Below are 72089 nucleotides of genomic sequence, written 5' to 3'. Positions count from 1 at the left end.
GCATATATGTGTTCTAAGGTTGTCAAAAAACTTGCATATTGATTCAATTATGCATATATGTGTTCTAAGGTTGTCAAACAACTTTCATATTGATTCAATCATGCATATATGTGTTATAAGACAGTAAAAAAACTTTCATATATGATAATATCATGCTCATATGTGTTATAAGGCAGTCAAAAAACTTTCATAGTGATTCAATCATGTTTATATGTATTCTAAGGCAGTCAAAAAACTTTATATGTGATTTAATCATGTGTATCATGTTCTAAAGCAGTCAAAAAAAATTATAGTGATTCAATCATGCATGTGTTCTAAGGCAGTCAAAAAACTTTACATGTGATTCAATCATGTGTATCATGTTCTAAGGCAGTCAAAAAAATTTATAGTGATTCAATCATGTTCAATCATGCATATATGTGTTATAAGGCATTAAAAAACTTTCATATATGATAATATCAGGCTCATATATATTCTAAGGTTGTCATAGTGATGAAAGCATGCTTGTATGTGTTCTAAGGTTGTCAAAAAACTTTTTTAGTGATTAAATTATGCATATATGTGTTGTAAGGTTGTAAAAAAACTTTCATAGTGATTCAATCATGCGTATATGTGTTATAAGGGTGTCATAAAAATTGTATAGTGAATCAATCATGCATATATGTGTTATAAGGTGTTAAAAAAAATCATAGTGAGGCAATCATGCATATATGTATTCAATCATGCATATACTAGCTTGAAATCTAACGACATGAAACAAATGACATGAATATTTATACCTGACGGGCACCAGAGATCATGTTGAATGCAGATAAAGTTTTCCTGTCCTGAAAAAAGTTGCATAACTCATTACGGACAATGTTGGGAATGGCTTCATTTAAAAAATACTGCATTTTGTCCTCAAGACGTTGACAAACACCATCCCAAGACATAGCAGGGTCAATCAGACATTGGAAGTTGATGCTGGCGGGAGAACTCTAAGAGTCATGGTTGCAGGAGGCAACGACTGCTGTGGTGTTCATGTTACTCCCAAACCCGAACACACGACCCTTTTTGGGTTCACCAGTTGCAGTCACGCATGCTATAGGATCAAAAGGCGGATGCTTAGTGAAGTCATCGCCATATCGTTGTACCATTTGTTGCTCGTATGACTCCTATAAAGTAATGATCAGAATATAAATTAATAATTAAGAATTACAATGTTTATGATAATGTAATTCATAGTAACTTGTATATTACAATGTTTATTAATATAATAAATACTTATCGATGTCGCTCTCGCCTTCTTTGATATAAAATCTTTCATGCTCTTACGTTTATGTGTTTCAACAAACACATCCTTGTAAGGCACAATGTATCCTTTTTTTGCTTTCTGTAATGTTGAATGATAAAAAAATCAATAAATAAGTATGCATAAATACTTACAAATTTGACAATATATATATATATATATATGGGTTACCATTTTCTTCTGGTGGCTCCCAAATGTCCTAAATCTACCTGTGTGTAGATGGGCATCAGGTATCTTCACTCAGTTTTGTGCAGCCTTTCCTGAGCGGTTTTGAAATTCATTGCTCGCCCACTTGTCGCATATGCCCTCCCAATAATCTCTCCTAATAGTAGAAGGCCCATGGCCCTTCCACTGCAATGGATCATCTATCTCACCAGCTGTTTTTTTTTTATGCAGTCTTCATATTGTGCAACATGTTCGCAAATCGATTGGCAGCTACCTTCTGCCACACTACCCTCGCGTCTTTTTCCTCGTTTGCAGTCGTGAAGCAATGGGAAGCCTACAAATACTTTCAGAAAGTTAGTACATATAAATATGAAGCACATTAGTTATGATAAACGATTATATACCGTGAATGAGGACATTAATCTGTCCAACACCTTCGTCGGATACTCTTTCCATTGCGCTACCAGTCTTGAAAGATGATGTAGTAGTGACTTTCTAATTTCTCGTATTACTTCTTGCTGCTCAAACCTCGCACTGCACATGAATTGATACACATTAACAATCGACTGTCGATATACACTATTTATAAGATAAGTATTAGACAAGTGACAATAAAATACTTATGGTCGACTATCGATATACACTATTTGAATTACTCATCGTGTGTCACACTGAAAAGACCCTACATCCGGTGTTATCTCATGATATGTATGAGTAGCTGGTGTAGATGGGTCATATGTAGGTGAAACATCACCTACAAAATAATGAGTTAGAAATTCACACAATGCACATTTAAACTAATCAAGTATAGAATTATTTAAATGATATACCTATCAAAGTAGCCTGTGAAGATGAAGGCTTAGACTGGCTACCATTGGGTGCTCGACGATTGTGACCTCCATGAATCATATTCTAACAAATAAAAAATGTCATACAATATATTCAAACATTGCAATACCTTCAAATCATTCAAATCATTGTAATACATTCAAATCATTCACATCAAATATTGTAATGCATTAAAACATAAGATATGATATCACTTGCTAATCATGAATAACTTATCCTTAACTTGCACTACAATTAGATTAGTTACACAACTCTATATCTTCATGGATATATAATCAAATTAAAAAAAACTTTATGCAAGACATTCAAATATTGCAATACATTCAAATAATTCAAATACATTACAATACATTCAAATCATAACTCTATACCTATTGAAGATACATAATCAAATCGAAAATAACTTCATGCAATACATTCAAACATTGCAATACCTTTAAATCATTGCAATACATTTCAATATATTCAAATCATTCACATCAAATAGCGGTATGTATTACAAGATGCATTTCACTAGCTCGAGAATGCTTCATCATCACTTGTTTGACTTTCATATTTTTTTTCTTCCTCCTCCTCTTCCTCGTCATCTTTTTCTTCTTCATTGAGCCTGCATCCATTTGGTATATCATTTGGATCACATTCTTCCATGCATGTGCCATCGAACAATGGAGATATGACATGCATATCATGTGCGACATCGTGACCATAAGAGAAGTCATACATATCATCTGATTGATAATAACCACCCTCTTCAGCAATCTTGTCTTCCTGTAACTGATCATATTCGGGGTATAGTTTAGACTTTACCTTACAAACTGCCTACCATTCATTTTTATCTGACTTCCTTGTACTCGGATATGAAGTATAGTAAACTTGTTGAGCTTGCGAGGCTAATATGAATGATTCATATGTTCCAAACCTTGATTTATGATTCACCTTCACAATGCCTGAGGCTTTGTTGACTCTTGTTGTTGTGGGATCAAACCAATGACACTTGAATAAAGTTACACTATTATTTGTGCCTAAGTAAGTCAACTCCATTATTTCTTCTATAACACCATAGTAGTCATGTTCATTTTCACCATAGCTGCTACCCTTGATACACACGCCACTATTCATCGTTGACTTGTTGACACCATAGTCTTTTGTATGGAATCGATAACCATTTACGCTGTACCCATTGTAACATTGCACAACTTTGGCCAGACCATTTTGTAAATCACATATTCATTGATCTTTAACATCACCATGGCGGACCTACAAGCATAAACATTGATTGTGATCATGACCAATTAAGTATCTTATTGTTGTTTACACTGAAAAAATGTATATCATCGTCCTTAGCAACTCTTTCAACCATGCCACAAACTTATTTTCACGTTCTTTCTCTACTTTTGCATTAGTGAGATGTAGAAGTTTTCTTCGCAACTCCAGATCAAATTGTCTACACTTAACTAATACTTATATTATCGAACCATGTATGCACGTATAGAACTTAGTGTTACATATTAAGTATACTTACTTGATGTATGAATCGATTGCTGAGCAATTAAAAAGGATATAGATTTGTGTTGCGTCTTGTTCTCGATCTTTCAAGCGCCTTGATCGGCAACTACCAAATGCATGCCCAAGTGGTTGAAATATCAACAATTTGTCAGTTACAGTAAATTGTTCTCCATTATTATTATGAGGTGGGCATGTGTAACATGTTGGACTGTGAGGTTCAAAGTACATAGATTATAAATTTGAAATTTCTTCTAAAGTGTACGCCTCATAAATAGATCCCTCTACTCTTGCTTTATTCTGAACCTTTTTTTTTAGGTCAAACATGCATCTGTCAACAATACACACCTTGGATTAGAATAAATTTCTCAATAGCATTGAAAAGAAAAATATAAAAAAATATATCTTTCAAGCGGGTACATCCATCAATATTGCACATGACAACCAACCCTTAGTTCATATGACAAATGTATGATCACATGTTCCATAACATCAAAAAATGTTGATGGAAAAAGCTTCTCTAGTTGACAAATAATAGTGACGACAGAATCCTTGAGATTCTTTATCTCAGATACTACGACTTCTCATGCGCACATTATTCTAAAAAATCTACTCAACTCAGACAATACCATCCATATAGGTTTGTCTAACATATCATGGAATGTTAGGGGTATCAACCATTGCATAATGACATGACAATCATGGCTCTTCAACCCATATAACTATCTTTCGTCTATCTTCACAGCCCGAGCAATGTTAGAGACGTATCCATCTGAAAATCTCAATTGTCTCAACCATTGGCATACCTGCTTTACTTGATCTAGTCCAGGCACATACCTTGCCTTTGGTTTCAGTACTTTGCCATTGTACACTTTGAGTTCCAATTCTGGTCTTTTACATATTACTTTTAAATCCATGTGGGCCTTCGAATTATCCTTCATTTTTCCTTTTACATTCATTACCGTATTGGACACATTATCAATCACATTTTTCTCCACATGCATGACATCCAAATCATGTTGTATCAATAAGGTTGGTTAATATGGTAGTTTCCAAAATATAGATTTCTTTGTCCAATTGTAATCCTTTCCAAATCTAAGGAAGGGCGTCGGCCTACGGGCATCTGTCACTCTACATAGAAAGTATCACAATCTTCTAAAAATCTCTATGCTAGACAACCTTGTGGGTGGACCTTCCATTTCAGTTGTGCCTGCTTGAAACACATTCCTTTGTCATTAGAACGGATGGTTGCTGGGTAGAAATCGATGGTGACAATCAAACCAGCACAACTTCCTTTCATGCGTCAATCTAAAAGATTTTGTATCCTTCATGCAGTACGAACATGCCAACCTCCCATATGTACTCCAACTAGATAACATATCATATGCAGGGAAATCACTGATTGTTCATAGAACAACAACCTTCATATTGAAGTTTTGTTTTTTGTGGGCATCGTACATGAGAACACCATCATCCCACAATATTTTCAATTCATCAATCAATGGCCTTAAATATACATCAAGATTTTAGCCCAGAAAAGTCAGACCAAGGATCAATAGAGACAAGAAAAGATTTTGATGCTTCATACATAAACTTGGAGGAAGGTTGTATGGGGTGACAAATATCGGCCAACATAAGTATGATGTTGATCTACCCCCAAATGAATTAAATCCATCTGTACATAAACCTAGCCTAACATTTCTCACTTCTATTGCGAAGTTCTGATGAGTACGATTAAAGTGCCTTCAAGCTTCCACGCCAACAAGATGTATGATCTTGTCTTCATCATGTCAAACTTTATTTGCATGCCATATCATTTATTTAGTTGTCCTCGAATACATATACAATCGTTGGAATCTAGGGGTGAGAGACAAGTAGCGAAGTGACTTATATGACACTTCTTTTGACCTTGTGCTACCATTTCCCCTTGTCTTTGGCTTGAACTGAGAATGTCCACATGATGGACATGATCTGCTATTTTTTTTATCTTTGAAATACAATATGCAATGATTTAGACAACCATCTATCTTTTGATACCCCATATCTAGAGCATTGACCATAACCTTCGCATGGTAGAGATTTTGTGGCAATTTCTCATCTTTGGGCAACATACTCTTCACAATAGAGCATAGACGGTCAAAACATGATTGACTCAAATTATATTATGACTTCAAATTCAGTAGTTGAAGAACTGTAGACAAGATAGTGTGACTCTCGCAACCATTCTACAATGGCGCATCAACATCTCTAAGTAAGTCATAAAATCTACTAGCTATATCGTTTGTTGCTTTTTCCTCTACCCTAGTTGGTGCATCACTATGTCCCATAACAGAACCCATTTCTGGTTCTACAACATCAAATATCAAATCCACATATGGATTATTGTGCACAACATCCACCCGTGTGTCAAAATTATTCCAAAATTCTTCACCATAAAGCATCCAATTCTGATAACCACTAACAAAATCCTTCTTGTATAGGTGATGTCTAATGCCATGATGTTCTACAAATCAATTGTTCTTACACATCGTGCATGGGCATCTGATCTGACCGGTGGGATTCACTGTACTGACACTTGTCGTTGAGAATTCAATAAAATTGTCAACACCATCTATATATTCATGCGACACCTTATTATTAACTATCTTACGATACATTCATTCACGGTTTGCAGCCATTTTGTCCTATAATGTTACAGATATTATCATCACCAGTTAAAAGAGAATCTTAATAACACTATGATAAAAAAAAATATCTAATTTATCTATTAATTCTTGTTTGGTGATTGTTTGTGAGCAATTTTTTTGTTTTAATTAATGTATAAATTTTCGTGTGTAACACCATCATATCATATTTATACACATCATGAGGATATTTAGAAATATGAAATCACATTCCATAAAACAATACATTCATTTGAAGCATGTTTTTATGATACAATTTCACATGGAAGGCATAATCAAATGAAAAATAATTTCATGCAAAAATGGATACAGACACATCAAACATTGCAATACATTCAAATCATTCATATCAAAACAATGTCAAATATGTACCTGCAACAAACACACTCCAATATCCTGCTAACTACTACCATGCCTAGCATGAAATCTGTACTCAAAAAATAAGAACACTTCTATTCTCATACATTAAAATCATGCTCAGCATGATCTCCAAACTCTATCAAAGCAATTCTAAATATCCACAACTAAGTGAGTGTGTGAACAAAAAAGTGTTGCATCTAATAAATTAAATAACATGTGATGCGCTTGCATCACTTACTCACCACGGATATTTACCCGATTTGAATTGCTTTTGCCTTTGTATTTTTTTCTTATTTCTTTTTGCATTGCATTTTTAGCCACATGTGATGCTTAGCACTAAGCATCGCGTAATTAGTTCAACAACGTACCTACAAAGCATAAATATATAAAATAATACAGAGAGGAGGCTCGACCCCTGCTGGACGAAAAAGGAAACAGGGAGGAGTCAGAGTCCCTCCCTCGCATCTCGTAAGATAGAGAGGGGTTTCTGTAAAACCCGCAAAATTTCGACAATTATCAAACTAAATAAAGAATAAAATCCTTTAAAATAAATACAATAAAATGATATTGAGTCAATCCAAATGGATCTTGAATCCAAACTAGATTGAATGGATCCAGTATCTAGATTCGGGTACGATGAACAAATTCAAATCCCGGATGGATCTGAAACCCAATTAGAATCCAATTGGATTTTAATGGATCCAAATATGGTCGAATTTCGATCAAGAAACAAAAATCTAGTTAGAAGGTTCAGAAGATCTAAAATACAATTTTTATCCAACTCGTAATTGAAATTCGTCAAAAAATCAATTCGTATATAAATGAATTAAACAAGGCCAATATCGCAACTAGAGGTGATGTGGTGTAATGGCAAGAGATCTTGCCCAGTTAGGAAGCAACCTGAGTTCAAATCTCAATAGACAACCTGACAAATTTTTGAAAGAGGATGTGTCTTTTTGTTGAGAACGTCTGTTCTATGGATTTAGAAGTACTGTCATAAGTGGATAAGAGAATTTAAATTTCAAGAAAGGGAAACTAAAGAAGAGTTGGCACAATGGTTAGGATGATGCACTCACATGATAGAGGTCACAAGTTCAAACCCCTTGGGCGTCAAGAATTTTGCAAAGCCACTAGTTTTTTTTTTTTAAAACACAACACAGAAAGAGAAATGATGAGTAAATTTCGTTGCAAGGAATTGCAACGAAATCACTTATGGTGCAGTGGTGAGGCCCATTGCCTCTTAGGGAGAAGAACTCTGGTTCGAATCCCCTTGTGCACCAAATGGTTTTGCCAAAAAAATGTCATTTTGGCCAAACATGTAAAAACGTTAATAGAGGATAAAACAAATAACGTCGCTAGAAATTTCAATAAAACATGCAATAGAGTACTGGTGGGACTTGTTACCCCTTGGGGAGGAGAACATCAGTTCAAATCCCCCTGTGCCAGAGTGATCTTTTTACCAAAACATTATTTTGAAATAGGGTTTCGAAATACGAAATGCACCATAAATCATGTATTGAAGAGAGCATTAAAGAGTGCGTTGTTTTTTTTAGAAAGGAGGCTGGCCGAATTCCCAAATGAGAAACCCAACAATGGCAAATGGAAGGTGGAATGGCCTTTTGATTTTCGAATGAGTGGAGAAGGTTACAAGAAGGCTTCAATGAGGGTAACAGTTTTAAAGAAAAAAAAACAAAGGCTAAATTAATACAGGGTGACATAAAGGAAAATTCTAGACTCTGGGTATACCTGAAAGACGGTATATGTTACCAGTTTCTATTTGCGATTCTAGGTATACCTGAAAGAGGGTATATGTTACTGGATTTTCCCCAAAGTTCTAGGTACATCTGAAAGACGATGTATGTTACTGGACCTAAAGAAAACAATAATGAAAATATACGCACATGTAATATAAATAAAGGATTCTGGGTATGCCTGAAAAATGGTATATGTTACTGGTTTCCCAGGATACTGGGTATACCTGACAACGGTATATGTTACTGGTTTCCCAGGGCTCTGGGTACATCTGAAAGATGGTGTATGTTACCGGACCCATGGTCTACCTTAGAGAGGGTAGATGATACAAGCTCCGTGGGACAATTTTTGTTTTGGTGAGAGCGAGACGTCTCACCCAGTCCCCAGTCCTCGGAGTTAGGGGGCCAAGACTACTAATTCGTCCTAGGTGGTAGATCCAAGTCTTCTGCAGAAGTACAGGGTGCATCCTAATTCTAGTTCTAGCCATTGGGGAGTACTCTCTTGGTCGTGAACCGTCCCCTTTGGATGTCCGTACGGCTAGTCATACGGGTTATAAAATAATAAACCCCCGTGTGGTCTCGGTCCGCTACGATGTCGAATGCCTGTGCGCACCCACAGGGTAATTAACAAGATGAAACTTAAAGTTAGTGCATTAAGAAAAATCTTCAAGTAGTTGCATACTGCTTGATGTTGAAATTATAAGAGTAAGTTGTAACTCCTGCAGGGCATGATTCAAATTGGTTTTCCTTTACATGGAAATTGTGATAACTTATGAATGATGTGTTGAACATTGATGTTTGTGCTTTATGCACACTTTACATGAAATGCTTTAGTTAAATCAGGTGTACATCCACATTAGTTTCAAAGTTGTTATTACTTATATGAATATGGTTTATGCATATGATGGATCATGCTTTGATGTTGATGGAATACGTCATGAAATGCTTGACTTTAGTGACCTGTACATTTATCAATTGTTAAATGGTGATTAGTTCTATCTAAACTTGTTGCACATATACTTGTACACATGACATTGTGCACACTCATATGGATATTATGCTTCTTACTCAGACGTGGTAGTCTGACTCCTTTTGATTTAATATTTTCAGAAAACGGTATGGCGAGCAATTGCGGTCGTCGCTGCAGACAGTGCTATGTGACCATATCTTATTCGGATGTCTTGAGGATTTCTGACTTGTAATAAATCTTCAAGTTGTAAATGATAACTTGTAGTATTTCAATGCAAGAATTTATTTTACTTAAATGCCTTGAGTCTGTGCTATTACTTGTAACCCGCCCAAATGATTTGACTAAAGATTTAATAAAGTTTTTCCCCTGTGGTTCAGTCATTCAAAAAAAAAATATTCCAAAATTTTAAAGCTAAAAATTTGGGGCGTTACAGTTTCGGCCCCTCCCCTCCCTCTTATCCCATAAGACAAAGAGACAGAAAGGGCCTCCCTTGCGAAAAAAAAGGAGGGAGCTCGACCCCTCCCTCTCATCCCGTAAGACAGGAAGACAAGGATGGGGCTCAGCCCCTCCCTAGCGAAAAAAAAACAGGGAAAGGGCTCAGCTCCTCTCTGGCAGAAAAAAAAGTGAAGGGGGGTGAACCCCTCATGGGCATCCTGTAAGACAGGGAGGGGGCTCGACCCCTCTTCGGCAAAAAAAAAAGGGAGGGGGTTCAACCCCTCCCTGTCAAAAAAAAAAAAGGGAGGGGGGCGAGCCCCTCCCGCGCATGCCGTAAGATAGGGAGGGGGCTTGGCCTCTCCCTCGCCAAAAAGCATAGGGAGGGGGTCGAGCCCCTCCCTCGCATCTCGTAAGACATGGAGAGAGGGAGGCTCAACCCCTCTCTGGCAAAAAAAAAATGGTCTGCAAAAAAAGGAAAGAGATGGGGGAGTCGGGTGGTTACTTGAGCCAGAGGGGGAGGTCGGCGAGCGTCGAGCGGCAGAGACGAAACATAAAAGACAAAGAAAGGGGTTCAAATTAGGGATTTACGGGGAAATTAGCAACGAACGAATTTCATCGCTAGGTCGTCACTACTTGGCGATGGCGTAGCGATAGAAAAGTTCTGCTGCTGATTCATCGCTAAGTTGCAACGGATATTAAGACAGAATAAATTTTGTCGCTAATTAGCGATGGATTACCAACAGAATGTTTTCCGTCGCAAATTTCACAAATAAGCAAAATTTTAGTGACAAATATCTTTCTATTGTTAATCCGTCACAAATTTGCAATGAATTTTTTCTGTCACAAATTTTTGTCGCTAATTAGCATTTTTTTTGTAGTGATTATGCATATTTTACTACTTTCATGATTTTAGAAAACTAGGTTTAATAAAGAGTTCTATCAAAATATGACTCTAGACTCTTCTTTCTAATTTAGTTCTTATTGTCACTTAAGGCCTATTTTTTGGCAATTAGAGGTATTTTGGTTTCATAAGTAAGCTTAATTTTAGGAATTAAAATTGGACTTTACCCTAAGCCCCAAATCTATAAATAGAACCTTGGAAATCCCCTTATAATTAAAGAAATTGAATTGAATGAAATTGGAATTTAGTTTCCTTCTCTTTTTTTCTCACCTCTCTCATGTTTCTTCTTCTTCTCTCTATCTCACGTGAACCCCAACCCTCATTGGAAGGCTGATAATACCTTGGTAGGGTCTCAAGCCCTTCTAGCTCCTGAACACCATTTAGATGTGTCATCTATCCTGTAATCTAACTTGGTGTTGCTCTCTAGTCGCAGTTTTGATGGTCCAATCCCTTGTTGGTATTCTCAGAGGCATACCTAAGCTAACACAATCTTTGAAGTCTCTCTAAACTGTTTCACAACCTGAAACTATCCAAATGCCCAAAATTGCACCTATCAAGTGAGTGTTGTCCATGTACCGGGACAATTCTAACTTTCAGAACCAGCTTGCACCTATCCCAATGTTTTAACCTCTCTTAAGACCTCTTTCCATGTCGCTAAAACCTTCTTTAACTCAATCAAGACATGGTTAAACCATTGACCTAACTTTTCACCCATAGAACCCAACTACCCAAAAAGGCCTACCTAATTTAGTTGTTTGGTCATATTTGGACTATGTGATCGTTCCATACCTTTTTCGACATTTTCATGTGTTGCAGATCATAACCAACTCTTCTAAGCTTCTGCACACATCCTTAGATAGATTCTAGAGCCTCTAGTTTAGACCTAAACTCATTGGATATCGATTCACAAAGATTCAAACTGTTGATTCCTACCTATAGCTTGCGACCAGCTTATGCAAGCCAACTTTGGAAGGCCATATCTCCTCAACCACAAGCTCGATTTGGGACATTCTTGGTGAGTTTTAAAGCTATTGATAAGGAGTATCTTCTGAGACTAATTGTGCCTAGAGAAGTAGCCTGCACCAAGGTCTAAACTTTGTTGAAGATAGTTGCACTGCTATCTCAAGGCCAAGCGTAACCCATAACCCACAGGTTCCGACATTGAAACTGCGTGCCTAAAATTTGGGACACAACAATTGTTTATAACTAATCTCCATGACTTCTTCACGATTGATGTCATTGATGGTTTTTCTTATAGTCATGTTTGGGTTATCATGTAGGCGTGCATGAATGATACCTGTAAATCACACGAAAGACACTTTTTTTCACTTGAAGTTTGCCCAATTAACCACCACATACATGCTCTCTTTAATACTTCTTCAATTAAAAGAATGTTGGTCTATACACCTTTGTACAATGGATCTTCTAAGGACAATCAACCATAGTCTGTAAATTCTTTTTCGTGCATTTGTAACTCTTTAAGATATTTGTTTTATAGTTATTCTTGATCACATGATCTTTCAAAAAGCACGATAATGTTTTAGATCATTAAACCTTTAGTCGACAATAATGTCTTCATCGTTTGAGCTTATTGGTAGCCATTAAAAAGACTTTTGGTCATTATGTTTTCGTAATGCAACTCGTTAACTATTTGAGATGCCTACTCTTCATTGTATGAGAATTCATTGAACGATAACCTATTCAATGTCTCATTAGTATAAAAACAAAAAATAATTTTACTGTTGAATAAATATTCATATAGCTTATACAACATACCAAGGGTCTGATTTTCCAACCATTTATGCATCATTTACATTTGTCTTTAGTCTCATATCATCAATGTTTTGGTTCTCTCAATATCATCATTACATTTGTGCATCCGAACAACCAATTAGTAGTAGTGATCATGTAAATAGCGAAGAATCTGATGATGATTATACCATGTTTCAGAGTCACCCTCATCCAACATGGTATAATCATCATCATCAGATTCTTCATTATTTACATGATCACTACTACTAATTAGTTGTTTCGATGCACAAATTAAATCAAAAGTCATCGTATTTATCTTTTCATTTGCTTCTATATATGTATCATTTATATATTTTCAAATTTCATGATTAACCATAAAAATAACGCATTCATTATCACATATACATATCAAGCATAAATTATAAAGTCCAACAACTTGTACATAGTTTTTGTCATTTGCCTTGTAAGGTTGTTCTGTTATCTGTATTATTGCAGTGAACATTAATAAGACTGGTTTGCTGATGTAGCACTACATCCTTTGATCATGTATAACATTAATTGTTAGTGCATGTTGTTTATTGCTTGCATGTATGGCATCTATATTCCTAATTGATTTAGGCAACTGCATGCTCTCTATGTACATGTTAAGAATATCAATAATGTCAACTATTTGGGACAATCAGATGTTCAACTCATAACATAGCTCAATAGATAGTGTATGAAATATATGCACATTCTTCACAAGATTCTTATTATTGCTTCTTAGGTGGATATTTTATTTATCAATTGCCTCTTGTATATCACTTCCAATTGCTTTTTGTTTAACTTTAAAAGCAATTAAGTAAACATCGCTACTACATAACATTGAGTGTACATTATTATCATCTACATTTTTTATTCATATTTGTTGACTTTCTACATTTGGTGAATTAGTATACTGAAGGCTCAATAACTCTTTCACATAATCAATTTTACGAGACTTCAAAGCCATAATTTCTTTAAAGTTATAGTCTTTGGACACCATTGTAGATCTCTAGTTAGGATAACCAATTATTTGGTAGTGTACTTTAACCATTTTCGATGCCATCATTAAATGCCTACACCTACACAACATATCATTTGTCAAATAAAAATAGTATATAAGAAAATATCATTCATATACTTTCATACATTCAATTAACACAACTACCTACAACAACCACTCTGAAAACTAGTCACTTTAACTATAACATCATTACTCCTATTGAATGTTTGTGCATAGTTAACCCCAACTCCATTACACTAATTGAATGCTTATGTGCAATAAACCCTAACCATATTACCTTAAGACAAAAACACCAAATAACAGATAAAAGATATGCAAACAAATATAAATCATCCACAACCAAACATAAATATTACAACACCAACAAATATATATCTACAAAAATAACCATAAACATGGTCAATCATAAACATATAAGTTGGTGTCAAATATTAAATAAAACATATACAAACATACAAAAATCATCCACGATAACAACCAAATACTACATGGCTATAAAATATATATGTTAAAAAAACCTTAAGAATGCAAGAAAAAATACATATATGAAACCCACCTTTTCACCTAAGTTGCTAGAGTTGACCGAAAGATGAAGAAGTTAACCAAAAGGATGCCGCAACCTCACCTAAATGCTACAAGATAAATTTCATAGGAACCACAAAAAAAGGAAAGAAAAAAATGGTTAGAGTTTTAGAGGGAAAATGGTTAAGGTTCTAATAAAAAACAAACAAAAAAAGCGGTGACTTTATATATGAATCAACAAGTATGTGAATGTAAGAACATTCACAAAATGACATTGTGAATGTCATCCTAGCTTTATGAGAAGGTAAGAACATTGGAGCCATATATTCCAATAATTTTGGCTTTATGCGATTTTAGTTAAAGGAGGTTCACACGTCACATAAACGAAGGTCGTGAGGTTCACAAGTGCGATGCGAACTTGTCAAGCTCAAATTAAATAAGTGAAGCTAAGGACATTTACAACATGTATTTGATCATGCATATATTTTAGGGATTTTTCATATAAAAATATGCATGATTTCATGAGAAAATGTTTCAAAAACCCAATTTTATGATAGTTTTCGAGTAAATGTGCTAAAATGATTTAAAAATAGAAAATGCATGAAAAATAGTTTTATTTTACATTTTTATGCATATTTTAGTTTTTGTTATAGTCATAGTAGTTTTAGTTTTAGTTTTCAATAAAAATAAAAATAAAAATAAAAATAAAATAAAAATAAAAATTAGAGTTAAAAAGAGAGTTAGATATATTTTGAAATAAGGTTAGTGTAAATAATTTTTTTAGAGTAGTTAGTTAGTTTGAAGTTTTTAGTAAATAGTTTGTTTTTTTTTTAAATACTCTTTTAAATAGTTTGTTTTTTTTAACAAACCATTGCACGGTTTGTGTTTTGTTTGAAAATTGAAAAAAAAAACTAAAAAATTTATATATAAAAACAAACCGGTTTTACACGGTTTGATTTCTTTGAAAAAAAAAAATGAAAAAAAATAACAATAAAACCGGTTTGAACCGGTTTGTATTTTTTCAAACCGGTTCCAGCCGGTTTGGGGTTTTTAAAACCCACGAAAACAAATTTTTTCAGGGCCTCCCCCATTTACGCCTGAACCAATTCCCTTTCCCCTCTTTCCCTCTCTTCCCTTTCTTCTCACCCATTTCCATTGCCGGATTCCCATATTCCCCTTCTTCTTCCTCTATTTCTTCTTCCTCCTTATTATCTTCTTCAATCCGGCGGTGGTGGAGCTTCCTTCCGGCGACGGCAGCGGTGGTGGAGGTCGCCAACACCTCTTCCCTCAGGTTCACGGTGAGTGCTGAGTCTCCCTCTTCTTCTTCTTCTCCTACTTCTTCTTCTTTTTCTGATTCTACCGATTTCTTCTTCTTTTCCTTTAGATTCTTCTTCTTCTTCCTCCGATTCTTCATGCTCTGCATCTTCTGCAGCTTCTTCTTCTTCTTCTTCAGAGTCATCTTAGTCTTCTTCCATTTCTGTAATTAGTTCTATTGAAAAGAAAATAATCCACGAAAAAAAAATTAGGCATCGTCTGATTTCTGTTTTTATGCCTCATCTTCTTTTTCTTACATTTTAATCATCTTTGTTTTAGTTTTGTTCATCTTTAGATTTGTTTTGTTTAATTTCTAATTCTGATTCAGCGTAATGTTTTTGTTTTACTCAGATTATGCAGAATTTTATTTCCTGTTTTACAGAGTCACATTTCCTGTTGATTTCATTAGTGATCGATTCTCATTTTCTTTATTTTTCGGTGATTACTGTATTCAAATAAAAGTCTGAGTGATACTGTTGTTTGGAAAGAAATCCCAATCAATGTTTCGGTTTGAGCTCCATATTGTAATTGGATTTATTCCAGCCGGTCATGAATCGTGAAGTCTTATAGCTGGCCGAAATCCCCTAAATAAGCTGGATTATGGTGAATTGCCTTTGATCAATGTTGTTGCTGCTTCTGGTGAAAGATGTATTTTGTTTGAAATTCAGATCAAGAATTGTTGTTGAACTCAGGTTGATCTAAATTGTAAAATCTGAATCAGGAACATCTGGGCATTATTGTGTCTGAATCGTCTAATGTCTTGAATGTTGCTCAATCATCTGATATTTGAGCATTTGTATGATTTCCAGAAATTAAGTGCATAAATGTCTAATTCCAACATGTTGTTTGTAATCCTTTGATGTTTGAAATCTGGCTATCGACTGCTATTTGCAATTTGGGTTGGATATCAGATTGTCATTTAAAATTCCAGTGGATGCTTACAATTTGAGAGTCCGATTTTCACTGTGATTTGGATGCTTGAAATCCAAAGTATGCTTGCTGAGTTAACTGTGATTTTTCACTGTTGAAATTGTTGTTGCTACTTGCTTTACTTAGATTAAGTAAGTGATTAGTTAAGTAATTAGCATTGGTAATTGTTTCATAATTAGAATACTTAGCTAACTAATTAGTAATTAGTTTTACTTAGTTAAGAAAATGTTGTCAGTTAGTTTTTGATATTACATTTAGTTCTTAAAATCATTTAGTGAGTTGTCATTAGGATTATATAGTTCATAGTTATCTTGCACACATTAGCATTATAGGATTAGTATAATTTGCTTAATATAGTTTTTACTTCTATTTTGGTACTGCTCGTGTTCATTTGCATTGTGCAGGATAGCGCAAGATTGGAGCGGAAGTGATTACACGACACACGAAGCGCAAGAATAGAAGAATTTTACTTTTCAGTTTAGAATTAGGAATTTGATTTTGGGTTTGTAAATATTGCACTTTACGCCCTCTGCGAAGGGTATTCATTTGTTGTAATAGTTAGTTGTTTTTAATTTTCTCGTACATTTTATATTTCAAATAATTCGGTAATAAAGAATAGTTTAGATTTGTGTGCTTGAATACAAAATATTCCCGTTCCCTGAGTTCGACCCGGTCTCATCCACTAGTGAAAACCGGTTTTTATTATTTGATGTCTGGTTTTCACATGTTTTTCATATAAAAATCTTTTCAAAATTTACAACGATTAAAAGAAGACATCAGTATTTGTGAATGCTTAGATACATTTGCGGAAGTACATCAATAATATTTAGTTAAAGGAGGTTTGTATGGTATTTGCCTTAAGGACGTGAGGTATGCAAATATGGGACACGAACCTGAAGAACTTGAATAAAAAAATGCAAACATTAAATATTGAATTTTCAGTTAAAGGAGGTTCACAAATAGGGGTTGCAAACCTAATAAGATATGCATATTTGATATGTGAATCTTCTTTGTTTATGCGGATATCATTATATTCACGAAATGTTCATGCGAATCTCCTATTTATTAAGAAATTGTAAGCTTCGAACGACATACCTATATATTGCGCGAACCTCAACAAGTTTGCTGATGCGAAGGGTAAACATGTTCAACAAAAAACAAGCATGCACAATTTTGGACATGAGGATTTCGACAAATTGTGAGGCATTTCAAAGAACACTCCATTTTTACAAGGACAATACAATCATTTTCCATATAATCAATCCGGGTTGGGCCTTGAGAAACATTTACTAGTTTTCGAGTTGGGACCACATTAAACAGAATTTAGCATGGAGTGGGTTTCACCCAAAAATAGACCTGAGAACGAACTTATCAGGTAAAACCACTGGATCCCAAAACCCACACTACATCAGTTGATGAGAGGCCTGATTTGGATACATGCTACAAAATCAAAATCACATGATCAGGACTAACTGGATTCTAAACCCACAAGCGCCAATCCCATAAATCTATTGGACTCACGATAGATGGGTCCATGACCTACTTCTATGTAATGCTAGATCAGGGGTAAGGATGTAAACAGGTCAGACTGAGGTAGGATCTAGGCAACACTGAGTCCAACATAATCAGACTAGGAGTCGGATAGGATCAACTGAAACTGAATCCAGATCTAATTAACTTAAAATCTCGATATTTCCATATATTGAGACTCCGATTCTAGTCAGATTTGGATCTTAATCAGACATGGATGCAAAATCCAATACCAAATCCAATTGCCATTGTTAATATGGTTAAGGATATAAATGATTCAAAATCGCATCAGATGTGGCCAATACCATATCCGACTAATTGGATGTTGGCTAAATGGATTCGAATTCAAGTTATAATTCGGATGGTAAATTTACCATACTAGATCCGTTTTTTTACCAGAAAATGAATTTGGATATCCATCAAATTCGGAGGTTTGTTGGATTCGGTAGCAAAAAGTCAAAACCATATCTGCATCCGATTACAATCAGATATGGTTTTGGCTTGGAATTCAGTCAGATATTGGATAAAATCTGATGCATTGACATCCATAAATAGGGTCCTACTTTAACTACGGGATCTGACTAATCAGATTCGGATTTGGGTTGGATATCGAATAAATATTTGGGTCGTGCAACAATCCGAGTCATTGTAAACAATGGGTGGATGCGCTGATGCTCCACAGTGCATACTTAAACAAAAAGTAAAGAGTACCACCAACATCTGGAATCACGGATATTGTTTTGTGTCTCTACGTTTGGGAGCAGGAAAACGGTAGGAAAGTTCTCTTCTGATTAGGGCAGCCCTTACCCTCAAAACATGGCATCCCCTCCTCCTCCTCCCTGAACATCTTCATCTTCCTCCCCGAACTGAGGCGGTCTTCCTCTTTTCTCAGGTACTCTCTCTCTCTTCCTCTCTCTCTAGCCTTGGCAGGAGCCGATCGCCGGAAACCCCTCCCTCGTCCACCGTCCGGTGGACCTTCTCTCTCTGTAACTTTAACAGGAGGGGTTCGCTGGAACCCCCTCCCTTTTCCATCGTTTATCTATTCATTTTGAACAGGATCGTTGCATAGTTTCTTGGGTATTGCTTGTTTGTAGAGTTTTTGGTGTTTCTTTTGATGGAAAATGTAACCCCATAAATGTTTGATTGGTTTGTGTGGGATTATTCTTATTCTTCATCCTCTCTTTATTTCAAAAACTTTTTGGGTTGTTGAGATTGAGTAGAGCTTGTCAAAAAAAAAGCGGTTGACCAGAAATTACAATCCCCAATTTGTTTCCTTTGCGGGCCTTGATTGTTGATTGAGTTATTTTGGTTTCTTGATAGTGAATTTGATATGAGGATTGCTTGCTTGAATTTGTAAATCTGTGTTTTTTTTGTCTTTTTTCAAGACTTCTTGGTAGATCTGAATAAATCCGGGTTGTATTAGGTTATTGGTCGAATCTGGTTTTAACTTGGACATTATTGTCTATGTCTTCATATTGTGTATAAATAGTTAAATATATGGAGAGAGCTTTCCAATTTCAATTTTCTTATTATGTAACACAACGAGTATTTTCCTCACATTTTCTCATGTCACACGAACAAGAGAATTTTTCATTGAGAGAAGTTCTCATATACAAAATTTTCTTTTCTTATGTGACTTTTTCTTATTTCCAGACATGGTCTAAATTCTAAAACTAATGTTGTAACGCCCAAAAACAAGGGAAAATATTTCATTTTTCAGTTGACACCTAAATCACCATGTACCACCATCTCCTATTATTGCTTTCCCAATCCTCTTCTCCATCACCTTCCTCTGTGAATTTGAATGCTTCCTTAACAGTAAAGTCAAGCTTACGCCTGGATGATATTCTGGAAACAACCTGTTGGATTTGTAACCCACGTGCGTTACACAAGGTCCTGGATTCCATTGGACCCATTCCATTGTGGTGTCTTATCTATAAAGCAATTCATATACTTCCACTTTCGAGTCACTTACTCTTCCTCGGTAAATTCCCCGTGAGCCCTCTGATGGCTTCTTATAGATGATGGGAAAATGAGAACGTCACAGTGCATGGCTCTCTAAAGTGTCGGTTCACCATTGAAGACAACTTCAGGCAGGTTTGGCATGCAGTTTGAGGAAAAAGATGGGGCTGGATAGAAAGTCACCAGGTTTTGGATTCAGAGGTAGTATTTCCACGAGAGGGAACTTTGAAAACTGCCACAAAAAAATAGATGTAATGACCCCAACTCGTACCCATGAAAAAGTGGCAATTTTTTTTTAAACAATTGCGGAAACATTCCCAGAGACTCGAGGCCTTTATAATTATAACACATCCACAACCACAATAGATCTTATATTACCATCATCCAAAACACACCAACTTTATTAATTGAATTAATATAGTATAAAGACATAAGCAAATAAAGCAAATAAATATAAATAAATTAAAATATGGAGCCACGCTGTCTCAAGAAAAGTCTGTCAAGTAGTTGCATAGCTCTCGTAGCTCCTCGCATAAGCATTTTCCCTCACTGAGCCTTAGAGACTGTGAAAAACATAAAAGTAGGGGTGTCAGAATTCAAAGATCCTGCGTATAGGTTCCTCTAATGAAACAAATAAGCAAAAAGAATATAAATAAGAATCATGCAACATTTTAGAGGGATGCAACTATGACAAATTCATAATTCAAATAATCATTCAAGTAATAAGACATTTATTATCAATAGGGGACATCAAATAAGCAATAAAGACATTTATCATGCAATGGAGAACAAATATCATGCAATCACCAATACATCACAAGTAAGAGAATAAGTAAATATGCATGATCTAATGCATAACAGGAATATGCATGAATTCAATGCACATGCATGAATAAATTATTATCTTTTATCAGAGTTTTCTTTTACATACATGTCCCTATTAAATGCACAAAAACTTTAATTCCTTTTTTTATTACTGTTGTCCGTAGATACGTAAAATAAATAAAATTTTTTGAGGTCAAGTGGGTCCTCAGTTGTAGCTTAATACAAAACAATTTGTATTTTATTACTAGGTTCCACACTCAACCCTCGATTGATATCAATAATCAACACTATCTATCGAAACATTAGAAATCAACATCTAATGTTGGGACATTATGGAAATCAACATCCACTAATGCAACTTTTTTTGGTATACCAAAACAAAAGTTGTGTCTACACACCACCCCCAGACAAAGTGACGAAATCTCCCTAAAATTGTGGCTGGGAGAGAAACTTACATATCGGGTTCAAGGGCACAACAACGTACACAGAGTCTTAGTATACTCACGGTTCTCCAAAACTGCAATGTCCAGGATTCTCATACTATATAAGGGACATCGAGGAAACATAAATTACACTGTTATTTACTTTTCTTTTATCTTGTTATTAATTCAATTTCTTTAATTTGCAATTCAACATGCAAAAATTAATAACGCAGGTTCACAAATCAACATGTGAAGCTTTTCACGGGATCACAACACGTGGCAACATAGAACAATGCAACTAAAACAATAATATCAAGTGTGATTTTGCCATGCATAAATAATTAAACAGGGAGCAATACACGCTCAAGGCTCACACGACTCACGATGATCTATTTTTTATCATCGATGCATCCATATGCAAAAATCATAAAGAACATGCCACTTATGTATTTTTTTCACATGCTTTTCAATGCACAATCATATATTCTAATTTAGAGATATGCATTAACAACAATACTCATATGCATGTGTTCATGAACTTTCTCAAAATACCTTAATCCATCATAATATATCAAGTCTAAGCATGTGAACAATTTCATTCTTTAGCATCCATAAGGCTAGTCTAATACAAGAAAACAATTCTGGAAATTAACATGCACAACTGAATTTTTATTCCAGATTCACATAAGCACATAGATTTAGCATAAACTGAAAATTTACATATTCTAAGTTGACCCTCACTTATGCATAAACTGAGCATACAGTCACCTCTGAAATCTGAGTGTTTTTCACTCAAACAATGCAAACATTCTGTTCAAAAACCATGATCATATATATAAATTTTTTTTGAATACCCTACCCAACCGACAAGTGGTTGGGCCTGTGCAAGATCACCGGGGCCGGGCAGGCCAGCTGCAACTGGGTTCGGCTGGGTTGCCAACCGGCCCAAACATATGTGCTGGGTTTTAAAACTTTTTTATTAAAATATTTATCTTTTTTTTTTTTTGAAAGCACCTGGCCCAGCCAACCCAGTCGGCTGGGTCTGGGCCTGCTGAACTCACTCTGCCAATTCAGTTGGCTGGGTCAGTTTCCCTGCCCAGCCAACTTAGTTGATTGGGCCCTGTTAGGGCCAGTTGCCCAGCTGTCAGTAGGTCGGCTGGGGCTTGGCCTGCCTAGCCGAGCCCAGCTCGGCTGGGCTGCCAGTCAGTCCAGCAAAGGCGTAAGTAAAACATATTTTGAATATGCAAAAATACACATACTTATTTTCGATTATGCATGCATTTGCGTATTCATATTCAAGCTGCATGTATATGCAAATATCATCTTTCAAGTATGCATCTTTATACATGATTTCACTCAGTTTTGCATGCATGCATTGGTTCGTATTTAGAGTATGCATTCATATGCATATTCACACTCAAATATGCTTGCATATGTCATTTTATGCTTAGGTATGAGTAAGCTTGTATTCAGGTATGCACAGATCCATAAATCAATGGACATGCTTATACAGTTCTTATAAACAGATTTTCTTTTTTTTGCATTCAAACTTTTACTTGAATCTAAGAAAGAGAATGAACATGCAACAATACATGCTTCTAACCTATGTCACATGGGTGCGGGTGCGGGTGCGACACGGGTGCGGCGCAATTTCAAAAATTTTGGACACGGGGACTCGGCTATATATATATATATAATTCTAGTAAACAATTAAAATTAAGTAGCCAAAACTATATAAGATAAAAGGATATTATCATTTTTCAGATATAATTTAAATTGACTTGTAATAGTAAACTTCAAGTCTGCAGTAAATTAAGTAGCCAAAACTATGACCTTAATTTTTTCGAAAGTTTCAATTTGGCACTCCCATTTCTTTATGGTAGTTCTTAAGCTAGCTTTTCTAATACTTGTGAAACTAGTATTTTTTTAAACTGGAAAAACATTTATTTAGCTACCTCAAATGGTTGGGTTACCTTTTATCGTGTTTTATACATATTTTTACATAAGTTGTGAAACAGTCACACAGACTGTGCACACAGTCTGTGCACACAGTCTGTGCAATGCAGTCTGTGACTGTGCAGACTGTGCACAGTCACACAGACTGTGCAGTTGCAGTTGCACAGTCTGTGACTGTGCAACTGCATTGCACAGTCTGGTTATATATTAAAAAAAAATATATAAAAAATGTTTTTTTTTGTTTTTTGTCTTAAAAATGGACATTTTTGGACTCGGTCAAAGTTGACCGAGTCCAAAATGTGGACGGACTCGGCCTTGACTCGTTGACCGAGTCCGACTCGGCGTTGACCGAGTCCGGGCCGAGTCCGAAGCCGCACCCGTGTCCGCACCCGTGTCGGGGCGTGTCGACTCGGGTGCGGCACCTCCCTAGCCGAGTCCGTGTGACATAGCTTCTAACAGGTTTACCATGGAACAAACACTTAATATACAGTTTTTTTTAACATGGATACAAATTCTGTTTTATCATGAGAGCAAACATGTACAGAAATTTTTAACTAAATGCAGAATATACACGTATTCCTATCAAGATTTTACTGCATATTATTTAGTCTAAAATCTGGACAATTAATGGCAAAAAGAATGTCATGCATTGTTGTTTCCCTTTTTATAGAATTTATGTAGGCACATGACCCACAGAAAATGAATCTGAACTGAATATACATATGATATTATAAAATTTTTTTGTACTTGGCCAATAGGACCCAGCCGACCCAGTCGGTTGGGCCTGACAGGCCCATCACCTACCCAGCCGAACCAGGTTCGGCTGGGCCTGACAGGTCATGCTGTCACCTAGCTGAACCTGGTTCAGCTGGGTCAACAACACCCTGTCAGCGCTGTCAGCGAAATAAACAAAAAGTTTTTCTTTTTAAACCTTCCTGTTTTTTTTTTTGTACAGTCAACTGGCCCAGCCCTAGCCGAACCTGGTTTGGCTGGGTCTGACAGGCCCTGTCTTGCCCAGCCGAACCAGGTTCGGCTGGGGTCTGACAGACCCTGTATCAGCCCAGCCGAAACTGATTCGGTTGGGCTGTCAGCCAGCCCACTGAGAACTGAGTTTAAATGTGATTTATGAGAACTCTTTTTTTTTTAATACCATGCCCAGCCAACATATGGCTGGGCCAGAAAGAGGTGCCAAGGCCTGACAGGCCAGCCGGCCCACAACAAAAAAAAAACATATATATACCCAGCCGACTGTCAGTCAGCTGGGGTTTTTCAAAGCACGGCCCTGCACAGGCCGAACTTGTGCAGGTCTGCCAGGGCCTGACAGGCTGCCAGTCAGCCCAGCAATGTCACAAATATAAAGCTTCCAATTTACAGAAAACCAGTCATGTTCAGCTTCGAATATGCATGCATAACACCTTCATATGGCCAATATTTATGTAAATCAGATTTTATGTCCATATAAATATATGAATACCCATTCACAGCCATACATCGGCAGATTTTCATTTTTTAAGCACATATGAACATTTAAACTTACAAATATGCATGCACATATTGATTTTACAATCAGCTTCTACATAACCCCATTACACAACCATTTGTCATGAAATATGCCTTTAAACATACCGTCCCATCATGGTAAAAATTCTGTTTTAATATAAAAATACTTTCACATGTATTTTGTTCCAAAATAACTTTCGAAAAGAAGAAAATACATTGATTCCAGTCATGATCTTAGAGTAAATATTCAGATTTATTCTTTTTTCATGGGTTTCACTAAAATCTTGCATAGAATACAAATCCATGCTCTTTTTCTCATTCGAAACAAGAGAAAGACCCGTACCTTAACCGTAGATCGAAAAGACGCTAAAGATGGATGTGTAGAAAACACCGGACGGCTGGATATGAATGGATCTCCAAGCTTGTTCTTCTTTTTCTTCCTCCTTCCTCCCTTTTCCTCTTTTTCCTTCTTTCTCTCTTTTTCTTTTTTCTCTCTCTTTTCCTCTCCTTTTTCTCTCTTTTTTTTTGGATCCTTTTATAGAGGAATAAGCCCTTATCCTTCCAGCCCCTTCTAATGTGGGTTGGAGAGAGGACTTCCCCTTTTGGGACTCTCGGTCTCTCACTTTTCAGTTTTTCTAAAAACTCTAAAGTTGACTTTTCAAAACTTCTTTACTAAATAAATTAAACTTCCTCAAACCTTTCTTAAACCTATTTAAGGACTCTCCTAAGGAGTCCCAACTAATTAACAAAAAGTGAAATTCAGAATTAATTAAAATTAATTAGTTAATTAATAATTATTTATTAATAATTAAATATCTAGAAACTTTCAAAGATTACCTTATCCATTTGGGAGTCTTTTTAACTCTAATTAGCTTTAATTTAAATATAAAAGTTGAATTTAAAGTTGGATTTTCGTTGGGCATGTGTTTTGGATCTGGATCCAGATCCAAGATCAAAATTCATATCCAAAGTATAATTGGATCCTAGGTTGGATCAATTCCAGATTAATATGGGTCTTGGATAGAGTCCAGATCCATATTAATTTGGATCAAATACATTGGATCTAGTATGATCTAAATCCAGACCTGACACGTCGAGTCAGTCATTTTTTGAAAAAAATGCGATTTTCGGGTCAACCGTAACCCGAATTCAGAAAAATAAAATATTGTTAAACTCAGAATTTTGAGACGCATCCAACGATATATAACTCGAATTTCGCTTGAAAATAACTCGAATTTTGCTTGAATTTAAAGGTTAAAAAATAAAACTTTTTCTCACATTTTAAGTGGTTTTTTTAGGCCTTGTTGATGAGACCTGGGCCAAGCCTAGACTCAAAAGCATCGTTCTAAAATCGAGAGTCTACCGATTTTTCCTCTATACTTAGCCAAATTTCCGAAAAATCTCAAAATCACTAAGTATGAAAATACGCGATATTACAAGAGACCTCATGGAAAGTCATTCTGGCTACATTGCCTTTTTCTCTCGAACAATTTACAAAATAGTGCTTAACATTTGGTGTTTTTACAAGGGCACACTTAGGGCAAGTTTGGTTGATCATTTTGATTCACTTTCTCATTTGAATGAAAAAGCGAATCTGATTTGTATAAGCAGCCGAACATAAAAAGTTAAGCTGTGATAAAGTGAATATCATTTGCCTTTGCAAATGAAAGTCACTTTCTAATTTGCTTGAGATTCAAAATCACATGAGACCCCATGTAATTTTGAATCTCAAGCAAATTAGAAAGTGATTCTGAATCATGTTTTTTGAAAGGAGCACCCTTAATGTGTTCTATATTCTGTTCAACTACCTAAGTTAATAAAATAACTCTCAAACAGCTGCTCCAGTGGCTGTGGGCGTTAAGATGTTGTTGAAGTTATTGTTTTGCTCTTGCATATTGAAAAGCTCATGACTAGTGGCCATTGATTGTCGAGACGCCAATTTCCAGAAAATCTCTCTCTCTCTCTCTCTCTCTCCTTTTAGTGCACTCGAACCCCCCTTCAAGGATTGGTTGGTGAACACAGAACTTCGAATGCCCAACCCCATGTTCTCTTCCGTATTCGGAAAGAGATACATTGATTTCACTAAAAGCTACTATAGTTATTCTTTTATCATCCTCTTTTTATTCTTTTTAAAATGTTTATATAAGGCTTTGTTGACTTGTTGGCACTCCCTAACACTTCAACATTTGATTTCCAACATATGAGCTTTAACCCTTGTATCAGACTCAATAAATGAAACCTTGCTTAATATGCAACAGAATGGCACATTGCTGCCTCCTACTGGTTCTCCTCACAACCTTGTTACATGATTCTGTGGATGCCGGTAATCATCTGCTATTTCAGAACACTAGAACCAGAATCTGAAGTTGCACCAGAAGAAAAAACAATATCTGCTTTTTTTCCTTACCAATGATGTTGTTTAATTGTATAGATATGATGAATAATTTTATAATCTTGAATTAAAAATTAAAATGAAACAAATTGACACGTCTGGTGGGACCAAGCATATTTCTATTAAGAAATACATCAAAGAGTTAACAATGAGCTAGTGTTCAAACCCAGTTTCCTTGTGTCAAGGTTAAGAAGATTACCAATATTAGTAGAGTTTCCAACTCTAACCATAGGATGCCATTGTTTAAAAAGAAAAAAGAAAAAGAAAAAGAAAAAAAAGAAAAAGAAAAAGAAAAAGAAAAAGAAAAAGAAAAAGAAAAAGAAAAAGAAAAAGAAAAAGAAAAAGAAAAAGATTCTTGTTATCACCAATATGTTCTCGTTCATTTTCCATGCCCGAGATGGATGGTTGCCCGATCGAGAATTTGTAGTAGAGGAAGTGACTCATTTGTGTATCTCTGATCGAATCGAGGGCCACTCAGACCATTGGATCATCAAATCCAAAGAATGAGAAGAGGGTCTGATAAGGACTGAGGTCAAATGAATGAGAGAGAGGGTCTGAGGTCAAATGAGAGAGAGAGAGAGAGGTTCTTACAAATGGCTACAAGCAACCTCACTGGAGTCAGCTAGAAGGTAGGAGAGGTGGAAAAATGGGAGAAGAAAAAAGAAAGAAAGAAAGAAAGAAAAGGATCCTTCGGCTTTATCACATGACTACGGACCCTTAAAGAAGTAACTTTTCTGGGAAGTTTTCACTTGTTCAATGATGGAAAATTAGTTGGTTCATGTTTACTGACATGGCTTGTGGGCATGCCCAAACGCTCAATGCAGCCTATGTAGCCAAAAGCGTCGACTAGGGGCTGCCTAGTCAGCCTAGGCATAAGTAAAACGCCTAGACTTTGCAATTCCTAGGTGGGCACATTAAAGGATACCAATTTTGCTGGCTAGGTATCAACTAGAGTGCCTAGTCAACAACTAAGCTGCTCTTGCCTAGGTGCAAGGGCAGTTTAGTCATTTATTACTATATATTTGTTTAAAAACTATACGAAGGGAGGGGGGTTTAATTCTAAATGATTATGTTTTTATATATATGTGTGATATTTTGTTTCTGATGAGTTTTCCTGTTAAATGCTGAAAGTGAGATGTATATGTGTGATTTGTGTTTGTATATATGTGTGAGCTTTTATGAATTTTTCTATAAAATCTTGAAAGCATGTTTTTAGTATTACTGATTACATAATATGTTAATTATATATGTATGTGTTACCGTGCCTTTGTGAAAGGCGGAAAGTATGATTTTTTTGTGTATCTATATATATATATTATATTATATCAGTCACAGATATCAGTCTCAGCAAGACAATTTCTCGCTATAATATAGGTTTAGTTGATAAATCTCAAGAAAAACTCAGTATTTTTTTAAATATACAATTAGTATAAATAAGTAAGAAAAATAACATGTTTAGATAATAAAATACACATATAATAAAAGAAATAATCTGTCACAGATATCAGTGATATTTTCAAAATATTGAGATATTATGGCTGTAAATTCAGAAAACGATAATATAGGTAAAACAGTGTTGTGAAAAGCGTTGAGGCGTAGCGAGGTGCTCCACCAAAATTTGAGGCGAGGCGTAAAGCGTAAGTCTCAATTTTTTTTTTGAAAACTTAAAAAAACTATAAAAAATATCTAAAATTATAAATAAATAAAAAATGCTTTATTGATGAAGCAACAACCAACAAGAAATAAAAAATCTCAAATAAATACTGAAAACTATGAGATTAACATGTAAAAGTAACATTAATGCAACAACTTGATATACATAAGTATCTAAGAAACCAAAATTCTCTCACAGCATGAGATCTTCTTGTTTATGTTGTTTTTCAAACATTATAAACCAAAATTCTCTTCAATTAAATTGATCTCTTGCGGCATTTGCAGAAAAAAAACAGATCTAAAAAAACATCCAGAGAATAGCCATCTGTAGTAGAGAAAGCATGGGCTTCTTCTGTGTTCAATCCAATTTCAGCAAGCAATGAAGTTAACTGACGCAAAACCGAAGCATAAGTGTTATCAAAATCCAGATAAAAGAATATTTACAGTTCTATAGAATCATTCTCATGAAGCTGAATCATTCAACAACAAAGGAAAAAGACCCAAATACTCAAATGTGTATCAACAACTTCAAACACTCTACCAAATATGCAGCAATCACAATTGCATCAATTATTTAGATGAAAATAACATGTATACATCGATGAAGCATCTAAAGCCTGTGGTTTTGATATATTTATATGTATATCTAATAAGTGAAAATCAATATTAAAAGTATATCATGTCATTAGTATTGCGTCTGCTGAATTTGCTAAAGAATCTAACTTATGTCTACAGACTCAATACAATACACATGCTCTATTTCTCCAACTTCTGTCATCATAATATATCAGCTGCAGAACACCTTGGGGTTAGCAAACTCGGCGAGTTTAGTCCCTAACTAAGATACTGTTTTTTTAACTCAGTTAGGGACCAATCCGATCCAACTTGGGCAAGTCACGAGCTGACTCACCAAGTTTGCTAACCATGCTGCAAAGAGCTTGAATCAACCTTTATCTATTGAAATCTATAAATTGTAACTTTTTTCTATTGAAATCTCGTTGAATCTATAAATTGTCACATAGGTATGCATGCAATAACAGAGGAGAGAGGTTCACAGACGAGGCTGACAGAGTAGCAGTCTTCTTCTTCTTAGGTTGATAGATGAGCGAGAGGTGGGAGAGAGTAGAGAGTGAGAGAAGGGGGAGACAAGGGGTGGGAGACAAGCAGGGAGGTGGGAGAGAGACTGAGAGACGAGATAATGAGGAGCCCTGATCGAGTAACCCTATTTTTTGGTCAAATGGGGGCTTTGTGAGGCACATACACCTCACCTTGAGGCGCGTACACCTCACCTTGAGGCGTGCCTTGCCCTGAGGCGTGCGCCTCAGGGCTTTTGTACCTTATGCCTGTGCCTCAAGGCACAAAGCCCCTCGCCTTGAGGTGAGGCGTGCTTTTTGCACCTTGAGGCTCGCTTTTAATAACACTGGGCTGAAAGCATGCCTTGTTTATTATACTGAATATGTTATGAATTATTGAATATATATATTCTGGTTATATATATTTTCTGAAAGCATGTGTAATTGTGTAGTCTGATGAAAATATTACAAAAGGTATTTTTATGTATATTTTGTATATATATTTTTATTTTTTAATTGAGGTACCAATTAGTCTGACTAGTCCCGGGTAGTCCTTGACTAGTCTTTTTGGAGGTCTACCGACTAGTTACCACCTAGCGCTTTTGACTACATAGAGTGCAACACATGCATCCACACTCTTGTTACATTGTGTCAATACACCTGTGTTAAATTGGTGAACAGTAGTAATCCAATCACGATTTAAATTCCTTAAACACTAGTGAGATCTAAGAACATGTTGGAGAAAGAAAGAATTTGTAGAAGACTATTGCAGTTGTTTATAGGATTTGAATTCAAGGTATTTTGTTCTTTGATTATTTGGGACGGTGACAGGAAAGTGAGATAGAGGGGAGTTTCCCACTAGGAGTGGAGAAGAGGGAATGTGGTTGTGAAGCATGAAAGGAAGCAACCTAATTCTTAACCTCAAGGTTGCCAATCAGTAACTCCACCAGATTCCAGCCCCCACATAGACATGAACCTGTATGTGAAATTCAATTTGGCAACTTTGTGAAAAGTATGAAGCATGTGCACGATTAAGTAATGTAATATTAGAGCAGTTGAGTGTAAAAACTCCAAATTCCTATTGAACAATTACAGATTGCCATGACTCAAGATCATTAAAAAATAAAATGAAATGTCATTGAAGAACAATTAGCAACAAATCAGGACTCAAGATCATAAAAGAACATAAAGTCATGGACATTGTAATGCTTTTCAAGAACTGCTTTTATTGATCCAATTCCATGTTTAGTATATGCTTGACCATATTGTGCAGCCATGACCTGATTGAGATACTGAATGTCACACTTAAGATTGAATAATGTTCTTTGTTAAATGTGATTATATATGGATGTAAACATACTGTTCCTAGAATCTTATGTGCATAACTTTTGCTACTTGTGTGTGTCCTTGTCTTATGTGTGTGGACACGCCCGTATGCATGCATTGGCATGTGCGTGCATGGGCCTGCATGCATGTGCATCTTATGTTCTACATTCAGTGGATATCTGTGTGCACCTTATTTTGTAGATTGATGGATACAGAGAAGAACAAGCTGCTGTTTTTTTAAGATTGACTATTGAAGCAGTTATTGTTTAAGACAATCGATTGATAATGTATGCTTTATCTGAACTTTAAAATTTCAAATGTAGATATTAGGAAGCTCGTAAGGTCTACAGTATATTTTTTGGCGCACACATTTAGCCTCCAAAAATTTCACTTCCCAAGCAACAACTTTTGATATGGGGAATATAGGTGCCTCTAAAGCTTAGCAGGAAAAGTAGGTAAAATTTTGGATGCACACTTTCTTGGGTTGTGAATTGCATTTCTCCTATTTTGTTTATGAAATAGAATTAAAGTTATTTCTGTAAGCATGCTAATTAATGGGTTTGCCTTTTGTGCACTTGAAGATGCCATACTCTTAGAAACTCATGGTTGCAGATGCTGTCTGACCATTGGTCAGACCTTGCTTTGTTTATCCTGGTTTGCTCAGTAAGAAACATGCTTTGAATCAAATTATTTTGGTGTAAAAGTTTTTCTTTGTTTTGAAGTTTTGGTTCGCTCTAAGCTTTGATGTACAGATCATAAATCTCCTGATCTCATGTACTGCACTAAAAGTATTATAGAGATCCCATCTGTAAGGTCAGATCTAAGTGCTCAATGTGAACATTTGATGAAAATCAAGGAGATCACTGGAGAGTATGCACCTTTTTGGGTACCAAAGTAAATCCCAAAATAAAAATATGTTTTGTCAGTTTGTAAAATCTAAGGGGCCTTTTAGATGTAATTTTGCTTTGAAAGGCAAAGTTAGGAAAATGACGGTTGGCAACCTCTTCCCATCATACTAACACATATTTGTATGCTATTACACATTCAGTTGCATATCATTGTTATATTTTTGCTGTAGTTCATTTAGTGCCTACCACACACTATTACTTTCTGATCAATGATTCGTAGGTATTGGGTAAGCTTCACATATGTATTTTTTCTGTGTAACAATGTACTTTTATAATTGTATGGTAGAAAAAGTTTGAAAAGGGCTTATAGATATTGATCAATTATATGAATGCTTTTTTAGTATATTAATAATTTTATCTTGATAATAAGTGTATTATGATGGAATTCTCATCACAAGCGGATAAGAAAGGGCAGCTGACAAAACACTTGATATTCAAGTTTGCAGTACATCTTCAACCCTTAGAATGCTTAGATAACTTCATCGTTAGCACCATATGTTTAATTTAATCCAAGACTGAGGTCTCAGGAGAAAACAGAACCTTTCCATTAAAATTCATGCTATCATTCAATGTTGGAACTGGTGGCATCCCGTTTTTGGAGAAAAGCTATTTGGAGATGTGGTCCTTCTCCTAGAACCCACGATCTTTGCTTGGTGATCATGTATTCTGCATCTCTATCAGGAAATAATTGTTCACTCATTCGCAGATTGTGCTTGCATGGGTTGGGGGAGGAGGCATTTTGACAACCATCATTTCTTGCTTGTCAGAGGTTGACATATGAGTCTTAGAGGGATGAAATGGTCTTGCATTGAGATGATGAGTGTTCACCTCTTGGTGGTTAGTTGGAGAGTGGAAGAACACATTTTTAACAGTACGCAAGAAAACTGTCAAGTCAGACATGCCCACACTCAGAGGGCATTTTGGGCTTGGCTTAAATATCAAATGGACTCCAATGAACTATTCTTGGAACTACTTCCTCTTCGTCATTGTTTTTGCTCAAGGCAAAGCCACTTCACTTGGTATCTTGTGTTTGTGACTGAAACTTTGTCGACAGTTAGAATAGCAAACCCCTTTCTTGTCCATATCCAATTTGGCAGCTGTAAGATATTATTAGAATTGAAATTGTCAAATGATCAGAAGTGGCATGATATGGATAGGAACCAGGGTTACCGGAAGTGCCATAGGGCATGGGGAAGCACGCTTCCCTGAAGCGTGTTTCGAAAGCGCGAAACGTGGTGCGCTTTCGAAACGTGCTAGGAAGCGCCAAAAAAATTGAGAAGCACGCTTCCCATTCTTTTTTTATTTTTTTGTGTTTTTATTTTTATTTTTTTTTCTTTTTCGCTCCCCCCTCGCTTCCTAGGTCGCTTCCGATTTGCTTCCTAGGTCACTTTCGGGACAATTTTTTGTTCGCTTCTAAGTCGTCTCGTGCTTCCCCCTTCCCACTTCCGCTTCCCGAATTGCTTCCCGCTCCTGCTTCCCCGTCTGACAACTCTGATAGGAACCATATTTTCAAATTCCAATCTAAACTTGTATCCAAAGATTACTCACTTTTTTCTGAAAGATAGTTTCACCTTATTGTGGTTGCAGCTAGGTCTTAGGGTTCAAACCTTCACTTGGATATACATGAGCTAAACCTGGAAATGACCCATTTGCTAAAATTTTATCCAATACCATAAAGTATTATATTTTATAATTGAATTTAGTAATTACATATTAATAGTTGGTGATTTGAATTACTTGCATTTAAAGTATTCAAGTAACTCCAGGTACCTCTCTGTCTTCATAAATCTATCACCTTCTTTTCGGAAAGTAAGCATCTCATTCTCGTATTTCCATCCAGTACTTGCATGTGTGCTTCTATTATGCATTAGCTCCTTTAAGTACACTTAAATCCCTATAACATGACTTCATGTGTATTTTAATTTTCCCTTATTTTTTGTGCTTGATGGTGTTCTTCCCTTGGGTAACATTTGGCATAACCTCAAACTCCAATAGAATACATGGGATAGCCCCTGGAATTTAATAACTGCCATTGTTTACTTCTGTTTTCAGGCCACTTGTACCATTTTAATGAATATTTTTGTATATGAAGTCCTAGTTTATTTATGTTGGTCTCCCATGATTGTTATTATTTGAGATCTTAAGGTGAGATAATTGTGGGAGGATTTGGCTATATAGGATCCAGTGAAAGGTGGCCGAATCATGAACATTGATTCTTGATTGTCAGTGGTGTAACCATATCTGTTTGTGCATCCATTACAGGATAGGTTTCATACAACCTGTAGCTGAAACTTCTAAAAGATAGATCCTTGAAGGGGGTAATTGAAGGAATTCAATCGGAAAAAATGGATCCTGGTCGCTATGTTCTTCAGCAAGGATGGGATACTAACAGTGTAATTGTGGTTTCCTCCTTAATAACCTGTCCGGGATGATATTCACCATTTATGGCTCATGTGATTGTTCTCAATATTTAGTGGCATCACCATAAAGAACAATCGAGAAACCCTTGTCCATTGAGGATGTGGAATGGATTTGTACCCACTATGATTTTTCATTGCTGACTTGACTTGTTCTGTGAATCCACAGGCATTGGAAGGGTATGGTTCAGTACTTGAGCCAGACTTTAGGTGAGAACATGCACATGCTGCTCTATATGAAAGTTTGGTATGTATGTCAAGGATTTGACCTCTTGGTAGGTGGGTCTGGTTTATCTTCATTTCCTATCCAGGCATGTAAATCTTGTTATGATATTCATATTTCCTCTTGTCCTCATAATTGTCTGCAACATATGTAGCTTGTGCTTAGTGTTTAATGATCATATTCCTGTGACGCTAATTGTGTTTTACATTATTCTGTGATTGATTTTAGTAGCCCATGATTTTCATGCATGCTAAATGCTTTCCTTAGAAAATATTGTAGGAATAAATGCAGTATCACTGTCTTTTGTATGCTGCTTTCAATCATTACAACGTTTTATATTTGCTTCTTTTTGCTTGTTTGGTCTATCTTAGCAGGGTTGGCAGTTCATATGGTGAAAGAAGATATCTGGATGGGGGTTTATCAAGGGAAAGTGCCTATCGAAGAGATGACTTCCATCGTGACATGCTTGACAGGGAGAATTATTCTTCCACATCACCAGCTCCGGGCATTTGGCCTCAACAGAGAAGACATAATTTTGAGGAAGAAATGTCTCTTATCAGAAAAAGTAGAAGACATGAGAAGGACCCCTACCTTGACTCTTTCCGTGAAGAAGATAATTTCTGCAATATCGACAAGTACCATGGAATCAATTCCTTTCATGAAGATAATTTTCGTGATAATTATCGTGACGTGGATGAGTTTAAGGAGGCTGAGAGTTACCGTGATTATGGGTTTGACAGGCCCATTAGGCTTGGCATGCGTGATCGTGACAATATTGCAAGTGATGATTATGATTATCGTCATCGTATTTCTCATCAGAACAGGGAGGATAGTCGTGAGAGAGATTATGACTTTTCTCGACATTACTATGACTCTGACCATGAAAGGAGTAGAAGAGATGGTGGATGGCGTAGGCGTGAGCGTGACAGAGATAAGAGCTGTTCAAGTAGGGAAAGAGATCAGAGTCCACAACGAAGGCAGCATGAACATTCTCGATCTCGTGGGCATGATGACCGACAGAGATCTAGATCTCCTCGAGGTCACAGCCATGGACGAAGCCACAAAGAGGGCAGCTATGAGGACAATCGTTATGATAGGAGTGAGAAAAGGAGGGATAGGGATGATAAGCGTCATCATGATAATTTAACAGTGGTATTCTGGGTGGTCTTTTTTTTTCTTTTAATTTCTCTTGCTTTCTTTGTCTGGAAAAATTTTCATTTTGATGCTATTCCTGGCAGGCTCCTTCAGCAACACTTGTGGTGAAGGGTTTGTCACCGAAGACCACTGAGGAAGACCTTTATCAGATTCTTGTAACGCATGTTTCCTTGCTTTCCATATTTTCAATCATTGTCACAGATATCACCTATATTTTGAAAATATTGTCTTTGTCTTCTTATATATAAAAAAATGTTTTCTATCTTCTTTTTACATTTATGCATAAATATATTACTAGAACAAATTTTCTTCTTTTACATATTATTTATTTTTTTCGTGCTCAGATTTTCCCAGAATTTATTTAAAAACCCTGCAACGGATATATCTCACCTAATATGCACACATACCCATATATAGTGTGTTTATTGTGGTACTGAACCAAACTCATGGTGGTATACTCTTGATTTACATAAATGTAATTTCCAAAAGCGAAAACTTACTTTTGGAATCATGTTTAGCATTGCCTGTTTACTATTGTCACGTGTTAAAGTCGACTCCATGATATTTTGGGCCATTTTTAAACCATGCTCATCTTCATGAATTGTGGGCCATTTTTTCATTATCTTGAAAATTAAATTTTGTGATGGATTGGTGATGATTAAACCTACTAACATGCTAAATGCTAAACATGTCCGTATGGTTATATCTGACATTTGGCGGTTAGATCCATGCAATCAAAATTGTGTACCATAGAAGGGTATTGTGGTTCAGAATGACAATAGATTTTCTCTCTCAGACACACATTGTCGCATCCATTTCATTGCATTATCTTACACCGTGCTAATCATGATAGGCTGAATGGGGCCCACTTCGCCATGTTCGTGTTATAAAAGAGCGGAGTACCGGCATCTCACGTGGATTTGCTTTCATTGATTTCCCTTCTGTGGTAGGGTTCGGTTTGACCTTTTGATCATTGTTGTTGACATGTGAGTACTAGCATGCAACTGGTATTGTTATACAGGAAGCTGCACGTGGCATGATGGATGGGATTGGGGATGAGGGCCTGGTTGTTGATGGAAGGAAGCTTTTCTTCGAGTACAGGTAATTTATTGGACATTAGCAGTTAGCTTATTTTTTTTGTTGTGGTAATTATAAATAGTGTTTGCTTAAAATTCTGAAGAGAGTGTTTCATTTCTCTTGATTGTTATTCTGAGCTGATTTAGATGTTCTTAGTTACTGTAATTAGCTTGTGGTATGTGCAATTTGGGTTTCTTGATGCTCAGCTACCTTGCAGCCTTTGTGACCAACCATCAATCAGCTACCTTGCATCCCTTGTGTCTAGCAATGTTTTATATGAAGGGAGAAGGAAATTGGTCCTGGTGGAACATCGGATACGAAGTCCATATTGACACCATTGACAACTTGATGATTATTATTTCTTTTGATGTCTTCAATGGTATTGTCATCTTTTCCAAAGGCCTGAATCTAATATCCAAGCAATAGTTCTGCCAAGAGCAAGGCCAGTCCCTCAGGCATCTTGTATTTTTCTGTCATCTTTACTCGCTATCTTCCATAGAAATAAACCACCATCCTTTAGATGCAAAAGCATCATGTATCTGTCCAGGTTGGCGAATCCCTAGCGCAATAGGTTTGGAAACTAATCTCCATGAAACTAGTGCATCTGGTTTACCATTTCTTTTCCAATGAAAACAATTGAACATCTTTATCACCCTTTTTTACTTTTTTTTTTACCGTTTTCCTGGGAACGTTGAGAACTGCTAGCAGATGGGAAGGCATGCTAGAGAGCACATGCTTGATATGCATTAATCTTTCCCCCAAAGATGAATATTTTGCAGTTGATGTTTGAATTTTCTTATCCAGATGTCACCAACACCTCCTTTTAGTAGTGGGAAATGAAGGGATCTTTTAGGGAGTGTATCCTCACAGCAACCACATATACACTTTTAGACTGTGAACACATCATCTACTACATTGAAAACTAAGACCTATGTCACATACATGCACATGCAGGTGCGGGTGTGGGTGCGACACAATAATTTCAAAAAACTTGGTGTGTGTGTCTCTCTCTATATATATGCATTGGTCATGACCTATTTGTAATGAGATATGCGGAAATACAAAGAGTGCTATAAGCACTTGCAATGTCCTACAATGGACAAACAAAAGAGACAATAATCAAGTCCACAAAGGGACAACACATACACAAGCCTTGAGATAGGCAAAAAAAATATAGAAGTCTCTTTATTGAAAAGAGCGAGAGAGCTCTCAAGCATAAGAATTACAAAGGGGTTCACCCCTATTTATACAAGAAGAAAAGGAGAGGAAGGGAGGCCATATGGCCTCCAAAGGTGTGCCAAAAAGGGGGCTCCCATGGAGTCGTTGGGAGCTCCCAACGGTCACAATTTGTCACATGGGTGCGGGTGCAGGGGTGCGGCAAAAATAAATAAATAAATAAATAAATAAATAAATAAATAATATATATATATATATATATAGAAGGGGGGTCCACGGGTCCTGCTACGCGGTCAGCGGGCGGGGGTCGGCCCTAGCGGGGGGGGGGGGGGGTTATAGGGGGGCACCCCCCCCCCCAAGATTTTTTTTAAAATTCCGCAGCCCATTTCAGAGGGCAAATTAAAAAAAAAAAATCCAAAAAATGAACCAAAATGATCTTGGGTGCGTTGACCACACCCAGGGTCGGGTTGATCGCACCGGGTGCTGCACCCACACCCGTGTCACATCGACGCGGGTGCGGCACCTGTCTGGCCGAATCCCTGTGACATAGGTCACAATTGTGACTGTTGGGGGGGCCTAATGACTCAATGGTGGGGCCCCTTAAGTGGCTTAAAGAAAGAATAAAAAAAGAAGAAAAAATAAAATAAATACAAAAATGATAAAAATAAAAGAGGAAAAAAACAAGTACCCCTATTGGGTACTATGTGAAATGACCATAATACCCCTATCGGGTATTATGGTGTTCTAGGAAAAATACACACACACACATATATATATATATGTATATGTGTGTGTATTGATACATATATTTTAACACCCCCCCTTAAACTTTACGGGGAGATGACCGAAAGTTTGCCAAGGAGAAACATGAAGCGAGGAGTAGGAAGGGCTTTAGTGAAGAAGTTCGCCAACTGATATTTTGAAGTGACATATTGGAGAGTAATTGTTCATCGTAAATATTCATCCAAAATATAATGACAATCCATCTCGATATGTTTGGTGCGCTCATGGAAAGTGTGATTGCTTGCAATATAGATGGCACTTTTGTTGTCACAACATAACTTTGAAGCTCCAACAATATCAACCCCTATGTCTTTGAGAAGACTGCGAAGCCAAACTAATTTCATTGTTGTGGTTGCCATAGCCCGGTATTCAGCTTCGGTAGAAAAGAGCGAGACTTTCTGTTGCTTCTTGCATCTCCAGGCAATTAAGGAATCTTTTAAAAAGATACAAAAATTGGTAGTTGAGATTCTATCATTAGAGTTACCTCCCCAATCTGCATCAGTATAAGCAAGAAGATTTAAGGAAGAAGATGAGAGTAGAAATAACCCTTTATTTATGGTGTTTTTGATGTATCAGATGATCTGGAGCACGACACTCATATGCACAATTGTAGGAGCATGTTGAAATTGGCTTGCAGAGTGAACCACATTAGCGATGTCTGGTCTGGTGATGGTTAGGTAAGTGAGAGATCCAATGAGCTGTCTGTAGGGTGTGGGATCTTTCAGAATAACCCCGTCCTCCAACCTTAATTTGGCATTAATAGCCTCTGGAGTCTCTACCTTTTTATCATCTGAAATGCTAGACTTAATACATATATCTACAAGAAGCTTCATCTCTGACAAAATATATCATCGAGGAGAATATGCGACTTCAATGCCAAGAAAATATCTAAGAAAGCCTAAATCAGATATGTCAAAAATATTTTTTAACATAGTTTTAACATCAACAATACTATTTTGATCATTCTCAGTGATAATCATGTCATCAACATAAAGTAATAAGATAACAATACTAGTACCTGCACTTTTAACAAAGAGAGCAGTGTCAATATAACAAGAATAAAATCCTAATTTAACCGTGATATTACTAAAATGATCGTACCAAGCCTTGGGGGCTTGTTTAAGACCATACAGGGCTTTTAAAAGCTTAAGGGTTTAACCTTGTCCAATATTAATTTCGGGTGGTGGATCGAGTTGATATATAGGCCATTTTTTGGTTGATGCGATAGCTATTAGAGTTCTGACACTAGTCATTCGTGCTACAGGAGCGAATGTTTTCTCATAGTCAATTTCATATTCTTGTAAATATCCCTTTGCTACTAACCTGACTTTATATATTTCTAGGGAACCATCACTTTTAGTTTTAACTTTAAAGACCCAACCACATCCAATAGGTTTTTTATGCCGAGGGAGTTTGACTATTTCCCAAGTATTAGCCTTTTTTAGCTCATCTAATTCTATTTTCATTGCTTCAACCCAATGTGATAGAGTCTTAGCTTGATTATAATAAGTGAGTTCATAATATGAATGTAAAGCTATTAAACATACCCGGGTTCTTCTGAAGATTCAAAAATTTGAGAGAATTTTTCTAGGGCACTAATAGGCCTTTCTTGATCTCTTCGGGTGTAAATATTAATATTTTCATTATTAGTACCATCACTTGGTGGTGACATATCAAAATTAGACACTTCACAAGTGTTCTTTATATTTTCAAGATGATTCATAAAATCATCATTTATGTCATCAATAAGATCATGTAAAAACATATAATCAATTTCATGTGATGATTCCATTTTTTCAAAACCATTCTCATCTTCTAAGAAAGTTACATCTTTTGAAATATAAAGCTTGTCATTTTTTAAATCAAAACACCTGTATCCTTTTTTATTTTCCCCGTAACCTAGAAAAACACATTCAATTGCCTTTGGAGACAACTTATCTCTCTTATGCAAGAGAACAAAGCATTTACAACCAAAGATGCGAAGGCGATTGAAATCGGGTGAGAATTTAAAAAGTTTTTCCATAAGGAGAGGCATTCTTTAATTTTGAGGAAGGCATTCTATTGATTAGGTATGTTGAGGTTAGGACGACTTCGTCCCAATTTTTTTTTTGCAATATTTCTAGAGACAAGCAATGTTCTAGCGGTTTCTATAATATGCCTATGCTTTCTTTCCGCTAGTCCGTTTTGGTGTGGAGTCCTAGGGCATGATTTTTGATGACAAATTCCATTTTGTGTTAAGTAATTTTGGAATTCATTAGACAAGTATTCACCACCGGAATCGGTTCTCAAAGTAAATATATTACTTTGAAATTGGTTTTGAATTTTTATATGAAATTCTTTGAAGAAGGAAAACACTTCCGATTTATGACTAAGGAAATAGATCTAAACATATCGAGTAAAGTCATAAATGAAAGTGACATAGTAAGAGTAACCCGCTTTAGACATGACTGGAGATGGACCCCAAACATCCGAGTGCACCAATTCAAAGGGTCTTGAAGAAAGAAATGTTCTAGTTGGAAAAGGAATAGCCTTCATTTTTCCAAAAATACAATCTTTGCAATTAATGCCTTTTTCCTTACAAAATTTGTTTTCAAATGGAAAAATATACATTTTTGAATAGCTTGGATGTCCAAGCCTTTTATGCCAAGTTTTAATACTTTTCCCTTGGACATAAGAACAAAAATGATTTGTAGAAAGGTTTAGATGATCCATATAGTAAATGTCCCCCTTCCTATGGCCTTGCCCAATCCGCTTCCCGGATCGGAGATCCTGCACAAAGCAACCATTAGATGAGAAAAATATTTTACATCCATGGTCAGCAATTTGGGAGACCGAAAAAATATTTAAATTTAATTTTGGAACAACTCTAACTTTTGGAACAAAAAGTTTTTGAGAATTTTTGGAGTTTAGAGTTTCAATGCTAGAAATTTTAAAAAAGGTTCCATCGGCCGTAGAGACACAAGAGCCTTTTGAATTGGTGCAAACATCGATTAAAGCATTTTCATGAGGGGTCATATGAAAAGATACTCCGGAGTCTAAGATCCAAGAGTACGTACCGGGTGATGATGTAGATGCAATGGCCACACCCGATGTGGAGGAAGTAGCTTTAAGGATTTGTTGAAGAGTCATGGATATTTGACCAAGGGTCTCTTTGAGATTACCATTCTTGCCTTCATCTTCTTTGGTGGTAGATTCTTCAAGAGAGGCCACCTTAGGCTTGAAAGTTTCATTGAGCTTTGGGCAAGCGGGTTTAATGTGACCCAGCTCATAGCAATGATGACATACAATCATTTTTCTTCCTCCATTATAGTTTCCTTGTTTACCACAATGGGGGCTTGTAGGTTTTTACATTATTGTCGGGTTTGAAAACGGCAAACACTTCATCAACATTCTTACTCATCCCAAGCCTTGTTTCTTCTTGGGTGATTTCGGCAATAACATCCTCTATAGGAGGAAAGATGGATCTATGGAGAACTGATGACCTCACTTACTCAAATTCGGGACATAGCCCAAATAAGAATTGGAACAATCGATCTTGTTCCATTTGCTTTTGTCTTAGTTTGACATCTTCCATAGCAACCCATTTTGGCTCTAAAGAGCCAACTCATCCCATAGTGGGTTTAAAGCACTATACTAGTCTTGAATACTTGAATCACCTTGTTTGATGGTTCTAATTTTTTCTTGCAAAAAATAAGCTTTTGCAAGATCCATTTGATATACATACCCTTCATAAAAAAAACAAGCCTTATTGGCCCGATGAAATTTAGCTATATTAGCACATACCTTGAGTTTGACGTTGTTCATGAACCAAGCAAGGATTTTTGCGTGATTGCTTTCCCAATCTTCTACTTCATTTTGATGATTTTCAATGACTTTGAGACGATCGTCTCTCTCAAGAGCCTTTTCTTGTCCACCTTCGATCTTTGTGAGCTCCAATTTAGGTTCCGGAATGAAACCCATAACATACCCCCAAAGTTTCTTGCCTTTGAAGTTGTTCTTCATTGCCGATACACACATCATGTAATTCTTTCCATTGAGTTTGAAGGATAGATCGATTTTTGCTTCCATAATGCCACCAAGAAGTGAGAAGAAGGGAGACAATAGATGAAAAATATACGTACCACGCTTCTTCCTCTAAGAACCGAGTGGCTCTGATACCATGTAATGAGATATGCGGAAATACAAAGAGTGCTATATGCACTTGCAATGTCCTACAATGGACAAACAAAAGAGACAATAACCAAGTCCACAAAGGGATAACACATACACAAACCTTGAGATAGGCAAAAATATAGAAGTCTCTTTATTGAAAAGAGAGAGAGAGAGCTCTCAAGCATAAGAATTACAAAGGGGTTCACCCCTATTTATACAAGAAGAAAAGGAGCGGAAGGGAGGCCACATGGCCTCAAAAGGTGTGCCAAAAAGGGGGCTCCCATGGAGTCGTTGGGAGCTCCCAACGGTCACAATTGTGACCATTGGGGGCCCCAACGACTCAATGGTGGGGCCCCTTAAGTGGCTTAAAGAAAGAATAAAAAAAGAAGAAAAAATAAAATAAATACAAAAATGATAAAATAAAAAAGAGGAAAAAAACAAGTACCCTTATTGGGTACTGTGTGAAATGACCATAATACCCCTATCGGGTATTATGGTGTTCTAGGAAAATATATATATATTGATACATATATTTTAACACTATTTTCATCAGGATTTGTGTTAGAAGGTATGGGTAGAACTTATTCCGAAGGCTCCCATGGCGAAACAAGAGTTTCACTAGCCTGATAGAAGTAAGAGAGTTGTTCGTGGCTTAAACAACTTTTCTTTTCGGCTTGCAAGTCAAAGAGAGCGGAGATTGACGATTCAACTGGTCACTAAAGCAGCCCTTATATTCGGCTAAAAGGTTGCAGTTACACAAAAAGGGGCCTTGATCAGGCCAGCGGTGGGATTTGCATGGTCAACCTGTAACTAATGCCACTACTGGTACACATTCTGGATCCATGACTACGGGTGTCACCGCAGGAGCTAGATCTATAGTCTTCAGCGGACAATCCTATCAGTTAGATAATCGAAGTCCATACCGGATGATTTCCAGCATAAAGAGAGTCTTTTGACTCTTTTCACATGGCAAGGAAGGAATATGCCTGAAAGGCTTTCTTCTTTTAATGCCCACAGATCTGCTGGAGGAAGCCAGTGAGATTTAGCATCTGATTATCACCATATACTATTTCTGGGAGGTGTGCATTAAGAGGAATTCCACGTAGGCAGCTTATAGCCTTCTTTACTTGTTTTGTTGCACTCATTCACTGCAATTCCCTAGAAGTGAAAGAAAAGAATGTTGGAGGTGGTTTTTGTTTCTTCTGAAACTTCCACAGATGGTGTGGCCGGGGATACAGTATACTCCACACACACACACACACACACACACTCACACATGTACCTGTGTTTTATGGATTACATTTAGAATTATACAATAAGTTTTTTTAAGTTTTCAAGTTTTTTTCTAAACTTGGACAATTTTGGACCTATGTCATGTGGGTGTGATACAGGTGCTTTGAGGGTGCAAAAGCTCTCATGTTACATAGAATAAGACATAGGGGGATATTGAGTCCTCTATCTATAGTTAGTGCGATGAGAGATAAAGGGTCTGTTAGGAAGATACCATACCAAATGCTCTTGTTATTTCAATATTTCAAGTCCTAAAAAAGTGAGGAAGTTGTAAATATAATTGGCTGTAATATTATAGTGGTCACCCCTATGGTGTATAAGTGGTAATGTTGAGGGCAAATGATGCCCTAATGATGGAAACCTAATTAGTGTTATGTAAAGTCATTCTAAATATAAGAATAGAGTTCTGGCCCTCTTATGGCCAATTCAAGGTTGAGTTCGTTGCCGTTTTCTCTTTCCTCTGTCCCCCTATTCTTCTCTTACATTTGCTGTGTTGCATGCCAGACCCAAAGTATTTTCATGGAATCAGAACCATGACAAGGGTTTGATAGGTTTCTTTTGATGCTGTTTTCAGTGCTAAATCACTTCTAAATGTTGGAGATTTATGTTCCATAGATTTCTTAGTTGAAGTTTTTTCTGCATTTTGGTATATTACTTTTTTTATTCGTGATTTTTTTTAATTCTTAAAGGAGTGGTATTTAATTTCTATTGAAAAATAGCTTAACGTGATTTCTAAATTTTGATGGTGTACAATCCCATATGCAATTGTTTCTTCGTTATGATACAGTAGCAAGCCAACTGGTGGCATGAGTTCAACTGCAACTGGTCAGGAGAATGCTGTGAAGACAGTTGGCCAGGGAAGTAGCAGAATCACGGGTGCAGCTTCTGATTGGATGTGCACTATGTGCAGTTGTGTTAATTTCGCACGTCGGACTTCCTGTTTTCAGGTTTTCATTTTGAACCTTGGTTTTCAGTTTCCGATTGTGCAATGATTCCATTGTTTTTCTATCTAGATTTGCCACATTCCTCGTCATAACACTGGTTTGCTTAACTGCACTCTTCACATGACAGCTGAGTAATCACCTGATTCTTCTTTAAGTGAGGTGATTGTTAATGAAAAAAAAAGTTATTTACAAAAATATACCCAAAAAAATAATAATTTAGATCCATGCTTGGAAATTTTGTTAATTCAAACCAAAGTTACTTGGAGCTTCTTAGGTTGGTGGGAAACTCGCTTCCCGGAAGCTCGCGTCAGAAGCGTGATACTACTCGCTACCGAAACTTCATGGGAATCTCGATTCCCCCACACTGCTTATATGCTTCCCACACACATTGTCCATCCTTCCCTACATGCTTCCTATATGTTTTTCTCACGTTTCTTTTCATGTTTTTCATGCGCTTCCTCTCACGCTTTGACTCACATCCTATGTGCTTTCTCTAAATTGGTAACCATTATTGTTAGATTTTGAAAAAAATTAATTCTTTTACTGAAAAATCATGAAATATAAGAATAATCAATTTTATTTTAGTTTTTATTTGCTTCTTGTTCGATTCTTATTCAGTTATCATATTGCTTCCTTTTTTTATTTCTATTTCACTTTCAAATTGATACTTCGCTTCTCGCTTCCTATAAATTTTAAAATATCTCGCTTCCGCTTCCTGTATCATTTCCCCCCGCTTCCGCTTTCTAGTCTGGCAACCTTGATTGAAACACATGCGTCATTTTTGTTATGGATCTGAAAATTTGAGTAATTCAAATGCATGCTAAATTTAAGTGAAATTAGGAAAGGCCTTTTCTATATTTTTATTTATGGATATCCATACCCTTAACATAAACGAAGCATGCATTTGAATTACCAAATTTTCTTACAGAAAATAAAAATAAGCGGGCCTTTCCTATTTTCATTTAAATGTATGATTTTATCCTTGTAAAACACGAGGGAGGGAGGTCCAACATATGCATATTTAGTGAAACTATTAATTATGGTTAAAAGAAGAATAGCCACCAGGGGTCTGAATTTGAGCTGAACAACATAAAACTAGGTATAATTTTAAATGACAAGTAACTTTAGGCTTCAATTTCAATCTATGTAACCACGACACACCATATGGGTCGCCGTATGCGCGGGTACTGGACGTAGTGTGGGTACGCTGTGGGTTGGGTCCCACACTACGCTACGGTTTTGGGTCCAGTGCAGACCCGAAACAGCCATTTTAACCCAGGTCAAAGGGGTCCCGCCCCACCCTGATACTTTAACACCCCCACCCCCTCCTCCCTCTCTCCCTGAAACCCTCACTCTCTCAGCTCTCCCTGAAACCCTCTTCTCTCTCGACTCCCCTCCTCCCCCTCGGGCTCTCGTCTTCCCCTTCTCTCTCCCTCTGTCTCTCGATTCCCCTTCTCTCCCTTTGTTTCCCTCTCTGGCTCTCGTCTACGTTCACGGACCTCCCCCTTCCCACCCTCAATAACAGAGAGAGAGAGAGAGAGAGAGAGAGAGAGAGAGAGAGAGAGAGAGAGAGAGAGAGAGAGAGAGAGAGAGAGACCCCCTTTATTCATTTATACATATTGGTTTATAAAATTTCCGCCCCCCCTCTTTATTCATTTTTTACTTATATTCAAGATATCATTTTATGACACCCCTTTATTCAATTTTACCTACACCCCTCTCTTTTATTCAAAATATCATCCCACAACTCCCTTTTTTACTAAAACTGTCCCTCTTTTACTAAAAACTGCATTGGACCTACAAACCATTATGGATCTTGCATTGGACCCACACACTATATATATAGTCGTGTCCCCATACCTTTATTTTTTTAAATTGCCATGTCATACCCTCCGTACCCATACCCGCACTCGTACCCAGATGACATAGATTTCAATTATAAAAAAACTGTTATGTGTTTGCAAATGACCCATATGACTGTGGTCCATCTGTTCTTTGACTGTAGTATTGCTTTCCACAGAGTTCAGTTAATTGATTTTGGCAATAAACTACCTTTGATGGATTTTACAACTTTTAGATTTCTATTTTTTCTGACTTTTGCTTAAGATGACAGAAGCTATGAATTTCCCATGCAGGATTTATATTACAATCTTTAATGGAGTTGCATTCTCTTCTCAAATAGAAATATTTAGTAAAAAAAAAATTATTGCAAAAGAAAGAAAATGAATAAGAAACTTTTATGGAGAAAAGAACAAAAGTGATTGAAATCAATATGGATTTTTTCTAGATTCTCTCTTTATATGTTTATTTGATGATTTTATTTTTAAATACTGTTATGAGAATTCTTATTTTTCAGGGCTGTTATGAGAATTCTTATTTTTCCAACACATTCATCTGCATCTATGTCATATGGATGCAGGGGCAAGTACATGATACAGCATGGTACAGCTATTATCTGACAGTTTTCATAATAAAGGGATGCGATGTTACAACTATGTGTGTATCTACGTGCATGCGCGAACATGTATCATTGTCATAAGGCAACATTAAAGATATTGTGACGTAAAGGACAATTGATTAAAAAGGATTTTTTTTGTGATATTTTAAAAGATTGACTAAAAAATGCCACAACATTATCAAAATATATTCAATATCTTTTTTCTTGTTCTGTTATTAAAAAATCTTCATCATTTTTAATTTTGTCAAAAAAGATTGCTGAAACCTACTCTTTACTTATTTTTGTATTCTTTCATTTTTTTCAAAATGCCAAGATTTTTCCAAGATTCATCGTAAAACCTATAATATTTAATGATTTTGCCTTTTTAGACATAGCTGAGACTAATCTATGATAACAATCAATGTTGTGAAAAACGTTGAGGTGTGTAGCGAGGCGTAAAGCATAAGCCTCACACACATATTAAAAAACTTTTTAAAAGACTTAAAAATACAAATAAATAAAAGATTACTTTATTAATGAATCAACAACCAATAAAACTGTTAAGGAATTATATTTAGTGGTATGGTCAACATATCACATTTTAAATGAAATCAAGATTGCCCAAAGGGGTTTGACGTAGTGGAATGGGGCCTAGGCTGCCAGGCAGGCTATGTCACATAGGTGCGGGTGCGGGTATGGGTGCGGATGCGGCACTTTAAAAAAACTTGGGTGCGGGGGTGCAGGGAGGGTATATATATAATTTTTAAGAGTTTTAAGTTAACACTACGAGTATATGTGTGCATTTATGTATATAATATAGATAAAAATGGACTTGATTAGGGTTAACTGAATCTACTTTTGGATAGAAATGGACCTTAGTGTGGTTCACTTTCACCTAACACAAAGGAAGCTGTGTCCAAGTGTCGCACCCGCCCGGGTGCGGGTGCGATGCGGGTGCGGTGCCCTGTTAGAAGAGTCCGTGTGACATATCTGGCAGGTGGTCTAGGTTCAAATTCCATGGGCGTCACCCCATGTGCAAGCCAAAGCGTGGCGACTCCCTTGGGGCAAGGGTTAAGCCCACGGAGTTTTATGCTGCCAGGATTGCGACCGTAAGTACGGCAGTCCGAGCCAGTGTGTCTAGGTCTTTGATCTTGGGAGTGGTTTCTCCATGTAAATATAAAAAACGAAAAGAAATTATGATCAACTAATGAATTTATCATGGAAAGTCGTACTGAACTCAAAATATTACACTCATTTGTTGACTATGGTATCACACATATTTATGCATGTATGTGTGCAATCTTGCATGTTATGTGATACAACACATTGCTTAGGATCTTATGACTAGTGGACTGTTACGAAATTTCATTGTCTAGTCTAATGAAAGAGCTGAGACATAGAAACATTCTGAAAATGAGGCAATATATCCTTCTGTGATTTGTATTATGTTATATATCTATATTATGTAAACATGCTAACTTAAGAATATTCTTAGTGTAGCTTTAACTAACAAATCATGCAAAAACCATCAAGAACACATAATCATGCATATCTGCAGATAATCACACAAACAAAGAGTCACAAATTGACATGCACTATCTTTGTATACACATCCATGCATAAAAGTCAATTACCCACACATACACAAGGGTGGGGATCGGGCTGGCCCGGCCCGGCCTGGGCCCGTTTAGAGCTCGGCCTGCTGGGCTTTAAGTGCAGCCTGGCCAGGAGATGGACCGGTTCTTAATGGACCCAGGTTTGAAACTAATTAGGTAAATAGTAATAGTTACCAAGTTACTATGCAATAGTTAATTTTCTCAATTTATATATTATTAAAAAATTAATAAATAACTCAGGCCCATCAGGCCGGGCTGGCCCAGGCATGGCCCACGTATATAACGGGCTGGGGTTTCAGCCCGCTACCAAATGGGCCCGGGCTTAAAACCTTGGTCCAAACCCGGCCCATGGTGGGCTGGGTCAGCTTGGCCCATCGGGCCGGCCCGTTGCCCTCCCCTAGACATACACCTATAACCACACATACACAGTGACAAAAACGACATACACGGACAAAAAACAGAGAATTGAATCAAGAGAAAAGAAGAAGAGGGAAGAAGAATGGAAGGGGAAGAAGGGCCTAGGTGGTGGTGGGCTCCTTCTCCCCTCTTCTTCTTCCTTTCCAAAGAGAGAGAGTCATCGCTGCTGGTGGTGGCTGCTGGAAAGAAAAGGCTGGAAGGAAAGAAATAGGGCAGGTTCCCTAATTATTGGGCCCTCCACCCCCTCCCTTTTTTTCACCTTTTTTTTTGAGATTAGGTATGACCCCCATTTGGCTATGGTGTACACCTCACCTTGAGGTGCGCCTTGTAGCGAGGCCTAAGCCTCAAGGTGCATGAGGCATGCCATTTACACCTTGGGCTTGCACCTCGGCTTGAGGCAAGGCACATTTTTTGCGCTTTGAGGCGTGCTATTAACAACATTGATAACAATATATAGGTAGCACATAGAAGTAGGGGTAGGCAACGGGCCCGGCCCAGCCCAGCTCAGCCCATTAATGGACCGGGCCCGCCCAGTCAAAGCCAGGCCCATTTATTGACGGGGCAGGCCAAAGGCCCGGTTCGGGCTGGCCCCTTAGTCCCGTGGCCTAAATGGGCCAGGTCGGGCTGAATATATATATATGTATATTCATATATAATAACATATATTATACAGCACCTCTGCCGGGTCGGGCTGGGCCAGGCCAGAGGCCAGGGTCGGGCCAAGCCAGTGCCAAATTTACTGGCCCATGGCAGGCTGCCCGGCCCAGTGCCCACCTCTACCTAGAAGCACCCAAAGCCAGCACCTTAAGTACCGGGGTCAACATCTGCTGCGTATTTTGGAATAACCGTATTTCATTAATCTGTATGGATTGTCAGGGTCGCTGGAAACTCTACTTACACGTGGGAAACTAGTTTCCTGGGAAATCGTTTCCAAAACTGGAAGCCTAGCATTTCCTAAACTTATGGGAAACTTCTAAAAGTTCATGAGAAACCCGTTTCCTATCGAGTGAGAAACTCGTTTCACATCACATCCGAAACCTACTTTACATTGGAAACTTGTTTCCCTTATTTAGGGTATATATATTTTGCATACTTTTTTGCATGTTTCCTTTAAATAAAAATTTTCTTTTCTCAATAAAATGTTGAAGTACACATGTTATTCAAAATTTCTAATTATTTATTTGAAAAACTTAAATTTTTCTATATTTTTAATATTAAGAACATAATGTATTGAATGAATTGAGAAATTTCAAAATTTAATTTAACTGCTTTATTTTTCTTATTCAGTGATTCTATCTAAACATATGTTTCATTTAAATACTTTATTTACGAGAGTAAAGTTTGCGTAAACTTACCTGCACTTTTGCTTCACACACACACACACACACACACACACATATATATCTCGTTTCACATGAATTTTAAAAAGTCTTGTTTCCCGCTTCCATATCTCAATGTGTTTCCCATCCTAACAACCTTGTAATTTGTTATACTTCTCATTGCCCCCATCCTTTGTGTATCTAGCAGAATATGTTTTCCGAAAAAGCAACATATTTGGAAAACAGGGTGTGCATTTGGTTGCATAGGGATCATGCGGCTATTGAGCTGGAGAATGACTAGAAACGAAAGAATTTTGTAAAGTTGATTTTTAAATCAGGAAGCTCAATGACATATTACGTTACTGAATTCACTTCTAATTTAGTATGACTTATTTGGAAGACCTCATACATATTTTATAGATTGGAAGGAAATTTGACCTTTTGGGTTTGTCCGATACTGGGTTATGACCATGTATCTATGTTTTTTTTCCTTGTCTCATTTGAGCAGTGCAATGAGGGACGGACTGATGATGCTCCAGCAGCTGATATAGCTACATCAAATCCGATGTCTGCGGGAAAGAGGGGAGAGGCTGGTTGGATGCTCTCTGATGACCTTTGCATTTGTCATCATAATGCATGAAAAACTCACGGATTGCTATTGTATTTTAAGGTCCTACTCATGTTTTGGTTGTTCGTGGCTTGGACGAGAATGCTGATGAAGACATGCTTCGTTACGAGTTCTCCAAGCATGCCCCAATTAAGGTACCATGTTACTTGTATTGCTTGTAACATTCATGAAAACTTATCAGCCCTAAAATTTTGAGTTGCTGACTTCTTTGGTATGTTGATTTTATGGTTGCCTATACAGGATCTAAGGCTTGTTCGTGACAAATTCACCCATGTTTCCAGGGGTTTTGCTTTTGTGCATTTTCATACAGTAGGCACTCTAGTCTTAGAGTTTCTTCATTAATCTTTCAAGTTTGCTTATTTATTTTTTTCTTATCCATTATCCACAATTCTGTATATAGGTGGAAGATGCTACAAAAGCGCTCGAGGCAACAAATGGTACAGCACTTGAGAAGAATGGTCAGATTTTACGTGTAGCATATGCAAAAAGCATTCATGGACCAGGGCCTGGAACATCTGCCGGTTCTCAGTCAAGCAGCCTAGCAGCTGCTGCAATTGAAGCAGCTGCATTTTCTCAGCAGGTTCTCTTCCTTTCATTCTTTCCCCTGTTCTTGCTTCTCTTTTTTCATTTCTTCTTTCTTATTCAGTATCAGAGAGTTTGTTTTGGTTGAGGTGGTTGACTTGCAAAGAGTGGTTTGGGGTTTGAGTCCTATTATACAAACATAAAATCAAATAAACGTTTTGTGTCTGTAGTTAGTACAAGTTTAGATAGTGACAGTCATTTATGTTGGAAGCGTGTATAATATAATTGTATCAAGTGACTCAAGTCTCTTGTTAGGGGAAAGACCATTGATTGAATGTCAGTCTTGTTTTTAAGTTGCTCCTGGAAAACTCTCTAGACCATGTAAATACCCAATTTTTGATGCGGTCATGAGTAATCTGCACCAGGGGGACCCCAGTTTTTTCAAATTGTCAGATCCTGGCACAAGTCAGACCCAATATACTAAACCCTTGTGTCCCAAAAAACTTCCAACATGAGCTGCTGGATCTTATCCAAATTCAGAAAGTTTTCATCAGCTGGCGGGTATGGTGATATTCTAAGATATATAACGTGCTCAGAAGCTCTGTGATTTGACCAGTTGATAGTGGTACAACTTGAAGTAGTGGATGGATCAATTTCATCAGAATCATTTGTCTGAAATGACTGATGGCATATTAAAATGGGCAGGAGTGCTAACCCTGCTTTCAGTTTTTCTGTGTTTTGGGTTCTGTCTCACCGATGCAGTTCACATGGTTGGCTGGGATCTATGTCACACGAACTCTTCTAACAGGGCACTGCACCCGTGTCGCACCCGCACCCAGGCGGATGCGACACTTGGACACAACTTCCTTTGTGTTAGGTGAAGTCAACCACACTGAGGTCAATTTCTATCCAAAAGTAGATTCAGTTAACCCTAATCAAGTTCATTTTTATCTATATTATATATATAAATACATAAATACACACAAATACACGTAGTGTTAACTTAAAAATGTTAATATATATATCCTCCCCGCACCCCGCACCCAAGTTTTTTTAAAGTGCCGCATTCGCACCCAAGTTTTTTTAAAGTGCCGCACCCGCACCCGCATCCACACCTGCACCTATGTGACATAGACTGGGATATGTATTCATCAGTTTTAGGTTGTTGTAACAGCTGATCATTTATTTTGTGCTCAAAGTATTTCTGCTTACAATGAGCATCTCTTTTAGAGTTTAGGTCATTATTTATACCTTCATAGCTTATTCCATAGTTGGCAAACCCGGCGAGTCGACTCGGGAATCGCCCGAGTCGACCCAGTTCGGACCCCAACTGGGTCACGATTCAGGACTGCCGATCCAACCCATTAAATATATTTTTTATCGTGTATTTTATTATTTAATGCATAATTCTTATATAGAGTCACTTTTTATGAAGAATCTAATATTGTTCAATGAAAAAAGTTAATAATCATGTATAATTATATGTTTTTGTAACTTATCTATTGACATATTAGCTTGAAATTTAGTTATTTCCATGTCTTAGACATGTGCTTACACTATAAAATATAGAGTCCTGACTTGTCCAAGTCACCGAGTCAACCCGCTGACTCGGTGATCCAGTAGGGGTCCGATCCGAGCCCGAGTCACGAGTTTGCCAACTATGCCTTATTCATTATGATATTTTTTTGTAGTATGATGCTGCTGGTTGGGCACCAAAAGAATACAATCCAGATGAAAAACAACCTGCTGGTGGGAGTGAACAAGGCATTGGGCAGAAATCAGAAACTCAACTAGCTAAAGGCCTGTCAGCACTCCAATCGGGCTTCGTCTGGGATGAAGCTTCTGGCTATTACTATGATGCAGCTTCTGGATTCTACTATGATGGCAACACTGGTTAGTGCTTGAACTATTGGCTACTTAAATTGAATGCGTGATATTACTTCTCATATTGTAGTCTTTGCTTTCTTTTGGGGTGATGATACTTTCTTAATATAAAAGTGAGTGTTCCTTTCTGCACTTTGGTGCATTTGGTTTAGTTGCGTGAGATTCTACTTCACTCCATTTTGTGAAAAATGGGCAATTTTTTTAGGAAAATGTCTGTTCTTTTAGTGGGTGAAATAAAAGCCATTAAAATAATTGTGTTGTCAATAAGAAATGATGTACTTGTTGAGCAACATTTGATGAGAAAATGTTCACAGGGATTCTAATCTATGTAATTTGGAGGCATAACCATCTCCTTTTTCAGGAATGGCCAAGTATGTTATTATGTTTTGCCTGCATATTTTACTTTTGTTTTACTCTTTTGGTGGGTGTAGGACTTTATTATGACAGTAAGAATGGAGCTTGGTATTCTTATGATCATCAAAGTCAGCAATATGTACCCTGTGTTGGTCAAGCTGACAATGCATCTAAAAAGTCTGCCACTGAACCTTCAAAGACCGATGGTTCTAGCAACAAAAAGATAGTAATATCTGCACCTGCATCTACAATAGCAACAAATCAGTCATTAGACAAGAAAGCCTCATTGCCAGATGCTGTCCAGGCTGCTGCTAGTGCTGCCTTGGCTGCAGAAAAGAAAGAGAAAGAGAAACTGAAGGAGATCAAATTAGCTTCTAAGAGCAGTATTCTAGCTAGCAAGAAGAAGATTAGTAATGTTTTAAGCATGTGGAAACAAAGGAATCATGAGGGTCAGGCAGCTCGTGTTGTTTTGGATGATGATAACTCTACAGGGCCTTCAGATGATAGGCCTGTCATTTCTTCCAGTTTGAATAAATTCAAATATGACACATCATCTGTAAAAGAGGGTTTTAGCTCTGCCACTGTTTCGTCATCCCTGAGTCATGGAGCTAGTGGCAGTATTACATCAGTTGCTGATCAATCTACTGTGGATGTTGCTGCTAAGCCGCGTCCTGTGAGCAATAGCTTGGGAGGCACACTAATGGGGGTAATCAGAGGTTCTGGAAGGGGAGTTGTAAAGTCTGACACCATTTACTCAGGCTCATCATCATCAGGACTAGGTACTGATTCAGCAGCCGCCACCTTGCCACCAACCAGTGCTGCATCTCCAGAAGCACCACCTGTTGTGACCCCATTTAGAACAGACGCTTCAGCTTTAGGTTCATATGCACCTGCTACTGGAGGCACCACCAAGCGGCGTTTCTCAGAGGCACCAGTGCAGCGTTACAAGGAGCAGCCTCCAACCACATACAGGGACCGTGCAGCAGAGAGAAGAAGCCTTTATGGATCATCTGCTGGGAACAGTTTATCAGACGTGGAGCTTGAGGAAGGAAGTGAGTACTTCAATATTAGTTGGTAACATTTCACATTACAAAATGGACGCATAAACTAGCTAGTATTTTTTGCAAGGAGAGCAAAATAAATTGAGTTAGAACTTAATAGCTATGTTGGTAAAGTTGGAGTACCTTAGTACCTTAGCTGGGGGTTTCAATTTTGAATATACAATGGGGTTCCCACCAGTTGTATGATGAGAAAAATTCATTTGGTAAATTAGTGGTCTCTCCCTCTGTGTGTCTTATATATATATATATATATATATAGGGGTGGCAATCGGGTCGGGTTGGCGTGTCAGCATACCTCAACCCGAACCCGAACCCGACCCGTTTATTAAACGGGTCAGCTGTGGCAAACACGAACCCGACCCGTTTAATAAACGGGTAACCCGACACGACCCGCCAACCCATTTAATAAATGGGTTGGGTCGGGTAAACGGGTTTTCAGGTTGGCGGGTTGACGGATCGGGTTGGCAGGTTGGCAGACGGGTTGGCGGGTTGACCCACCCGCCTAACCCGTTTATTAAACGGGTCAGCCGGGTTGGCGGGTTGGCATACCCCCAACCCGAACCCGACCTGTTTAATAAACGGGTTACGCGGGTCGACCCGTTTATTAAATGGGTTGGCTTAAGCCCAACCCGAACCCGCCTAAGAGGCGGGTTGGCGGGTCGTGTCAGAAATTGCCACCCCTATATCTATGTCACACGGACTCGGCTAAGGAGGTGCCGCACCCGAGTCGACATGCCCCGACACGGGTGCGGACTCGGGTGCGGCTTCGGACTCGGCCCAGACTCGGTCAACGCCGAGTCGGACTCGGTCAACGAGTCCAGGCCGAGTCCGTCCACATTTTGGACTCGATCAACTTTGACCGAGTCCAAAAATGTCCCTAAAAAACCAATTTTTTATATTTTTTATTTAAATATATATATATATATATATATATATATATATATATATATATATAATATATATATAAAGGCATAGTGCAGTCACAGTCTGTGACTGTGCTGCAGTCACATGCTGTGACAGACTGTGCACAGTCTGTGATTGTGTGACTGTGCACATTGCACTGTCTGTGACTGTGCACAGTGCTGTGCACAGTCTGTGACTGTCAGCTGTGGCATTTTAAAAATAAAATAAAATTATATATATATATATATTTTGCCGAGTCCCCGTGTCCAAAAATTTTAAAATTGTGCCGCACCCGTGTCGCACCCGCACCCGCACCCATGTGACATATATATATATATATATATATATATATATATATATATATATATATATTACTAATGCTATGGTGCTTGAGGAGCACCTACACCCACCTAGTGGAAACCATGGGTGTGGGTTGCATCTTCTCACCAAACCATATGGATGTACTCAACATGGTTTGTTTGATAGGAACCCTACCTTGCATCATGATTTTCTGATGTAAAAAAATGATTTTTCAAGTCATGAAATTTTGATACATTGTGGGCTGTTGAAATTTGAGGATCATAGAATACCTACATGCACACCACAATCATATGATTGAAAACTTGTTTTAGTAGTAAGAAATGTACGTAGGTCATATCTGTAGGGTGTCTTGATCAACAAAAAAACCAAAAAATTTACAAAAATTAATGGTTTCTAAGAGTTGGACATAGGTACTCCATGAGCACTCCATTGCTATGTGTGTGTGTGTGTGTCATTATTTAAATTGAATCATGCTGCTTTTTGTCATATATTTAAAGGTGTCTGCCGAAATTCATTCACTGTTTGTGTTAAGCCTGCCAGAGCTCATCTGGCTCCTTAACCTTTTCCCCTTCTTTTTCTGGGGCTGCTTGGCCCTGGTATACTCAAGCTGGATTTGTCCATTTATCTATACCAGTTCTGAACGGAAAGGATAAATTTAATTCAGAAAGGTTGTTTCTATTGGCCATGCATCTCTGATCCACTTGCATCTCATCTCATGGAATAGGCGGCAATACTCGGGGGAAGGCTTTGTCAGATATGAAGATGCCTTTCCCTCCAGGAGTTGGGGTAGGACGGCCTGCTGCTGCAAGTGATGGGGAAGCTCAAAGTTATGAGGTTATTACGGCAGATCGAGCCATTGACGAGAGCAATGTTGGAAATCGTATGCTGAAAAGCATGGGTTGGCAGGAAGGCTTGGTATTCTAGATTCTTTTACCACTGTTCTAATCACATATTTATTCTTTTTTGTTTTTATAATGTATTGTTTCTGTTATGATTAATCTTCTCCTCTCTCTTGTTTGGTGGCCAAATGTTTCTTTCTTTTTGTGATTTTGTCGGCAGGCAGGGTTGGTGTTCCTGCCGTCTCATCCTAGTTGATTGTTTCTGCTTTTAACTTGAGATTTCAGTTACAGATTAGGAATCCTATTTTGGTTTTGAGGTGCAGGGTCTTGGCAAAGATGGAAGTGGCATTGTTGAGCCGGTTCATGCACAGGCCACTGAAGAGAGGGCTGGTTTGGGTAGTCAGAGGAGATCTGATCATTGGTCAGAAGCTCAGTCAGGGGATAGCTACAGAAGCATATTACAGAAGAAGGCTCTAGCCAGGTTCCGTGAGATGTCATAAGAATTCTGAGCTGCATGCTTCTCCCCATGCGGATGATGATTGTGACTCCATCGATGCAGCTTCTCTCGTGTAAAGCTACGGTATATTGGGAGCTGATTGCTTTGGCAGCATCTTTTTCTGGTGATGTCTACAGTAAAACGGTTGTCTGTCAAAAAAACTGTTCTGGAAAGGGCAGTAGTTCCTGTCGCATGTTACCTTGGACTTGAAAATTTATCCCAAGTTTGACGTGTATACGGTAGCAACTGACTTCTTCCTATTTAAATTTTCATTTAAATGTGAAATAGCCCTCCTTAGATTTGGTGAAAAGCCTTTGAAGTTGGTAAGAATCACTGTGTTCACTATTTCGCCATTTCCCGATTCTGCTTTCTTAAATGGCTAAATAAGTTATGAAATTGAGAACCATTGATGCTTGGCGGTTTAAAAAAGTTCTATTTAGAGTCCTAACTCCTAATTTAAGACGTGGAAAGTAAAGGTACTGGTGCACCAAGTGTGTTAACTCTGCATATATCACCGTCTGCAATTTCTCAGCCTGCCAATTTTAGGCTAGTTTTAAACAAATTGGGAAGGCTTCACCAATCTCAATCTATCATATAGGGGTCATATTTGTTACAGTTGTTCGCACAAGACTTGGGATCTGATGGTTCTAGTTGTTTTGATTCAATCCAACTTGGTAGTTGAGTTTAACATGGTTGGTTGATTTGTTAGAGATCAAACCTTAGATTGTGTTTTTCTGATAAAATATGTCTATTGTGTTGAAAAGTCTAAAGTGCATTTACGATCATTGATTTTTACATCATGAGAAAATCAAGTTTATATATCAGAATATAGCGATCAAAGGTCGACTTTTTTAAGATGCCTATTACATGTTCGTGCATTGCTTGCACCGCCTCCCTCGTTATCGGTTGTTGTGATTTGGCTACTTCTTCAAAGGTTACCTCATTTCTTTTCCTCCATTAGCATCCACACTACTACGTGGAATGCAATATCCCAACAACACACTTGAATCTGTTTTTCCTTGAAATTCCTCCATGGCCATCTGATCAAATCTTCTTTTCCATTCAACCCCGGCCTCCAATGCCTTCCAAAAAGGTTGGACATCAATTTTTCATGTGATTTGCCCCAAAACACTAGAGAAACGTGATTGTCTGACTCGCAAAATGCACACCTACTAGGCATATGAAAACCCAACTTTTGCAATCTTTTTTGAGCAATCTGCTTGCCTTTCATTGCAATTCTTAAGGCGATGGAAGCCTTTGGAGGAGCTTTATTATTCCATACCTTTTTAAAAATCTGCCCTTTCTCTCTGACCAACTCTCAAACACTTCTCATCGAGTATTTTTCTGCTGGCCTCCATTGAATCTTGTCTTCTTTACGAGGTTACCAAACTTGTCTCTCAACTTCCCTCTTAACATCTAGGGGGAGCTGTACCCTTTCATCTTGCAATTTTATGGTGCGATGAGAGACCTTGTCTATGACATCCTCAAGACGAATGTGGCTAAGGGTGGTGTATAAGACTTGTTGAGTACTGAGAGACAATTGTAGTATGAGGTGGTCGCTTGGCATCCAGGATCAAACCAAAATTTTATGACTTTCTTCTCCCACTTCCCATCTAACGCCCTCCAATAAAGCCAACACACCGGTTATGCATCCCTTCCAACCATAGTATATACATTCGTTCTTCTTTGGCACCTATAAGGATTCTTTCTACAAATATTTTTATCTTACTCATAGGACTCATGGAGTAGCTTGTTGTTGACAAATCATCCATGCCAATTTAGAGAGAGGGCTGCAAAATTAACTCTTGCCAAACTTTTGATGTCTAGACCCCTTCTGATTTGGGTTTACACACTTGGTTCCAATTAAGGAGGTGATCATGCTTATAAGAATCATCATCATAATATAAAAACTTACGAATAATTGCCTCAATCTCATATATGATGGTCATGGGGAGTTGAAAGTGGAAAAGAAAGCAAGACAAACCTGATTAGAATGATTCTGGCGACCATGGACAAAAGCTTTCCGTCCCACGATTCCAACTTAGCTCAAAACTTTTCAACTGGCTTCTCACACATCACTATCTTAATCGTACCTCTGAAGAGGGGAAGACCCAGGTAGGTTACATGAAGGGCTTTAACTTGCCATCCACTCCATTGATGAATTTGGATAGCCTTGTGGGGAGAGAGGTTGAAAGGGATAAAGATAGCTTTTTTCTTAATTATTTTGAGCCCCGACACTTAAATTTTCTCATCATGGAAAGAAAATTCCTTATCAAATTTTTACGACCCTAAAAGAAGAAAAGGGCATTATTGGCATAAAAGTTGTAATGCCATTCAAATCTTCTCATTTTGACTGGGTAAGCTTATATTTTCTTTCATCGTGATTCATGCATCTTGACAACCACTCCATAACCATAAGAAATAGATAGGGTGACATTGGAGAGGGTGGTGTATGTTTGCCCCCGATGATTCACTGAATCCCACGTATGTGTTCGGGGCTTTGCATGAGCACCACGTATACAAGCACATGGGGCTCGTATTCCCGTGTATGTTGGCATAACTTTGCATCGGACTCTGGTGTTGTTGCAAAGACTTAAGTACCCTTTCTTGCTATTCTTTTCATAAAGTGATGGTTTGAGAAAATGATAGAAATGCCCTTCATTCAAAAAAGAAAAAACAAACAGTTCAAAAAAAGGACAAACATGTCCTCCATCCAGAAAGTCGAGGATGATGTTGACTCTTCAAAGTCTTCTTCTTCTTTCTCCGTTCAAAAAAAGGACAAACATATCCTCCATCCAGAAAGTCGAGGATGATGTTGACTCTTCAAAGTCTTCTTCTTTCTCCGCAAAACACTGTAAAACCCTCTCTCTCTCTAGAGAAGAAATCAAGAGAGACAAAGAGTTCTCCCTGGAGAAGGCCATGAACATCAACCCTCTCACTCTCTCCCCCTTCTCTCTCTACTTCTGTGCACATCCAACAGACGATCCTACATTGCTCCATCAAACACCGACTGACCTGCACACTGACTGTAGCATCGTTCAACTTGAAGAGTTTATATGTATAGGAGAATACAAAGATGTCTCTCGGATTCATTGGAACCTGTTATTTCTTTTTCAATGTGCAGTTGACTCTTATCATTTTCAGTTGCTTTTTAGATTGTACTTTCAATGCTAGTGTATTTTAAATTCATTGATTTGTATGTAATCGAAGCTCATTTCGATCTGAATTTTTTACTGCAACTTTATGCATATGTCTTCATGCTCTCCACCAAAAATCAGATCATTCTGAGTTTGTTTGACCAACTTTAAAAATCGAGGTTCAGAACCTGTTATTTTGCACCGTCAGGATTTTAGCAGAATCAGAACCAACTTGCGGGGTTGTTTTCTAAATTGAAGCTAGTTTGTCCATACCAAATTTCTGTGATTTCTTTGGTGTTTTCATACCAGTTTTGGGATTAAAAACCACAACCCTGTCACCCTGTGTTATTTTAACGGCTCAGATTTTGATCCATTTTATCAAAATTTTATTTCCCTAATAAGAGATCATTTTTCAATTTCGTAAAACGGGTTCTCTTCGCTTATGTGTCTAGTTCATCTCTGTAAATTTTCAGAATTTTTCATGATCAATTGTTATTTTATTTTGATTTAATACAAGAACCCTGTATCCAGATTTTGTAAATGTTCTGATTTTGGCCCCCATATCATGACTGTTGTAGCTCTCCTTCAACAAATCGCTAATTGATTGACAATATTCTTCAGCAAATCATTGTTATAATTTTTTTGGGTCTCTAATGTGTCCCTACTATGATTTGTAGTGTTTTCGGGTCTCCAACTACCCCTACAATGATTTATAGTGTTGTCCGGTCTTTTAACAACGATTTGTAGTATTTTCGGGTCTCCAACGACCTCTATAACGATTTATAGTGTTGTCCGGTCTTTTAACTACAATTTGTAGTATTTATGCTTAGATTAGAATGAATGAGCATGTAGTTTAATTTTTCATTTTTCATAATCAATATGTTGCATTTTTATTTTCATTTTCAATAACACTATGGTGAAACATGAATGACACACACACCATTCTAATAAAAGGTGATTAAATCCTAAGTTGACGATACCAAAATTTGGGTCAAAAACCACAACCCTGTCACCACAACAGGGTGACAAGTTGGTCTTCCGCAAATCGCTATAGCGATTTATAATGTTTTTGAATTGCACTATAGCGATTTGTAGTGTCTTCCGCAAATCGCTATAGCGATTTATAGTGTTATTCAGTAAGCAAATCGCTACCCAAATTAGGACAAACTTGTTAAAATTTATAACTGTTTATACATATTTGATATTTTAAATTTGTTAAAATTCAGGACTGGTTACAAATTAATCTTATTTAACCATGAGTAAACAAAATATTTTTGGTTTTTTATATATTTGAAATATCAAATAAATATATAAAGTTATAAAAAATTTCAGATATAAACTAGAAAAATAAAGCAAAAAAATGCTTTTTACAGATTTGAAAAATGATCTCTCGTTGGGGAGATATGACTCTTGCAAAATGAACTAAAAACATGAGTAACTCAAACGATATAGAGTGTGATAGGGTCTTGGTTTTCGACCAAAAACAGGTATGAAATGACCATAAAAATTGCTGAAAATTGACAGGAATAAACTAGACTTAATAAAAAAGACATCGCTTTTTACAGATTTGAAATCCAATCTCCAGTTAGGGAGATACGCCCCCGACAAGTTGGTCTTGATTCAAATAGCGATTTACGCGTGACGGCTATAGCGATTTGTAGTGTTAATCGCTATAGCCATCACACGTCTGTGTTCGGGTGGTCGAATGAGCGCCACGTATTCATGCACATGGTGCTCGTATGCGCGTGTATGTTGACATACCTTTGCATCGGACTCTGGTGCTGTTGCAAATACTTAATCACCCTTGCTTTTCTTGCCCTGAAATGACAGTTTGATTAAATGACAAAAATATCCTCCATTCAAAGCTGTGAAACGATCGTTCGAGAAAAGGACAGAAAAGGACAAAAAAGTCCTCCATCCAGAAAGTTTGATGTTAACTATTTAAAGTGGAGACGTTCCCTATTCATTAAACTCCTGCGCGATCTGTTGTAACAGTAGCTCCCATTATCAACCCAAACTTTGCCTTCGTCTCCAGTCGAGTTTTCCGCCTTGTTTTACAACACATTGTCGCCTTCTCGTGCATGACTTGTGTTACAAAACATTCCTGTGTCTTCGCTTCATTTTTGTTGTCGTTAGGCATCATGGAAGAAAGCAATGATGCACAAACATTCCAACAAGTGCCATTAAGGCAGCGTGAGTATCCTTTCATCTCATCATGCTATCGATGAAGAAGACATGTCGTCTGGTGTGCCATTAAGGCATTGTTTGGTTATTGCAGGTAGATCATGTTCTTACGATGGTTGGAAACTTATCGATATTTGTAAGACACTGGGACCTGTTGACAAGAATGCTTGTTTACAAATGCTAGGAAGGGCCTCTACCCCATCAAGTATCCTACATTAACTCATTATATGCATTGTATCGATTTGTTTGCTATTATGCTCAATTTCTTTCTTATCGATTTCTAATTTATTGTGCGATATATTTATCGACCTTTTAGATAGTATGGTTTTGATTGTCGAGTTGTAAGTTATTATGCTGAACTGCCGTATCGATTTTCAATATCTTACAAATCGATATGTATATCGATTTGTAAGATATTATATGTTATGTAATATGTATTTCTAAGATATTTGTACACAGACTTTGAAAACATGTGCTTGCAGAAAGACATCGTTACTTGCATGTGGGGGGTAGGGGGGGGGGCGATTTTCGCAGGCATGTCGTTGCTCTTTCAGCGACTTCGATTGGACTCGCTTTTGAGCCTAGTGGATGTAATGAGAGCGTTATCGTCAACACACATGTACGACATGTGTATTACAATTGGCATGGTAAGCGACAACTCGATGCTCAGTATAAGCAAACATCAAACCGCACTTGCTTTGATACTGTCATTCATTAAATCGTTGCCTTGACTTGCTTAACCTTATAGGTATCTGTTGTTATATACATCCTGATTAAATCGTAGTAAACATATACGCTTGCTAACTCCACTATCTTCTCTTCTTTTTCGTTGCTTGTAGGCATTATGGAAGAAAGCAATGATTCACAAACATTCCCACCAGTGCTATTAAGACAGCGTGAGTAGCTTTTCATCTCATCATGCTATCGATGAAGAAGGCATGTCGCCTGGTGTGCCATTAAGGCATTGTTTGGTTATTGCAGGTAGATCATGCTCTTACGATTGTTGGAAACTTATCGATATTTGTAAGACGCTGGGACCTGTTGACAAGAATGCTTGTTTACAAACGCTAGGAAGGGCCTCTACCCCATCAGGTATCCTACATTAACTCATTACATGCATTGTATCAAAAAATCCCTGTTTTAGTAATATACTTCCATTTTTGTGAGATATTTTTTTGTTAGTTAATATCGATTTGTTTGCTATTTTGATGCAAACAAAGACTGATATATTGCTTAAAACATTGTTGAACTTATCATCAGGTTGTAATAAAGATGATGTAGCTCAATCAATCGAAAGTTTTGAAGAATTGAATATCTATACTATTGACGCAACCGAAGAATTGAACATCTGCACTAATGATGCACATGAAAAGAAGGGTGCAGTCATTAGACCCACTCTTGACTTGAATGTTCCAGTAGAAGAAATGCAATTCAATAATGAGGTAGACTACCACGACAGTACACATAATAAAAGTGTAGGCACCGGGAATGTACATGGAAGTACACTTGACTTGAATGTTACAGTAGAAGAAATGCAAGTCAATAATAAGGCAGATTTTGATGTCAGTACACACAATAAAAGCGTCGGAACTGGGAATGTACATGGAATTACACTTGACTCTGTTCCTGTAGAAGGAATGCAGTTTAATAATGAGGAAGCTGCATATAAATTTTACAATGATTATGCCTTAAAAGTTGGCTTCAGTGTGAGAAGGTTTTCCTGGTCAAAAAATGCACAGAGTTTTGTGGTTAGAAAGACATATGTTTGTTCCAAGCAAGGTTGGAAGAAATCAATGAGAAATCCAACAAGGAGCATGCCAGAATCAAGATGTGGATGTCAAGCGAGAATGGTTTTGAGAAGACATCCGAATGAGAAATTTGTCGTGCGTACTTTAATCAGTGATCATAATCATGAGTTATCTGCATCATGTATGACTCCTATGCTAAGGTCACATCGTAAAGTAACTGTAGCGCATGTTGCAATGACTGAAATAGCCGATAGCGCCGGCATTGCACCAAGGAAGACATACAATTTGTTTACCCGCATGGATGGTGGTCGCGAAAATGTGCCATTCACACCTTTGGATCTAAGAAACCACTTGAGAAGGAAGAGGACAGAAAACATGAAGAACAAAGAAATATGTTCTTTGGTTCATTACTTACAGAATAAATCAAGCAATGAACATGGTTTCTTTAGTGCAATGCAAGTGGACGAAGATGGATATGCTGTGAATATGTTTTGGGCAGATTCAAAGTCAAGAGTGGATTATGAATGCTTCAATGATGTGCTTGTGTTTGATACTACAATAAAGATTAATACTGAACAATGGCCATTTGCGCAGTTTGTCGGAGTGAACCATCACACACAGAGTTGTATATTAGGCGAGACATTTTTGTATGACCAGACCAAAGAAATCTTTGAGTGGTTGTTCAGAGTATTCACACAGGCAATGAACGAGAAGCATCATGAAACTGTACTTACAGATGGTGATCACGCAATTGCGGCTGCAATGCTTCATGTGTGGCCAGATGCACATCATCGCCTATGTTTGTGGCATATCTTTCAAAATGCAGCAAGGAACATAGGACACATATTTAATCAGAATACAGGGTTTGACAAAAAGTTTACAAGGTGTGTACTTCATAGCGTAGACGAGGTCACCTTTAAGTCAGATTGGGAGCAAATGATTAAGACATACGACCTTATTGACTATCTGTGGTTACAAAATTTATATGCAGAAAAAGAGAAGTGGGCATTGGCATATGGAAGACAATACTTTTGTGCAGGTATGATAAGCACACAAAGATCTGAATCTATGCATGCCACGCTGAAGAAGACCCTGTATTCATGTTTAACAATGTTTCGTTTCATGGAATAATATGATTTATTTGTAGACGGTCTAAGATAGAGTGAGCTTAAACAAGACGTGAAATGCTTCAATACACAACCTCTAACTCTTGACATGAAAATATTGATGCGACCTGCAGCACTGTATACACTGACTGTATTTGAATGGATCAAAAAAGATGTGTTATATGTCATGAATTGCAAAATAGAAGGACTCGTGCAAACCGAGAATATGCACAAATACCATATTTTATGATAGGGCAAAAACCATCACGAAAGGCAAGAAACACATGTCACGTACAATGTTGACAACGGAAGAGTTGAATGTTCGTGCAAAATGTATGAATTCAAAGGTATTCTATGCTGTCATGTATTAAATGCACTCAATCAAGAAAAGATACAAGAAATACCTGAGTCTTACGTAATGCGAAGATGGAAGAGATGCGCAAAGATTGAAATGCTCGTTACGGACAATGCGAGTAAATCTGGTGTTGACCAGAAGTGCCACATAGTCTCTCGTTACCAACAACTGTGTAGGTCATTCATGCATGTTGCTGATTTGGCATCGAGAAGTGAAGAATGCTATGTATCTGTGAGAAAAGCTGCAATGGAGTTACTTGAAAACGTGGAGTCAATTCACATTAAGTCCGTTGCAACGAATGAATACCAACCAAATATAATGGGATCGAACAACCTAGGTGAAAATCATGTTTCGCTTGACACTCCCGAGAAGTTGCGCCGAAGCGTAAACATTATCTTCAACAAGTCAGTAGTGAACGTTGCTGATTATGATGGACATATTCATGAAGCGCAGGGTATCAAAAGAAAACCTGCCTCTGATCGCAGTCGTTGGAGGTCAAAGGGTGCACTAGAATTGGTTGGCAAGAAAATGACTAAGAAACAACCAAACTGTAATAAAAAACAACAAAGCCCTTCGAATGAACAGGTATGTAAGACATTATATTGCTTCCCATTACGTGAAGCTTGTCAATATCTAACTCGTGTAATGTCCAACATGCAGCAATACCCTACAAAAGTAGCAGCAAACATTGAAACCTCCATTTCTCCCTACCATATTTCCGGCAAGGATCGCTTCAGTTTTACAAGTCTATTGGTATGTAATCAATGTGGTGAGGAGGTATGCATTTCTTGTGAAACTTAATGCAGTGTCTTATATTTTCTCTATCATGACAGGCTCTGATGCATTCAACAGATGGGTATGGGACGCAGGAATCTCATGTGGGCTATTAGTTTAGTTGTCATGCCTCTTTGCATGACCCGATTTCAACATCGTCGGATTTGTTACGAGTTTATAGTGATTTGTCATCGACGACTTGCGGTCCGCGCTTGTGTTTTTGCTTAAATCGATAAATAGCGATTTATGGCTTCTGTTGGAAGTCGATTCATGACATCACTGAATGGCGATTTGTGGTTATCGTTGAATAGCGATCTGTGTCATCGCAACATAGTGATATGTGAGTATTGTTCGAATGTCAATCTAAGCGGCCTGAGAAAGGTTGTTCAAGCAAGTTTGGGGGTATTATTCGACTGTCACTCTAAGCGGTATGCGAAGGGTTGTTCAAGTAAGCTTTTTTGGGCATTGATCAAGGTTGCGATTCATTTTATGATTTGAGTTTGCTATCACCACGCAAATGAAATCTTACTTAGATCATGAAATGAAACGCAACCTTGATCAATGCCCCAAAAAAGCTTACTTGAACAACCCTTCGCATCCCACCTAGAGTGACAGTCGAACAATACCCCCAAATCATTATGCTGCGGTGCCAAATATCGCTATTCGACGATAACCAAAAAATCACCATTAAGTGATGTCATCAATCGACTTCCAGCAAAAGCCAGAAATCACTATTTATCGATTAAAGCAAAAATACAAGCACAGACCGTAAGTCGTCGATGACAAATCACTATAAACTCTTAACAAATCCGACGATGTTGAAATCGGGTCATGCAAAGAGGCATGACAACTAAACTAATAGCCCACACGAGATTCCTGTACAACTGACAACACAATCGCTTTCCCGCGATATCCACAACTGGCTATGCAACGATTATGAAGTCTACTTACGTAGCTCCAAGCGATTGCTAGAAATCGAACCTTACATTTCAACGGCGCCATTCCTGGATGAAGAAAGATCAACCATGGAACAAAGAAGGAATTCCGGTCAATTTACCAAGGTCAGTCGGTAAAGCTATGATTGTAAATAAAAGGCGTCGATTCAACTTCTTCTTCAGCAATTCTTTCGTGTTCCCAACACCTCCAATTGTTATCTTGTGAAAACTTTTAACCATATGTTGTAAATAAAAGGCTAATCAATGTGTCGTTTCTCTTCCTCACTTCATTTCTTAATTGGTAAGTAAACCTCTTCGTCTGTTACAGGGTGAGCTTTGTTCGCTTTAAAAGTGGAAGTGCAAGTGTGAGAGGTACTCCACAATTTCTCACAATCGCTTTGGAGTTCTTAATCGGTACGATATTGTTGTATGTCAGAAATCGCTTAATTGCGAGGATTTCAATTCATGAGGTCAACAACGCAAACGGCAATGACTTGTCCCTTTGTAAACGTTGTAAGTCAACAAGGATTTGCGGTGTTAAATGATACTAGTATACAACGACAATGAACGTTGTTAAAAAACCGACAACGGCTACGACATTTGGCATGAATATATCGCTGTATCCATGTTTGATAATCAATTGAGTAATCGTCAAAGATTATTCATACCTGGAAAACGGGTTTGTTCGAGTCGGGTCAATCTCCCATTCAACCATTGTTATAATATGTAGTCGAAATGACGATTTTTTAATGATTTAAAATCCAATCATTTAAGTTGCGCGTTGTCTTTGATAAAGGGCGATAGATGAAACGACAATTTTTAATTATTTAAAACAAAATCATTTAATTAGCGGTTTTTTTTTTCGAAAAAGGGCGGCATGGAAAAAGTCGTATTTTGTATTATTTAAAATGCAATCATTTTATTTACGGGCGTTTATCGAGCAAGGGCGGCATGTGAAATGACATATTATTAATTATCTAAAACACAATCATCTAGTTTGCGGGCGGTTTTCGAAAAATGGCAGCATGTTAAGGGATGTTTCATTTATATTTGACTGACGACGTCGATTCCGTATCTGCGTTGCAAAGGTGACATCAATATCTTCGTCCAGGCATGGCACCGAAGAAGAGGACTATGGGAGAAATACGGCCAGGCATGGCGCCAAAGAAGAAGGCTATGGGAGAAATACGACCAGGCATGACACTGAAGAAGAGGACGATGGGAGCAGTACGACCAGGTGTGGCGCCAAAGGAGAGGACTATTGGAGCAATACGACCAGTCATGGCGCCAAAGCAGAGCACGATGGGAGCAATACGACCAGCCACGTCGCCGACGAAGAAGACAACCACTCCCACAGTACCAGCTTTAGCGCTTAAGACGTATATTTCTGCCTTTTCATGTCGTCTTTCGTCTTATGTTGTTTACTGTAGAAAATAATTTCAATGTCGAATTCTGAATACTACGCTCATGGTGCACTCAGTGCAACATCCACAGATAAGGGTGGACAACAACTCCCTAAGGAGGTCCTAGATTATATCGAGGAGATGCAAGATGAATTTGCAGACGGAAACACTATCACTAATTTTGTACGTATGCAACCAGTATCATTTACTACGTCTTCGGTTTGTATGTTCTCAAGTTTGTAAATTTTTGCAACCAGACAATGTGTGATTTTGTCAATTATATTCAAAGCAACGCAACGAGCAATGCAGTACGCATCATTATCCCTTATTTCATGGTATGTCTGGCCTACCATTGTTTTAATTACTTTTATTACTTACTCACTTTTCTTGGTGGTTAAACCTTACTATTACGTGCAACAGATGTATGTCCAACAAAAGACATACACCAGTGGATTCACATATGCACTACCTTGTTGGAACATCGGTGAAGAGTTCGTAGACTTTGCGAATTTTGATAAGGTAAGTTAACAAACCTCTTCTCCAAGTTTTAGTCATTACATCTCCATCAGGATCTGTCTATGGAATTATAAATTATTGTATCGATTCACAGATTTTACTTCCTACGCTGTGGCAAAATCCTGAACATTGGGTCTTATACGAGATGAATTTTGTGAAAAAATAACTATGGTGCTATAACTCATTGGACTGCCACATTGGTGTAGAACGTGACACTATGCATTTGGTAAGCTTCTGCCCATAGGTGAAGCGTAGCTATTTGTGGTGACCCGGACTGTACTATATTTTTCCTTTATCACAGGCGGGATTCCTGAAGAACTATTTAGGTGTCGACATTGCCGAGTGGATGTTGCTCTGTGCTGACGATGCTCCTGTACAAACTAATAGGTTCGATTGTGGCATATTCGTAATGAAGCACATTGAAGCAATATACAAAGGAGAAGAAGTTGTTTTCATCGTTGTATGAACTTTGCATCCGCTGTTATTGGGGAATCCTGTTATATATTGGTTTCACATTACATATTTTTGTTGCAGGAAGATATACCAGATTTACGCGAGGAAATATGCGAAAAATTGATTGAGTTCAAAAAGAACGGGAGACAAAATCTGTAATGTGAAACCTATTGATTGCTCTCTCTGTACAATCTAACGAACTCCGCCATCACCGTTCTCGCCCAACTACGGCTGTGCAGTCGCAACATGGTGATGAGCGGTCGGCGGAGGTGGAGTTGGCTGACGTGGAGCTGCCGGCGGTGCAGTCGCGGGCACTTAATTTACGGTCGTCAGCGGTGGCGAGGGATGCGGTCGCCGCGCCGAGGGTGACCATCAGGAGCTTCACCGCGTCCTTTTCCTCTCACGAGGAGGAGGTTTCAGAGGAGCGGTCGTTCTGGTGAAGGATATTTTGTTGCTGTTCCGAAATCGTTGTATAGCTCGCTTTCCGTGAACGAAAAGTGCAGAAATGGATTGCCGCGATTCCTAGTAACAAAGGCACGTAATGTTCGCTCTGAACAAAGTTGTGGTTTTATATAAGACCAAAAAATATTTCTACAATAAAACCCACCCGCTACGTGCTACCGTGATTTGAACTACCAGGTCCCATCACATTGATTAGTTTTGAGAATAGCTGTCTGACATGCCATTGTTCAAATTCATTAATGCGGAGGGTATTTTATGTGAGATTTGCTCTTTGTTTATTAAAACTATCGTATTAGTTTGAAAACTGACGGAGGGTGATAGGACGTTTCATTAATATTTGAATGACACATCGCATAGGTTAAGGATGTGTTCCATTTTGCTTCGCGAATACGGAACCAACAAACCAACAATTCCTGCAAAAGCGACTTGTTATTGAATCGAGTGTATAGGCGCTTCGACGCGGTTGTTGTATCCATGTAGACTTTTTTCATATGTATGCAATGTCATAATTAAAGTAAATAGTCGTTTGAAATTAAAAAAATGTACAAATTCTTACACAACATTTCATGGTAGTAGTAGTGAAGCTGACGTTAGACCACCATTTCTGAACAGCAAACCCGTCTTATCGCTGTGTACTATTTGTAATTACAAAAAAGACATTTTTGGCTCTTGTTCACCACATTCATCTTGAGTTTCTTTTGCGATTTTCATTCTGTGCGTGTCAGCAATAAGGCGATGTTTACATATCAAACATTTCATAACGATGTTGACTATTATCATTTCGAACATTACAAGGCTTCGTTCATTGCATACATCGCTATCTAATTCTGCGACTGTCAATCATGCATGTTGGGCACCGCTGGTCGCTGCCTTTTACATCCTCGTGGCGGCTCTGCTAGTTTCTTCTTCGCAATTAGGAAGGACGTCAATATTTGGCAGAGTTCTTCACGGAATCCAGGTATATCAACCTGCAAAAACAAATT

At 37.6% G+C, this 72089-nt stretch overlaps 1 protein-coding gene across 8 annotated transcripts; it reads left to right on the top strand.

Moving 5' to 3' along the window:
- Positions 1-18699: 18699 nt before the first annotated feature.
- Positions 18700-58343, top strand: LOC149848907 (SUPPRESSOR OF ABI3-5-like). Of its 8 annotated transcripts, XM_089997993.1 has the most exons (17): positions 18738-18894; positions 31435-31566; positions 34282-34412; positions 34606-34646; positions 35031-35811; positions 35898-35969; positions 36668-36760; positions 36836-36915; positions 45080-45239; positions 51534-51618; positions 51696-51787; positions 51894-51962; positions 52054-52233; positions 53867-54068; positions 54491-55465; positions 57423-57613; positions 57861-58343. In XM_089997993.1, exons 3-17 carry the CDS (start codon positions 34365-34367, stop codon positions 58035-58037), a joined length of 3246 nt encoding a protein of 1081 aa, XP_089854119.1. In that variant the 5' UTR covers positions 18738-18894; positions 31435-31566; positions 34282-34364; the 3' UTR covers positions 58038-58343. The 8 variants fall into 8 exon arrangements, with proteins under 8 accessions (XP_089854134.1, XP_089854149.1, XP_089854142.1 ...); XM_089998008.1 differs by lacking the exon at positions 31435-31566 and having other exon boundaries at positions 18700-18894; positions 35034-35811; XM_089998023.1 differs by lacking the exon at positions 31435-31566 and having other exon boundaries at positions 18721-18894; positions 35034-35811; positions 45083-45239.
- The last annotated feature ends 13746 nt before the right edge of the window (positions 58344-72089 follow it).

The sequence above is a fragment of the Nuphar pumila genome, chromosome 1 (assembly GCF_984573655.1).
Source record: "Nuphar pumila chromosome 1, dmNupPumi1.hap1.1, whole genome shotgun sequence".
NCBI lineage: Eukaryota > Viridiplantae > Streptophyta > Magnoliopsida > Nymphaeales > Nymphaeaceae > Nuphar > Nuphar pumila.
The sequence above is the reverse complement of the archived record's forward strand: the minus strand, read 5'-3'. Positions and strand labels throughout refer to the sequence as shown.

Bases quoted from the DNA above. Each gene is read 5' to 3' on its own strand.
- LOC149848907 (XM_089997987.1), top strand. From the start codon at position 34,365: ATGGATCCTGGTCGCTATGTTCTTCAGCAAGGATGGGATACTAACAGT. The intron at 55,466-57,422 runs GTGAGTACTTCA...CTCATGGAATAG, and splicing joins CGTGGAGCTTGAGGAAGGAA to GCGGCAATACTCGGGGGAAG. The intron at 57,614-57,860 runs GTATTCTAGATT...TTTGAGGTGCAG, and splicing joins TGGGTTGGCAGGAAGGCTTG to GGTCTTGGCAAAGATGGAAG.